At 37.6% G+C, this 70,985-nt stretch overlaps 1 protein-coding gene across 1 annotated transcript; it reads right to left on the bottom strand.

Annotated features, from left to right (window-relative positions):
* Nucleotides 1-28,247: 28,247 nt before the first annotated feature.
* On the bottom strand, nucleotides 28,248-57,809 carry TMEM47 (transmembrane protein 47). The gene is made up of 3 exons (XM_040266329.1): nucleotides 57,326-57,809; nucleotides 42,297-42,437; nucleotides 28,248-31,602 (listed from the first exon to the last, which is right to left on the bottom strand). Exons 1-3 carry the CDS (start codon nucleotides 57,549-57,551, stop codon nucleotides 31,424-31,426), a joined length of 546 nt encoding a protein of 181 aa, XP_040122263.1. The 5' UTR covers nucleotides 57,552-57,809; the 3' UTR covers nucleotides 28,248-31,423.
* Nucleotides 57,810-70,985: the final 13,176 nt, after the last annotated feature.

The following is a 70,985-nucleotide window of genomic DNA, read 5'->3' as shown; positions in this document are numbered from 1 at the left end:
CTTGAGAGTCCCTTGGACTGCAAGGAGATCTAATCAGTCCATTCTAAAGGAGATCAGCCCTGGGTGTTCTTTGGAAGGAATGATGTTGAAGCTGAAACTCCAGTACTTTGGCCACCTCATGTGGAGAGTTGACTCATTGGAAAAGACTCTGGTGCTGGGAGGGATTGGGGGGAGGAGGAAAAGGGGACGACAGAGGATGAGATGGCTAGATGGCATCACTGACTCGATGGACATGAGTTTGAGTGAACTTCGGGAGATGGTGATGGACAGGGAGGCCTGGTGTGCTGCGATTCATGGGGTTGCAAAGAGTCAGACACGACTGAGCAACTGAATTAACTAACTAACTAACTAGGTTGGTCATAACGTTCCTTCCAAGGAATAAGCGTCTTTTAATTTAATGGCTGCAATCACCATCTGCAGTGATTTTGGAGGCCACAAAAATAAAGTCTCACACTGTTTCCCCATCTATTTCCCATGAAGGGATGGGACCAGATGCCATGATCTAAGTTTTCAGAATGTTGAGCTTTAAGCTCACTTTTTCACTCTCCTCTTTCACTTTCATCAAGAGGCTTTTTAATTCCTCTTCACTTTCTGCCATAAGGGTGATGTCATCTGAATATCTGAGGTTATTGATATTTCTCCCGGCAATCTTGATTCCAGCTTGTGCTTCTTCCAGCCCAGCGTTTCTCATGATGTACTTTGCATAGAAGTTAAATAAGCACGGTGATAATATACAGCCTTTTCCTATTTGGAACCAGTCTGTTGTTCCATGTCCAGTTCTAACTGTTGCTTCCTGGCCTGCATTCAGATTTCTCAAGAGGCAGGTCAGGTGGTCTGGTATTCCCATCTCTTTCAGAATTTTCCACAGTTTATTGTGATCCACACAGTCAAAGGCTTTGGCATAGTCAATACAGCAGAAATAGATGTTAGTATGACTTTACCACCAAGACAGAGAACACGTTCCTATCTCCCCAGATCCCCAACCACCTTCCTCAATCACAGACACACACTTTCAGTTGTGCTGTAATTTAATTACACTCACATAATTTGCTAATGGGGGCTTCCCAGGTGGTGCTAGTGGTAAAGAATCCACCTGCCAATGAAGGAGATATAAGAGACGTGGGTTCAATCCCTTGGTCAGGAAGATCTTCTAGAGGAGGAAATGGCAACCCACTCTTGAATTCTTGACTGAAAAATTCCATGGACAGAGGAATCTGGCAGGCTATAGTCCATGGGGTTGCAAAAAGTCACACATGACTGAGAGTCTGAACAAAATTTGTTAATATGTCCTTCTCCCAGACTAAACTGTGAACTCCTCATAAATGAAAAATGAATCTTAACGCATGTTTGTGCCCTGCCCCCTTGGTCTAGCACATGACCTAGAATAAAATAGTTTTCTAATTACTCTCTATAAATGATTAAAGTCACATTTGCGTTAATTCTTTTGAAACTTTTGTCACCAAAGTCAAACAGGTGTTCAATAATTATTTCCAAGGTAAAAGAGTTTTTCAAAGAGTAAAGCAGGAGGAAGACAAATATCAGCAAATCCTGAAGTTCCTTTCAGCAGGACTTCAACCTAATAGCAAATAATCACATCCCTTCTGGTGATGTTTATGAACTAGAGAATGGTCCCAATTGGTCAGTTTCACGCAGGTCTGAATATACACATTTTGATTGAATTTGCTCTAAAGAAGATAGCTGTGCAGTCAATCATATTTATTAATTGATCTTAAGAATTCATGCATTTGATTGTTCTAGAATTAGAGATAAACCTTGGAATTGTGACTGTGAGAAATAGCTAAGAGTTTCATTGGGGATGACAGAAGGCAATGCTGAGCAAGAAGGAGGTTTGTAATTCTGCATTAATTCTGGAGTTCATCAACCCATGATTATGGAATTCTTGATATATTTGAATTGCAACAACAATTTATAAAAACTCTTAAATATTTTTTGTCCTTCTGTTTTCTCCTTCAATATAAGCCTACAAAATTATAAGGTACTTAAGGGTTGGGACCATGTCTCTGAATCTTTAATAACAAACACACTCTCATAGTAGGTGTCCAAAACTATATTATTGATTGTTTCATATGTGAGTTGGAGAAAGATGCATAAAAATGTTTAAGCATGCTAGATTCTATTTATTCATTTTTTGGCTGCACCACTCAGCTTCCAGGATCTTACATCCCTGACCAGGGGTTGAGCCCAGGCCTTTGCCAGTGAACGTGGTGAAAGCATAGTCCTTGGGCCACCAGGAGCTATCTAGAATTCTTCATATAGCCATGATGGAGTAAATGGTATTAGACTTACCCTCTTATTATGAAGTACTATGAGTGAGTGTGTCACTCAATCATGTCTTACTCTTTGTGACTCCGTGGACTGTAGCCCACAAGGCTCCTTTGTCCATAAAATTCTCCAGGCAAGAATACTGGAGTGGGTAGCTGTTCCCTTCTCCAGTGGATCTTCCCAACCCATGGATCAAACCCAGGTCTCCCACATTGCAGATGGATTCTTTACTGTCTGAGTCACCAGGAATGCCCAAGAATACTGGAGTGTGTAGCCTGTCCCTTCTCCAGGGGATCTTCCCAACCCAGGAATCAAACTGAGGTCTCCTGCATTGCAGGAAGATTCTTTACGGCTGAGCTACCAGGGAAGCCCTGCATTGCAGGAGGATTCTCTACCATCTGAACAACCAAGGAAGCCTTTTGAAATACTATAACATTTGGCAAATTATCTGTGGCATGTGTCCAAGCATTGAATAATAGATAGCTCAAAACTTTGATACTTAAGAGAAGGAAAACACTTGGGGTGAACCACTTTTCAATGTGACTTTCTATATGGGGGCACTTTTCAAGATGCTGAACAGGGAAGTGGGGCCCAAGTGAACTAACAAGGGAGAAACAGCACAAAGCAATTGATTGATCTCTTACCAGAAACAATGACTGCTATAACATTATAGAACATCTTTAAAATGCTGTAAGAAAAAGAGAAGGAAAAAAAATTTCAATTCAGAATTCTACATCCATTGAAAATATCCTTCAAAAAAGAGGGTGATAAAAGAAAACATAAGAAAAATATTTGTGACCATGGATTACACAAAGATTTCTCAGATACAACACCAAAAGCATGATATAAAAAAGAGATAACTGATAAATTGAACTTTATTAAAATTAAGAATGTTTGCTCTTTTAAAAAAAAACACACTGTTAAGAGAATAAAATAAGAAACCAAAGACTAGGAAAAATATATGCAAGTCACGTACCTGAGAAAAACTTATATCTAGAATGTATTAATCAAAATAAATAACATTTAAAAAAAAGCTTTGAACAAGCACTTCACCAAAGAAGATATACAGATGGCAAATTAGTAGACGAAATGATGCTTTATATCATTAATCATTAAGGACGAATCCAAATTAAAATCACAGTGAGATATCACTTCAGTTCAGTTCAGTTCAGTTCAGTTGCTCAGTCGTGTCCGACTCTTTGCGACCCCATGAATTGCAGCACACCAGGCCTCCCTGTCCATCACCATCTCCCGGAGGTCACTCAGACTCACGTCCATTGAGTCAGTGAAGCCATCCAGCCATCTCATCCTTGGTCGTCCCCTTCTCCTCCTGCCCCAATCCCTCCCAGCATCAGAGTCTTTTCCAATGAGTCAACTCTTCGCATGAGGTGGCCAAAGTACTGGAGTTTCAGCTTTAGCATCATTCCTTCCAAAGAAATCCCAGGGCTGATCTCCTTCAGAATGGACTGGTTGGATCTCCTTGCAGTCCAAGGGACTCTCAAGAGTCTTCTCCAACACCACAGTTCAAACACATCAATTCTTCGGCATTCTACTGACCTATTATCAATACAATGACAAAAATACTCTAAGTTCTAGCAATGATGTGAACCAACTGGAAATACATTGCTAGTATAAATGTTAAATGGTACAGCCATTTTGTAAAATAGTGTGATGGTTTCTTATAAAGTTAAATGTACAGATTTACACAAGTGAAATGAAAATGTATGTTCACACAAAAATCCGTTCATATTTATCTATAGTGGCTTTTATGCATGATCAACAAAATTTGAAACAAGACAAATGTTTCTCAAATGTGAAGTGGATAGACAAATTTTGGTGTATTCACAGCATTAATAAATACTATATAGCATAAAAAAGAATGAATTATTTTTTAATTTAATTCTTATTTTGTATTGGATTATAATTGATTTACAATTCTGTGATTTGCAATGCTGTGTTAGTTTCAGGTGTGCAGCATAGTGATTCAGTTATACATGTACATATATCTATTCTTTTTCAGATTCTTTTCTCATACAAGTTATTACAGAATATTGAGTAAAGTTCCCTGTGATATACAGTAGGTCTTTGTTGATTATCTATTTTATATATTCAATAGTTATAGTTGGTGATTTCCTTACCCATCTCTCAATAATTGATAAAGCAAGTAGACCAAAAAATTCATAAGACTGCAGAACATTTAATCAACATTAGCAACCAATTCAACTTTACTGATATTTCTACATCACCTCATAATCACTGAGCACACTATTCACAGGCACATGAAATTTCCATCTTAAAGGCCTTAGGTTTCCTAATTCCAAGGTTTTCTATGCTATAGCAATTGAAATATTATGATATTATAAATAGGCACATACCTCAAATGAACAGAATACATCATCCAGAAAAAGATTCACACATAAAATCAGTTGATTTTCAGGAAAGAATTCAATGCAGTTCAAAAGAGAAAGGAAAGTATCTTCAACAAAGTAGGCTTGATAAACTTAATAAACATGGAAAAAATTAACCTGACTTCTTGCTTAATGGTACACAAAAATTAATTGGAGATGGATTAAGGTCTAAATATAAAAATTGAAACTATAAAATTTTTTAAAAGAAAACATTGCAGAATCCTTGTAAATATGAAGTCAGCAAATATTTCTTAGCACATCAGAGAAAAAATATTGAACCTAAAGAAAAATGAGAAATTAGACTCTAAAATTTTTTTAATTCTGTTTTTTAATAATTGTCTTTATGAAAATAAAAATGAAGTTCACAAAGAAGTTGAAAATATTAACAACACACATTCTTGACAGAGGACCTATGTCCATAATATATAAAAATCTCTCAATAATGATACATATACTGCTATATTTAAAATAGAAAACCAACAAAGACCTATTCTAGAGCACAGGGGACTCTGTTCAGTATTCTGTAATGATCTAAATGAGAAAGGAATTTGAGAAAGAACAGGTGCATGTGAATCACTTTACTGTACACCTGAAACTAACACAACATTATTAAACAATGTTGTGGTATATTCATGTAATGGAATAATGTCTATGAGTAATGTTAAAACACACATCAACATATATGAATCTCATAGACATAATGTTGACCAAAAGATGACCAACACAAAACACTACCTATTATGATTCCATTCAGAGGAAGTTCTAGAATATACAAATTTAACCCATGGTGACAGAAGTCAGAACAGTGGCTGCTTATCTTGGGGTCAGATATGACTGGAATAAGGCAACAACAGCGTCTTTCAATTTCTTCCTGAGTGGCTATAGATTGCACTTGCTTATATGTATATGTGTGTATACAATCAGATATCATTGAATTGTACACTTAGAATAATGCTTATTTCACTGTATGCAAATTTAACTTCAGTAATTAAAAAAAGTTCCAAGTTAATTATTGGAGAAAAGATATATAAGTTGAATAATAGAAGGGGAAATTTTCCCAGCATGCAATATTGTTTTTCCTTTTCTGATCTAGTTTGTTTGACCTACAAATATTTTATGATATAGACTTGTGAAACCTCAGTGAAAACAAACTTCTGTTCTGTTACTTTATTGTTGAAAGTTATTCAAGTTCACTGAAGCACATCTTTTGATTCCACAGTCAATGTTAGTTTTTAAATAATTGTACATAAACCATATAACTACTATTATTCCTGCAAATTGAAGTTACTGCTTTTTGGGGGCAGGGGAAGATTTTTAAATTTATTTTAATCAGGGAGAATAAACCATTCAGGTTATTGAATAATGCTCCCTAAGATACCTTGTAATCTGCAGTGTTGAATAAAAATCAGAGAAAAATCCTTGAACTATGTTAGTGATTTGGGTAAAATGAATTCAAACTTTTAAGTTACTTGGAGAGGGAATTTTCTGGCGGTCCAGTGGTTAGGACTTGGTGCTTTCACTGCTATCACCTGGATTCAGTTTCTGGACAGAGAACTAAGATCTCACAAGCCACGTGGCACAGCCAAAATAATAATAATAATAATAATAATAATAATAAAACTACTTGTAGCATCAGCCCACACCTCTACATTTAACATCTCTTGAAGAAGATATGATCGTTTGCAAATGTGCTATTTCTGGAGGAAACACCAACTATTAACAACTATTTGCAGTACTTAGAGACAGCTGATCAGAGGATTCTGACACAAATTATATGACTAGGCATGACATCAGTAACTCAGCATGGCAAGTTGCTAAAAAAGTAAAGGAGATACTCTTTTTTTGTCCTGATTAGAATGCCATCATTTATCTGTTCTAGCTAATCTCAACAAGGAAAGGTACGGGGAAATTTAGATGTCTGCAGCTTTCAGAAATTGGTTCATCTGTTTCTAAGCTAAGTGAATTATTTATCAGTGACTCAGCACATCACTGGTGTTTGAAGGCATATTGTACAAATTTAAAAGTAGATTTTATTTATTTCTGCAGCCAGGAAACAAATCTAATTAAAATAAACAGTTTGGAAGGATTTTTATTTCTGAAAGTTAAAAATAATTTCTTCAGTATAAAAATTCAGTGTCTTCATTTTATGAACCACTTTGTACTTAGACTCCAATGCATTTTCAGTACTCATCTCTTCACGTGCTAAATGACATGAACTACTATTAAGTGCCCATGTGGTGTAGATAAAAATCTCCAAGATATTATTATTATTTTAAATTTTGGCTGCACCATGCAGCTTTCAGAATCTTGCTGACCAGGGATTGAACTTAGGCCATGGCAGAGAAAGTGCTGAGGCCTAACCACCTAACCACTCAGGACCACCAGGGAACTCCATTGAAAATAATAGAAAATAGAATGGAAAGCAGTTGAAGCCACACTTTCTCTTTGCTAACAGAACCTCAATTTTGTTTAGGCATCTACTCTATTTCTAGCTCCACAAGGAGTTCCTATTTGCCAATGGGATAAGAGCAAAGAATTTCTCTTGCTCCATATAGTGGCGCAATGGTAAAAAAATCCACCTGCCAATGCAGGAGACACAAGAGAGGCAGGTTCAAACCCTGGGTCAGGAAGATCCCCTGGAGAAGGAAATGGGAACCCATTCCAGTATTCTTGCCTGGAATATGCCATGGACAAAGGAATCTGGTGAGCTACAGTCCATGGAGTCGCAATGAGTCAGACATGACTGAGAGATTGAGTGCATACACATACATATATAGCCATGTGACCTAAGTTGGACTTATCAGATTAAATTTTATTCCATGTTTCATGGAAAAATTACTTTCTTTTATTTTAGAGAACAACAAAGTAATCACCTTTAGTTGTCATTGGCGTTCTCTTGAAAAGAGATTGTTGTTAAGGAGAGCAAACTAGTGAGAGAGATATTTTACTGAATCATTAAATCACTGATGTTTCAGTATTTGACTCTGTACTACCTCTATGCAAGGAAATGCATTTCCTTGTTGTTTAGGAAAGTTTAGTTTTTCTTACCACCCACCTGAAAAAAAATTTCTTCTAAGCAACTTGGAAGCATCTCATTATCTGTACTTAGGCCTTGACTCATGGTAAAATACTTAGTCATTCCACTGAGTTTCAGGCTAAAATAAGATATGCATAGTTCATGTTTCTTGTCTACATACAAGCAACAGAAAATAAATGAATATGTTTTGTTTTATATGCTGTAATCCAACTCTGAAATGGTTTATCAAACCATCTCCAAGAATATCAGAAAATAGCATTTTTGGTAGCTGAAAGACTCTAAAATCCTCTAAATTATGGAAAACTTCAGGACAATAAAAAGGCCTCAAATATTAAAATCTTTCACAAGATACACAGAAGCAAGCAACTATGGATTGAATCCAAGAGGATTGGACTGAAGGATAACAATTTTAGAATGTTGAGATTCAAGGGGGAGTATTATTATCTACCATGTGATTTTTGAATGGTCATAGAAAGCAATGGCTTTATTGAAGTTTTCTGTGCTGTTAGGAAATTGTGATTAAATTCCATTGTGGAGCATGAGATACTGATGAAAAACAGAATGGATATTATTTCTCTCAAATGTGACAAGTAGGAAAAATATGACCTGTGCTTAAAATATCATCAATACAGAGATAATTTTACAATGCAAACTTAACCCTCCAAGTTAGGAAGATGAAAATCAGTCATTGCTAAATTGAAAGGGATTTAGACTACTATAAGGTGAACAGAAGAAAAGAAAATGGGAAAGAAAATCCTGAAAAAAAAAGAATTTTTATGATCCATGTAGCAGAATATCAAGATTATTAAAGCCATTAAAAGGGTTCCAGTACAATATGGAGACATAGGAGTCTCCTGAACTCCCCTCCTCCCATGGACATCGGACATACTCATCTATAGCTACACACCAAGGAATTCTCTCTGCAAGAGATCTTGAAACTAGCTGAGCAATGCCTACACACTGGTAAATGATAAAATACCCATATCACCCACACTGAAATGTATAGGAAAGGCTGAGACACTCTTGCACAATAAACCCCACCCCCTAGCACAAAGCCACATAATCTGGAAGGAACTTTCACCTCCCAGCATCTCCCTGGGGAGTGAAGAGTGTGGTTCCCACATCTAGTGCCCCAACTTCTGAGACTCCCAACTGTGCAACAGGCCCCCGAAACATCTAACCCTGAACCTGTAGGGCTTGCATCCACAAGACCCAAGAGACTATAGCCAAAAAGAAACATTTCTTGACAGGCTTTTGTGAACTTGCCATTGCTTTTTCCCAGGGTTCAGCACAGAGGGAGCAGGCAATAAAAAAAAAAAATCCATTTCCCAATCTTTCCCTGAGAGAAACCTATTTGTATACTTTAATAACTACCCCCTGAGGATCAGGCTTATAATTTCACACACATCTAGAGGCTGACTACAGTCCTCCCTGTTGATCAGGAAGGCCAGAGACATCACCTTTGCCTTCTCACTTGAATTGATACCCCGCGGAAGGAGCTTGTATACAGATCTGGTGCACCAGCTTTTGTGGCTGCTACTGAAGACTCGGGCCCCTTGGTCACCTATCACTGATACCCATTAGGATTGCGTTCATGTCTCCCACAGAACTGTAGCAGACAAAAAATTAATGAGTGCAAGAGTATCCCCTCCCACAGCTATACACCTGGGCCTGGCACAGAAGGAATAGGCAAAAAAGGCTGTTTCCCAGTTTCTCCTTGGACTTTATGATAGAGAAATCTGACAAACACTAGTTCAGGCAGGTGTGCAAAATTAACCTCAACAGTGATAAGTCTTGTTAATAGTATGTACCCTAGAAATGAGGTGATGAAAGTTGGAACTTTATCTCTGTGGTCATCCTTTCAAAACTAAATAATCCTAGCCCTGTCATGAGAAAAACACAAGATAAACCCCAATTGAGAAAAATTCGATGAAATACCTGATTTCTCCTCATACTGTCAGGATCATTGAAAACTAGGAAAATATGAGAAATTCTAACAGACACAAGGAGCCTAAGGAGACATGATAACTAAATGTAACATGGTACCCTGAATGTGCTCCTGAAACAGAAAAAGGACGTTAACAAAAGTCTGAGGGAATCTGAATAAACTATGGACATTAGTTAATAATAATGTATCAATATTAGATCATTAATTATAATAAATGTTTATATTAATGTAAGATTTTAATAATAAGGGAAACTGTGGTATATGGAAGCTCTGCTATCTTTACAGATTTTTATAGACCTAAACCTATTCTAAAATAAGTTTATTCAAAAATCAGTGAGAGTAGTAGAAAAAAGAAAGAAGAAAATAAGACAGAAAGAAAATAGGACATGGGAGAAAGACTGTACTGACACCCCCACAAGAATGTCATTTAAGTACTACAAAAAGTGTCTTGTGCCCTTTTAAAAACATTTCAAACATTTGCATTTAAATAACTTTAGGTATCAAAAGCCAGGATACTTTTTTTTTTTTAGTTCAACCTTGAAATTGTGGGTTCATTCATTCATTAGCTATTTTCTTCACTTCTTTGGTCACATTTATGTCCCCCTTACACCCAAATTCTTAAAACCCTTAAAAGTCCTATTGAAGAATTCCTTTGCTTTCTTCTGCCTTCCAGTTCTTTTTTAAAACTCTTTGTAGCACAATGATCATTCTCCCATTTTTTTCTGCATTCTTTGCCTTCACCCATTATCTTCTCTTCAATCCATAAATAACCAACTACTTTCCTGCAGTCCAAGTCTGTCTTAAGACTTAGTTCTCATCGTGCTTCAAAATGAATTGAATATAATGCTACTAAGCAATTGCACTTGCGACCCCATGGACTAAACAATCCATGGAATTTTCCAGGCCAGAATACTGGAGAGGGTAGCCTTTCCCTTCCCCAGGGGATCTTCCTAACCCAGGAATCGAACCCAGGTCTCCTGATTTGCAGGTGGATTCTTTACCAGCTGAGCTACCAGGGAAGCCCAGGAATACTGGAGTGGGTAACCTATCCCTTCTCCAGCAGATCTTCAAATTGGGGTCTCCTGCATTGTAGGTGGATTCTTTACCAACTGAGCTTTTGTGGAAGCCCAAGACTTAGTCCTCATCGTGCTTCAAAAGGAACCGAATATAATACTACTAAGCAATTCAAAGTAGCAAACTAGTGACAAATGTAACAAAATGGATGAATCTCACCAACAGTATGTTGAGCAAAAAGAGCCAAATCCAAATTGGCTATGTCATTCCATTTATATTAAGTTCTTGAAAAGGCCAGTTTAAGTTATGGTGATTAGAATCAAAGCCGCTGTTCCCTCCAAGGGAGGAGAATTGACTGAAACTGCAAATAAGACAACTTTTTAGGGGGTAATGGAAACATTCTATAACTTGTTTGGGATAAAAGTTATATGAGCATATATACTTCTCAAAATTTATTAAGTTACATATTTTAAATATATATAATTTATGTAAATTTCATCTTAGAAATTTGAGGGAATGAGGACTCAAAAACTAACAAAATTATTATAAATTAATGGTTAAGTGATTTTTTTAAAAATAGCAGTCCACATTTTCAATTTAGAAATCTGTGATTCTGACTTTTTATTGAAAATGGGAAAACCTAGAAACATTGTACTCACCTTTACACATAAGCCTAGACTCAATGGCTCTGGTCTTAATCCCTTTCATTCATTTATGGCTTTTTTGTTGTTGTTAAGTCCTTTGGTCTAAATTCTAGTCCTTACTCCCAATGTGACTATTGTCCTTGTATTCAGACAAACTGACAGTATCCTAAGATTACACATACATACCAATAACATATTCACAGTCACATGGAAATGAGAGACCCCAAAGTTTACCTGACAAAATATGCCGTGGACCTAAGCAAAGTCACGTCCTTACCATTGACCCAGACACTGGAACTAGATGCCTTTTATGAAGGTACAAAGATGTAATAAAATAATAAAAAATACACATGGCCTGTGCATAATGAAAACACTACTTTATGAATGATTAACTTCTCCTGATCATTTCTGAGTTTAAATTTATAAGGATATCAAAACCTAAAGTCTATGTCATTAAGATCTGTTGAGTGTATCTCATTCCACAGTGACACTATTCTCCAAAGGGCTTGCAATTAAACACAGAGCATGTAAGTGATTTTATTAATGAGATTTTCTGCTAATTTTAAGTTATTCCATTTTTAAGGCTGCCTGAACTTTTATAGGTCACAAAATTTTTTTTTCAAAGATTCCTTAATGGAAAAATTACTAAAATAGGTTAAATCAAGATAAACTTCACCTTCCATCAGAGACTAGGCATGAAATATTTTCATTCCAAAGGAGTATTTGGGGGGGCATAGGTTGACCTGATGAATGAGATGTGAAAGGCAGATTTCTACCTTTGCGGGGAAATTTTATTTAAGAGGCCATATTCCTCTCATTTCTATTTAGTAGTATACCCAGTGAAAACAGAAACACTACAATTAAGTAATCATCAAGTTTCCCCATAAAACACACTGTGTTTCAGATAATATCAAGAGAACATGATAAACAATCCCTAGGACATAGTCCCCAGGACTACCAGCAGAATGTTTTGAAACCCACTGTCAACAATATTTACTAGGCATGACTTAAGAAGATGGAGGAGAAGAAAAGCAGTAATGACTAAAAAGGTCTTTAGGCAAATACCTGTAGATTGCAATTTGAAAAGGAATTTTCTTAGAATCAAAAAGAAATTTTAAGTAAGTATGTTATTTTCCTCCCTGTAAACATCTCTACTGATCTACTTCTCTGGGTTGCTAGCCAACAGGGTCCCAGTTGCATTGTGCTTTATAGCATCTACAGTGCAGAAGATAATAATTTGCATTGCTAAATTAAGAGAAAATACAAATTAAATTAAGCTAAATTTCTGCTTCTCACACTAGTAATAAACAGATGGAGGTATGGTTTGAAATATGAGTTTTGATTTTGGTCAAGTATCCTAAGCCCACAGGGAGGTAAAGGTCTAAGAATGATACAATTTTCTTAGACACACTTGGAAGGTTCAGATACATTTAAACTTTTATGCCTCTTAGGGAAATGAAGTGGGGTGAATAGGGAAAAAAGAGAATGAACAAAGTAACATTGCAATCAGTTGTGCACTGGTGTTTACAAATGTTGGCCTGGATTTTTAGAGCTTTCAGGAACAGAGTTAAATTATACTAGGCCAGGGCCCTGAAAGGTTTTGTGCAGTCAGGCACTTGTCAATTTCCAGAATGATGCTTCGAAAGCGTTCATGGCCTTTCTCACCAAACTAAATCAGTGGTGTTTGGACATTAAGTTTGTTTTTTCATAGATATTAAACATCCCGAAATAATCTTTTATTTCTCTCTACATGAAATAGTAAAGGGAGAAATAAATTTAAGAATCTGAATTGTCCAGATCATTATCTAACTTTTCCGAATTTGATATAATGCAGTCAAATATATTTTTCAAACTTTTATCTCTAATGCAATTAAAGATAGTGATTTGAAACCCCTAAATAATGAGCATATAGTGTACTTTGTGCTTTGTATTAATTATCTGATATAATCTTCACTATGTCTCTATGAAATAATGCTTATTTCTATTATAATTCCCATTTTACATATGAGGAAACTGGGATTTTAATTTGTTCACAGTCTCTATGCAAGTAAATGCATGATTTAGGGTTTAAATTTAGATCTGTTTTACTTCAAAGTATTTTAAAGCCTATGTTGTGACACATTGTTGCTGGGATACTGATTAAACTTTTTAAAAAGTAAAATAATTACAATAGAACAAAGCAGAGTAGAAAATACTAGATAGCAACAGAGGTAGCAATAGTTCATGAAACTTTTATTTCAGGTGTGTGTGTATGTGTGCAGCATGTGTATTAATATGAGCTAAAATTAAAATGAATTTACTTTATCACAGTAAAAATAGTCTGAAAAATAATGAAGTCTATAGTCTTGAGTCAAAATAATCTGTGGCAATTATAATATGCAAAAAAAGAAAAACCCTAAAATACAGTGCTATAATTGGAAGATGTGATTGGTAACTTTCTCAGCTTTAGAGGCTATGCGGGCTATTTTTCATTTTTTCCTTCACTAGATATACAAGCAGATATCTCTCAGATAGTTCTCTGGATTCTTAATGCAAATCAGAACTTGATCAACAACTGTGTGGCATTTCAGTGTACACACTATCTCATTTGATGACAAGTAATTGTGTGAGTTAAAGTTAGAGTGAAAGTACTCAGTTGTGTCTGACTTTGTGACCCCATGAACTGCAGCCTGCCAGGCTCCTCTGTCCATGGGACTCTCCAGGTAAGAATACTGGAGTGGGTTGCCCATGCCCTCTTCCAGGGGATCTTCCCATCCAAGGATCAAACCCAGGTCTCCCACACTGCAGGCAGATTCTTTACCATTTGAGCCACCAGGTCATAGGTTAACAGTGTCAGCTAGGGCTTATACAAATATTAGATACAAGGACCCTGAACTTTTTAATAGATACCTTTCCCAAAGTCATCCAACTAGTACATGACAGAAATAGGAATCAATTTTGGACTCTGTGGTGTCATGTCCCCTTTCCCTCACACTTCTCTTTAGATGGCATATGGAAGGTGTTAATTATAAACACAGCTTTCAGGTTCAGAGCAGAAACAGGATGCTTAAGAAGTGTGAGTCCTTAGGATGTCACTGGTATTGATAAGATGCTATGGCTTTTTATACTACTAATGAACATATGTCCTTCCTGATTTGACAGCACCAACAAAATGAATCAGTGCAATCATTTAATTTCAAAAGTATTAAGTAACAGAGTTCTGCAGTTTTAAAATTATCAGTTTTTTGGAGAGTGAAGAATCCTTTGGTACTCCTGACCTTAGTGTCAACAGGTAGGGAGGATGCAACTGGGTCTACTGTAACTAAGATACTAACAGATAAGGAAACAATTTAGCAGCAAGATATGATAATAAGCCATGTCAATAGCTTATTGCTCTTTATAAATATTCTTTCCTTCTGAGTTGTATGAAATATTATTTGTAATTGGAAGAATAATTTAATTTCGATGTTCATTTAATTGACTCATCTGAATTCATACATAGGGAAATCAATTGTATTGTAACTGTATGGCTACTTACTAATGTAGTTAATAGACTGAGTAGAGGCCATCCCAAAGATAATACATGGAACATCTCTGTAAACATTGTGATGCACAGTTTAGTGTTAAATATATAATAGTCATATGTGTAAGATTAATCCAAATGTATATTTACACATAATAGATCTGCTTAATTGGCTCAAATATAATGATATACGGGTATAAAATATATTTGGAAAAAACAATAATCACATCTGGTCTCCTGAGCAAGCAATAGGGAAATACAAGCAAGATGAGCATGAAATAATGTATTTTGCAATAACTCACAAATTTTCAAGTGCTTTTGAGATGGCTTTTCTGAGAGTACTGATATAGCATTTAGCTACTACCAGCTTCATTTCTATTTCTAGAAGCTAGTAACCAGGAGATGGAATGCTACGGGGGTTATTGTTGGCAGAAGACCAGGCTTTTCAGATATCAGTACTCATTGGCAGTGCATGAGTTTTATGAGGATAAAGAGTTGGGAAATTATGTCTCTGTATTATATATAAAGTTGTGTTATAGTTAGAATTATTTATCTATTACCAAGCATCTCAAATTGCAGCTATAATATAAAAGAAGACAACTGATTTTAGAGTCAGAAGACTACATTGAAATGAAAAGCTAAAATTTACTAGCTGATTAGCTTTGAAAATTAATTAGGCTTCAGTTTTTCCACTGAAAATTATAGATGATAATTCCCTTTTACAGGATGTTGTAATAGTAATTTGAGGTTGAATCATATAAAATTGCTGATATTTGATCATTTTTATCTACAAAAATGACAGTTGCATTTAGATAAGGATAATAGTAATAGCTTCACATTTATTGAGTCCTCTGTCTTATATGCACTTTGCTATGTTTTACATGTTATAGTAGATTATAATCATGGCTTCGATTTTTTTACCCATCCCTGTATTTATGTGCTTTGCAATATACATTTTTAGTGTCTTCTCATCAAGAGTGGGCTGACCTTGCCTATCTCTGGAGTCTGGACCCAATGAATTTACTTATTTTGTTGGTGGAGTATCAGCATGGGTAAGCAGACAAAAGATTGTGATTAACTTTAGCAACAGGGTCTCCTTCTTGTGCCGAGAGAACATGTCCAGGACAGACGGCTGGAGAATGAGACACATCTAGAACAGAGTCAAGGATACCCAGCCATTCCAGCCTAGACTATCCTAGGTTAACTGACACACAGCCAATTCCCAGACTTGCTCAGGAGACCAGATGTGATTAGTATAATCAAACTCTAGCCAAACTCCAGCTATCAACTTACACTTGCACACCACTAAGGATATGTATCAGTGCACATAACTAACAGATACAAAGGATGATCTCATCTCATTCACACAACAAATCCATAGGCACTACTATCATCTCACTGAACAAAAGAAGACACTGTAACCCAGAGAAGAGTCCAGCAAACTGTCCTGGGTCATATTAACAGATGTAAATGACAAAAAAAGGGTCTGAATTTAGGGAACCTCAGTCCAGAGACCATATTCTAACCAGTACACAGAATGGCTTTGTTCTTATAAAGATGAAATGAGATTATTTTTTGAAAGTGCTTTGTCAATGTTAAAGCACACCAAAAAATATGTCATTATTATGAAGCTTCAACTCCCTTTCAAAGATGCTGTAAAATTCCAGCTAAGTTTTCCTTCGACTCATTAAAAAAAAAAATTAAAACCCCAGGCAAGCACTAGATGATTTAAAAATGCACTGTTCTTTTATATGCCAGTTACACAGGGAAAACTGATAAATGGAGAAATTTAACATGCCACCTTCCTTCTGGATCAGTGATAGACCGCTGCTATTTGCTAGGCAACTACCAAATAAACAGAAAAAATAAAGCCATCGTTTTCTTGGCAAGTGTCATTAATAATAGATTAAGTTTACAGTAAATGTAATCTGTAGCATAGATCATACAGATGAAAAAACCTGATGGGGAAATGAAGGCATTAATAAGATAGTTCTTAATTTTATGAAGCGTTATACACATCAGACCACTGAACCAAAATAACCTAGGGAAATAGCAATGAAACAAGGCATTTATTCCTCAGCTTCGAGGAGGCATGCAAGTACAAATGATGCAAAACAAGAAGCTGATTATGCCTGGAAATTGGAATAAACATAAAAAAGAAAAGTCTGGTGATGCTAATAGGCATTAAGTTCATGAAGTGTGACTTTATTTACATGGACTATTTTCTACCGGCATGAATTTTTGAAATTCCATTGAATTTTTCATTTTTACATATACTGAACCTCCCAAATTATTATTTTCTTCAAAAATAAAATAGAACTAGAATGCTGCACTGGGTGGAATGAATAATGGGGAGAACTGAAGGCAAACAGGACTCTGCATGGAAGTGTGCACTGAAGTGGAGCCAGGCATAACCAGAAGAGGGAATTCTTGATTTGGAAGGTTTTTGTCTGTAGGAGTCCTCTTTTTATAAAACAGAGAGATGACTTTTAAATAAGTAGAAATTTTAAAAGTGAACTTAACAGGAGAAAAGAGAAGAAAAAAAGAAAACGAAGCTCCAAAGAAATGCATAAAACAGAATAGGAAAACAGTTCTGTTTTGGAAAGCATAACCAACATTTAAATGATTTATACAAAACCTGTTGTTTCATAAATATCTCCCCCAAATCCTAGGTTTGATTTAACTGGCTCTTATTTTAATCATTTGCTTCTCCTTTGATGATTGTCATCTAATTTTCTTGGTCTTTCTTTGAATAAAAAGAAAATTTAGAGGGAAAGAGAGAGAATACTCAGAAGAGTTTTATCCTTAACTATCACTTTCTCTAGTATTCCACTGTGAAAACAAACTATTCATTCATTCACTTATTCATTCACCAACAAACATCTAGGGAGAAAAATGATAACTCCTTGTTAGGGCAAACACAAATCCTGCTGAGAGAAAGCCGTTTGCACCACTTGATGTACATTTGGATAACACTTATTTTTTCCTGACAACTACACCTTCATATGGAGAAGGAAATGGCAACCCATTCCAGTATTCTTGCCTAGAGAATCCCATGGACAGAGGAGCCTGGTGGGCTGCAGTCCATAGAGTCACAAACAGTCGGACACGACTGAGCGACTAAACCACCAAACCACACCTTCATAAGATCCCACTGTCTTTTCCATGTGCAGTTCAGTGATACTTAGTCTTCTTATACTGTACTTGCTCAGAAGATGTAGTTTTGTATAGTTCCCTGCTGGATTTTACCTTATTGTCATTGCTTCATTGTCCTAGCCTGTCAATAGTTCTTAACCCTGACAGCATAATCCCATAATGCTATTTGCAAATTTTTATGTATTCTTAAAAATCATTGAAAAAGTTTTCTACAGGCCAGATGACTAAAAACAATCTGAAAAAAAAATTGGCATTGTATTTGTTACATGGCACCTGGGCATGCAAATTGATACCTCCTAAGGCGCTTCAGTCGTGTCCAACTCTGTGCGACCCCATGGACTGCAGCCTACCAGGCTCTTCCGTCCATGGGATTTTCCAGGCAAGAGTACTAGAGTGGGTTGCCATTGCCTTCTCCTAAATTGATACCACTGCTCTGGAAAACTGCTTGGAAACACTTATTATGTTGAACATGTAAATTCCCTACAATCCATCAATTATGTTCTAAGTTATAAGTATACAACAGAATTATGTGCAAAGTTTTATCAAGGGGCATATACAAGAATAATCATACTAAAATATTTGTAATAGTCCAAACTGAAAGCACAAATATTCCATGAGTTCACTTTCCTGAGTTCAAAAATCAGACTAAATGAAACTAATGGATAGCAATGAGTAGTTAGATGCTCAAGCTACTTTTAAAAAGGGCACAAGGAAATGATTATCTCTAGGGGGAGGAACTCAGAGAACAGTGATGAGTGGAGAGTGAAAGATCTCTGAAATGCTGGCAATTTCTGTTTTTTTTTTTATCTTGGCTATAATTATATGGTTGTTTGCTCCATGATAAATGACTGAGATCTATATATTTGTACATTTTTGTGTGCATTTTATTTCATAATAGAAAAAGATTAAACAAACAAGTAATTATAATTAGAATGTCATGTTTGGGAGCATCTCTATAAGATCATCTGGTTCATCTCCATTTCTTTAGCCTAAGTTTCCATTAAGCATCATACTTTTTTAATGAGTGCTTTTTTATGGAGCAAATCTTTCAAATAAATTACTTAAGGTCTTCTCTAATATTTGTCACCATTATTATTTTGTAAATAAATGATGTGTTAGCCTGGAGTTGCTAGGCTGGAAACATATTTCAGAATATATATAGATGAGTCTCTCCAAATTAAAGAAATGGGAAAATAATGACTGATATATGACAATTAAGTCTTCATAAAACTCAAATATTTAAATCATAACTAAGAGCTAATTCTGAAGTGAAAATCTTTTGGTGGTGGTGGTGGTTTAGTCGCTAAGTCTTGTCCAACTCTTGCAACCCCATGGACCCCAAGCCTGCCAAGCTTCTCTGTCCATAGGATTCTCCAGGCAAGAATACTGGAGTGGGTTGCCATTTCCTTCACTTACAAGTAAGTAATAACAATATTTCATTAATCCTAAAACTTATTTTCTCACATCTATGAAATCAGGATCCATCTTATAATCAACTGCATCCTCAATCTTTGTCAGCCTGAATCAAAGTTAAGGTCTTCCAGAGAGAATTTTCACTTACTTTTGCCAGCCAAATTCAGGCACTACCCATCTGAGACCAGTTTAAATTAAATTCTCTGCTTGAAGCTTTTTGGACCACATGGAATTGTGAATTCAGACCTCAAACTTGCATGAGTACCAACTAGTTGTTCAAATTCTCCACCCAATGCCAAGTTTGAGATATTAAGGTTCCCTTGCTGTTCTTTTCTCTGTGGCCACTCTATTGAGTTGCTTAGTTTTAAACCGAAACTAATACAGCTTTTGGTGACCCAGTTTCATTCAAAGAACTCCTGTTACACCATGTCTCCGCTCAATCTTAATGTGCTTTTTCCTTTCTTATTGGTACATGAATTCTTGCAATCCCTGGTATCTTAGATTATACAGGTAGAGATTTGCTTTTTTCGTTTTTCCAAAAGAAAATATTTAGCCTACGAGTGCACAGAAAAACCCAGACTGATTCTTCTGTGAAATCATTTTAATGTAACCATTAACAATGTAACAATTAATGTAACCATTAATTTTGGTCAAAATCTTGCTACATACTCTGTATTGTTAATAAAATATTAGGTTGCAATTAAAATTAGTGAACTTACTTTGAGAACTGTAAATCATATCACCATGTGAGGCAGAATTATTGTTTCTATGTGCACATTTTGTGTTTCCTACTTGAATTATAAGACCCAACCAAGGAAGTCTCAGATTATACCTTTATTAACGTCTCATTGCCTTGCATGTTATTGAGCGCATATTAAAGACAATAAAACTTAGTTTGGAGGGCTGAAAAACAACACAAGGTTTGCAAGAAACAAACACAACTTTCATAAATAGGCTGTTTGTCTGTGCATCCGTGCCCGTGTGTGTATGTGTCTCTGTGTGTGTCTGTGTGTGTCTGTGTACACCTGAATGCAAAGTAAAAGTTAACATCTGGGCACAGATTAAAAGAAAGCTTGCTTGTTGGTCTTCATTATGAAAATATTTTAACTTTGCCAAGATTAGATATTATGGAAGAGTGCTTTGGAGGGGATTGGGAATCCTATCTACAATACTTGCTCCAAAAGATTCAATTCACAGCCTTCGCAGGGAATAAAAGAAGCCTCTGGACCATGTAAGGGATTGCCCAGGCATAGCTAGGTGTATTGGTCACTTTATGTATTAATGCCAATCTCAAATAAATCACTTTTCTGGTCTGCTGTGGAAGGAAAGAGGATATTTCTGTCAGTAAGTGAATGGAGGATTACTGACTTGCTGACCTTTCCTGACTGTGATAAAAGATGACTTCGTTCCTTTTAGCGATACTTCAAAAGTGGAAATTGCTCTTTTAAGCGTACAATGTGAGAATGAAGTAGGGAGCCCGCTACTATTCCATAAATAGATCTTGGCAGAGGGCACCCCTTGAGAAAAGGAGAAATTCTCATTAGGGTTATTTTTCTAAGAGCTGTCAATATGCACGTGTTTGCATTTAAAGAATGGAGAAAGGAGGAAGCGAGTCCTGACCGGATGTATTTTTAAGACTCTATTCTTATTTCTGCAGCATTTAAATATAGTGTGTAAAATACAGCACTCCTTAAGGCCTCATGCTATGTTTGTTCTGAGGATTCTTATGTCATTTTCCTGATGAAGGAATCAGGAATGCAAAATTATTTTGCCTTGCATTGTTAAATCCAAATAAGAATAGAAAATAAGGCATGTGTTTTACCTTAACCCAGGATATGTGACAGTTGCCTGGTATTTCAAATACAAATGGCTTTTGTTGCTCAGGCCACAGGAAAAAAGAATGTGTTAAAGGATTGGACTTGGTGTTAAATATGTTTAAGGGTCTTTAAAGGCCTGAAAATTTTAACAAGTGAGAAAATGATGATGCAGAATATTTAGTGATATCAAATACTGAAACAACTCAAATGACCCAGAAATCACACCTTATCTCTGGAGTTCTACTCATTAAGTCTTAAGTGACATTTCTTTCAGTAGTGCCAGTTGTCAGAACTAGATTTTGTTTTCTGTTCTCTGTGCATGTGACTTCTTTGGACAATATGAAGGTATTGTTCACAAAGAGCGAGGATCCTGTGTTATACCAGTAGATGCTTCTGGTGATGAATCAATTTTTCTTAAGGGCTCGAAGCCATCTGCTGTCATACAGAATCACAGAAAAATGTGAAAGCTAAAATCCACATCTATCAATAAAACTTTGTTTTGAAATTAAAAAGGAAAAAAAACTTCTGAAAGTGAATGACTTAGATGACTTAGCCCCAAGATGAAAGCTGTGTAGATGACAGGTGATTTGACTGCCTTCAATACTTTGCTCTATGAACTAAAAAAAGAAATCATGCTAGCATATTATTTAAACACCTAAATATTTTTGGACTCATTGCAAGAAAGAATAACCCTCTTTTTGAAGGTATTTTTCTATGTCATAGTGCACCTGATATTGAAACACATAATATATCAGTGAATTTTCAAGAACAAGTAATGGTCTTTTCTTAAAACACACACACACATTTGCCTTTGGGAGGATACAATAGCAAGAAGCAGGAGGGAGGGTTACTTCCCATCTCATTTAACCCCAAGTTGAGTTGGGAACACAAATGTGGGGGAGATTAAGTCCTTGACCTTAGGCTCAGTTGTCTTTGTGTATAACTGCTTTTTTCATATGTAAAAAAGGATGATCCAAGAATAATTGAAACTGTTAGGTTAACTTAAGCAGCCATATAGATCAAGTCTCCAGAAGAGTTGGATGAGTAGACTCTTTTACCAAATACAATTAACAAGTTCACTCCAGCATGCTTGATCCTAAATGGTCTTGATTCACCTAAGCCAAAGTGGGAAGATCCCCTGAAGGAGGTCATAACAACCCACTCCAGTATTCTTGCCTGGAGAATCCCATGGACAGAGGAGCCTGGCGGGCTATAGTCCATGGGATCACAAAGAGTCAGACAAGACTGAAATGACTTAGCACGCACACACGCAAAGCAGAACCAGAGTGGAGGCAATTGAAACCTTGGTTGATAGTGTTGTGAGTGTGAGGTATTACTCTGAAATCCTCAAAGGAATCAATTAAGTGTAAAGAAACAGGCAAAGTCAGCAGGACTAGCATTTTTGGAAAATACATGTGAATGGTGTTCTGCAGAGTTGTGCAGCACGACAGTTCTTATGGACTAAGGTGGATTGCCACTGCATTTGAGATATAAGAGGGAGAAATTACCATGAGGGGCTCTAGAGATTCCAGGACAGTTTTCATGTCATCTAATAATTATTGATCTTTCCCCCTTAGCATAGACTTTGATCCTGGGGAAAATATACACACAGAAGGGAGTGTTTACACTAAAATATTTTCACTTCATTACATTTTACTGTGCCTAGACAACTGGGAGCAATTTCAGTGAGGAAGTTAGAGTGTTAAGGCACCCTGGGGTGGGATGGGAAGTGTGTCAAGAAATCTTCATGTACTTTCCAATTCTTTTTTTGAGATTTAGCACAACCTGAATGTTGAATCCTCTAACAAAGGGTGCTTTGTCTAACAAAAGGTTCTATTGGTCTAACTAAAACTAGTTTAATCAAAGCAGAAAATTATTGAAAGAACACGGGAGCATTTCATGGAACACAAGGCAGCTTGACCTTACGAAGAACTAGGGCCACTCACTCTTCTCTCTGCATCGTATAGGGTCCCTCTTGACTGCTTCTCTGCTCATATCTATTGCATTCCTTTATTCTCTGCAGTTTGTCTTTGCATCCCTGCACATACCCCTGAAATCCGTGGTTTATGCATTTTATTACTAGCTACATGCAGAGAACAATTCCAAATTAATGGGCAAGAGAAACAGAGGGGGCTAGCTTAAGGCAGGAACCATCTCTGATGTATGTAATCACCTCTGACCAGGGGTACAGGGTCATATGGTGCAAATATGGCTGCCTGCCAAGCCCTCTAATGTTCTCAGAAAAATCATCATGGGTGGAGCCTAGACTCCAAAGTTAATCAACTATATCAGCCTTTCAGATTTCTACCCTCATAAAACTGCAGTCTTACACCACACAGTTTTGACTAAATAGTAAAAAACAGAAGATCCAACTGTTAGATCTCCTATTCCTGAGTATATTTTTTTCCAATTCTTATGCTCTCTTTGTATATTTCCATAGATTGTAAATAATTCTAAGAATGCTGATTGCAAAATAAAAAATATATGTGCAAAACATTCTAAATATAAAAAAAGCACAAATATGTATTTATGCTCGTAAATTGAAATGAGCCTACCTTTAGGAAACCAGCATGTTGCATGTTTGCGTGTGTTTTCGCCATCCAAACAGCACAGTAGCCAAACAAGCCTAACTGAAATCAAATAGTGCTTTGGACTTGAATGGACAAAAGAAGTCTTAATTGTTGACTCAACTTTTAGAACATTTCTGGTTCAAAGATGTCATGCAATCAGAAGCAGCAGAAGGAGGTTGCCCTGTTTAGGATCATACTTGAACTTCCTAAAGCTTAAATACCTGCCCCAATACATACTAATATTTATTGACTTTCTGGTACAAATAGGGAAAAAATAATTATACCCATGCCTGAAAAAAATGTGGAAAAGAAACTCAGAATTTTCCGTGTCTTTCAAGTTGGCTAGAAAGATGTGCTAAATATTGAGGTTTGCAAAGAAATATTTTGAGAATGGATTTTCCAAAATTCTGCTTCATTAAGAAGCATTTAAAAATGTAACTGAAAATTTTATATGAAAAATATAACTGGAAATTTTATATGAAACATTATGCCTCTATGAGGATTTCTATATCTAATTTATGCAAATTTGTTCCCATAGTGAATAGCACCCATATCTTGGAGTTGAATGAGAAGCATACTTTTCATTCCTACTGTATAGCACACGGAACTATATTCAAAATCCTGTGATAAATAATAATGGAAAAGAATATGAATATATATATGTATATATATCTGAATCACTGTATCTGAATCACTGTACAGTAGAAATTAACACATTGCAAATCAACGACATAGGCTTCCCAGGTGGCGCAGTGGTAAAGAACCCATCTGTCAATGCAGGAGATGCAAGAGATGTGGGTTTGATCCCTGAGTGGGGAAGAGACACTGGAGTAAGAAATGACAACCCACTCCAGTATTCTTGCATGGAAAATTTCATGGGCAGAGGAGCTTGGTGGCCTAGTCCAACATAGGGTCACAACATCTTATTCTGCTTCTTTCACACACGCCATGACTCAAATAATTAACCTAGACATAATGACTGGATAATGTGTAAGAACAATCAACTTAAAGTTAAAAATTGGAAAACTTGATCTTGATGTCAAGAATTGCCATTATAACCAATGAGTAGTGACATGGCTACAAAGGAGAAGTTACTCTCCAAAAATGGTTTGATTCACAAGTTTTTCAGGGAGAGGGAGCATGGTAGCATTATTTCTATCTTCTGTTAAAACACATTATCAAAATTGACTAAAGTAGTATTTCTCCTCCATTTAACCCTTGATAATATAATCCAGAAAAACATCTATTTCTGCTTTATTGACTATGCCAAAGTCTTTGACTGTGTGGATCACAAAAAACTGTGGAAAATTCTTCAAGAGATGGGAATACCAGACCACCTGACCTGCCTCTTGAAAAACCTGTATGCAGGTCAGGAAGCAACAGTTAGAACTGGTCATGGAACAGACTGGTTGCAAATAGGAAAAGGAGTACATCAAGGCTGTATATTATCCACCCTGCTTGTTTAATTTATATGCAGAGTACATCATGAGAAATGCTGGGCTGGAAGAAGCACAAGCTGGAATCAAGATTGCTGGGAGAAATATCAATAACCTCAGATATGCAGATGACACAACCCTTATGGCAGAAAGTGAAGAGGAACTCAAAAGCCTCTTGATGAAAGAGGAGAGTGAAAAAGTGGGCTTAAAGCTCAACATTCAGAAAACGAAGATCATGGCATCTGGTCCCATCACTTCATGGGAAATAGATGGGGAAACAGTGGAAACAGTGGGTAACTTTATTTTTCTGGCCTCCAAAATCACTGTAGATGGTGATTGCAGCCGTGAAATTAAAAGATGCTTACTCCTTGGAAGGAAAGTTATGACCAACCTAGACAGCATATTCAAAAACGGAGACATTACTTTGCCAAAAAAGGTCCGTCTAGTCAAGGCTATGGTTTTTCCACTGGTCATGTATGGATTTGAGTTGGACTGTGAAAAAAGCTGAGCCAAACAATTGATGCTTTTGAACTGCGATGTTGGAAAAGACTCTTGAGTCCCTTGGACTGCAAGAAGATCCAACTAATCCATCTCAGATCAGTCCTGAGTGTTCATTGGAAGGACTGATGCTGAAGCTGAAACTCCAATACTTTGGCCACCTGATGCAAACAGCTGACTCATTTGAAAAGACCCTGATGCTGGGAAAGATTGAGGGCAGGAGGAGAAGGGGACGACAGAGGATGAGATGGTTGGATGGTATCACCGACTCAATGGACATGAGTTTGGGTAAACTCCGGGAGTTGGTGATGGACAGGGATGCCTGGCATGCTGCAATTCATGGGGTCGCATAGAGTCAGACATGACTGAGTGACTGAACTGAACTGATACTATATATATAGTATATATATACTATATAGTGTAGATACTATTTTCTTCATTGATTCATGTCACATGCAGAAACTGAACTGTTCAAGGTTTTTGCTGGTTTGATGACATTTTCCAGTACTTGTTCCAAGCTTCTTTTATAATCACTATTTCTATGAAGTCATTCAACTTGAAAATAATTGCTTGCCAAAACTGAGTTTCTCTGGTGAACCACTCAACAGTTTTAGTTTTACAAAGAACACCATTCTTTGTGTGCTGTTAATCTTGGCTTTGAAACACCACATATTATCCTTCCCACTTGAACAGTTCAGCTCCTGTTCTCTTGGTTACACTTTGGAACCATTAGACTTACGGCTGGAATATCAATGTGAGTCACCTAGCTGGTGACTCTTTGAAAACAGATTTTCCAAGTATGGATGTATGGATCCTCTGCTCATAGCAACATCTAGTAGTTGTTAAAAATGTGAGGACTTCCTGAACAGTCTGCAAACCTGCATTTAATCAGAAAAATTGCTGGCATTTATTACATGGAGTTTTGTTACTTTTTTAACTTTGACATTAAGTATCTATGACATTGTGTCCCCAATACTTGACACAGAAGTCATTCAAGTTAAATTATTCAAATAAATTAGTGCTTCCTGTGAAAATACTATGAGCTTAATTTTCATTTTTATTTGCTCCTTTAATCTTATCTCATTTAAGACTGCACTTCTAAAAAGCTATTAACAGAAGGTCATAACATGAAAATTTGATCAATAAATTAAAAATCCAGGTATTCAGTGGATTATTCTACAGAATACAAAATAATTTCACAATCAGTTCATTTTCTAACCAAAATGACTTAAAAAGCTAACAAAATGGAATATTTTGTTGACAAAGCATGGGCCTGACAATAAAACAAACCACAAATTGACTATATGGCCATTATGGCAAAGCAAATTAAAACTGTTTTCCTATTTCATGTTCACAATGACATCTCTGAAGGCAGTGAATTTTCCCTTGTCAAATCCTAGTGAAGTTATGTCTCCATGCCTTCCAAAATCATAGAAACTGGGTCATGGCTAATTACCAGACTAGACATGTTTGTAAAGGTGTTTTGTACATGAGAATTCTGTATGAAAATGAAAGTACTTTATACTGAAAATATAATACATCAAATGAATGATGTTACTCCATCAAAGTAGAATAAGGTCATTGAAAAGGAAAATTTCTACAATGGTAGAAAATTTGTGAAAGTGTTAGAATTTATTTGGATTGGCCAAATAGTTCGTTCAGGTTTTTTATAACATCTTACAGAAAAACTTGAACAAACTTTTTGGCCAACCCAATATAACTTAAACATGCATACTTTTGTACATCTGATATTAAATCTCATAGATCTACTAATGATTTATAATTTTTCAGCAGAAAAATATACTGTGAACCTGTCAAGATTTGAGAGTTCATATGAGACATAAAAGGATATATATCTTCAAGACAGAAATATGTATTTTTATTTAAACTGATTTTATCAACACAGAAAGTTTGCTCAATTATATATGGTTCTATTTCTATCTTCCAGAACATTTTCTGACAATCATACAAGTAAATTTTTTGCTCTCATATAAATTCCAAGTATACTCAATTTATTTAGCACAAAGGGTGATAGGAAATTTGGACTTACAATTTCTTCACATACATACACTGAAAATTTTAAGTGTCTATTTAAAAAACAGAAATAATGCAGGGAAGTCTTCTTTAATGTACACTGCAACTATTGAAAACTGAACAAAAAACAAAATAGAGGATCAAATCCTTCACTACTCCTCTAATTGTGCAATAAGAGTAGGAAAAAGGATAACCTATACTCTATCTCTTCTCTGTGCCTTTTAAAATGAAAGTTTTAAAAAAGACATTTAATATCCTTTATTTTATTGCTCACATAACTCAGATGCAGAGGACAGAAAGGATTTGGGGAGATAATTTGAAGCAAAAAAAGTTTTTAAAAATTTTTACACAAAATGAATATGTCATATCAAGCTATGTTTTCTAAATAACATATATTTTACAAAAGAGAAAATGAAGTGAAGACATATAATTTAGAAACCTGTGAAAGAGAGTCCACACAGTAGAAAAGACACAAACTCAAACCACATCAGGGAAGCCACTTTTATTTTGATTTTTTCCACATAGATAATTTCATGTCAGCTACAAAATTCATGAAATGAAGAACTGATCGTGAAACTGCAAACTCAAAAACCACTGGATTGATAAACAGGATCTCCCCAAAGGACTGTTAAAAAAATAACCAGAATACCATGAATTCATATTTAAGTAGTAAACATGTCATATATTTTAAAATAATAAATATAGAACAGCAGTAGAGAAACTAATAGCATAAACAGCATGGAGTATATTTTATTTTTAAGACAGATGAAATTTCTAGGCACAGTTTTAGGCATTAAAGAGGACACAGAGGCATAGGTTAGTGTGTGCTGCTCTGTACAAAAATACAGTCTGAATAAATTACATTGCTAGCCATACAATTAGACGTCACTTACCAGTCAGCTCATTGCATGTTTAATAATATACAGTTACATGCTAATCCATATATATCATTTATATTTCAAACACATAGGTCTCTCTATATTTATGTCTTTAAAATTTACATGTTAAACTTACAAAAAGCTAAATTGCTGTGCAAGAAATCCAAATAACTAGCCCTGCTGAGTACTTTATGCTATATGCAGGTGTGTGTGTCTCTCTCTCCCCCTGACAGACAATGGGATTAGTTAATAGTTTGGCTAGTAAGAAAACAATAAACAAACCTAAAGCTGCAAAGACATAATATTATTGTGGGTGAAAAATTCACTTGTGTTTATTCTGATAGACAAAACAGTATTTCAAATGAGCCATGATAACTTTCATGTTGTACTGAACTTGTTAGTAATGAAACACTTTCAACTATTAGTAATGGTAGAAATATAGCAAAGGGCTCTTCACTGGAAAGGGGAAAAAAGTAATATAAGAAATCTACTTTTCATTAAACTGCAAATATGTGTGCCTTAGCTATACCATATTCTGTCACTTCCAGCTTTTTCAAATGGACAGAGAATGAAAACTTGATCAAGACTCGAGAGGTGATACTGGTCTAACAGCACACTGCATCCTCTACTAGGACTAAGAAAAGTGCCTCATTGATGTCAGCACCAAAGTACTGTTCTTCCATTATTCAGGAATAAAAAGATTCTCTCACAACAGAGAGTATTTAGTAGCCGAAATCCCTATCCAATAAATACCGTATTTCCCATGCTGCTCTGATAATATGCAATTAACTACAAGACAGTCTGGCCCAGATTTTACTATTTCTCAAGAAAATTGCTTCAAAAGATTCTATAATAGTAATATCTTTCTGGAAAATGTCCACTCATAGTTTCTTACAATTCTATACAGGATTATATACTTTTATAAAGGTTTCTCTCTAGAATGCATTTAATTAGTTTTGCCTGTCATTGCTAAAATAAGAATACAGCCGGTTCTTCAAATTTACTTCATGATTCCATAGAAAAGTCACAAGATAAGAGGTTTTATTTTAAGCATTTGAATAATAAAATAGTGGATTTTTTCCTGTTGTTTTTGGCAACAGTTCTTAAGACAAGCTGAAAGCAGAACTCTGCTTTGGGAGGTAAAGCAAATTATTAAACACTATTGATGTAGTCCTGTTCTTAATGGATTTTGCAATACAACAGAACATAGGTATTTTTTAAATGATTTATCCAATGCTTCTTTCTGCAAGAGGGCCAAATAGTGTCCTTGTTAACAAAAATAATTATTTATAACTTTTATATTAGAACTGTATATTTGCTATAAAAATATGTTTATAATTAAACTATCCAAATTTGTATATTAAACAGGATTAACACAAGTTTGCAGTGTAAGATTCGCTGCAAACTTATTCCCTATTATTATTTCCTTCCATTTGAACAATCAATAAATGATTCCCTTACCATAAATCCATCTTAATTGTGTGCACAAATCAGTTAGCCCATTAGTTAACTTCAGAGGACCAGGTGATAACCAGATGAAAACCAGATGAATTCTACTCCTCTACTGACAATTATATAAATCTATCACTATTCCTTTTTTAATGAAGACATTTAAAATACTTGGAAAAAAAGAAGCCTTCTATTTTAATGACTTTTAAACAAAATGATCATCCTAATTGCTACACTCTTTTGAACTACAGTGCTTACAAAAGAATCATTAATTTTCAGATTAACACCATTTCAATTTTTCTTCTTATACAAGTCTATTTAACACTTTCCAATGAGAACATAGAGCAAAAGCTTTCATATGCACTTTTGTACAGTAAATAAGTGTGAATACCGATCTAAGCCTCTTAACAACGTGTACAAGGTTAGTGTTCAAGTCACTTCACTAGAGCAAATATTAATTTTATGTGCAATAGGCAAATGCAGGTGTAGGGTTAGGGAACAACGTATTACCATTTATACTAATGGCTCACCTTCTATAAAAATACTTAAGCTTGTTACATATGCACAATTGTTTGCTGTAATGTTTGGTAAGTGATTTAAAGGGTACTTAGGACAAAAGCAATCATGCATATTTCTTTCTAGTTGCCCCAGGGAAAATAGAGATTCTCAATTTTTCCTCATTCTAGATATGGTTGAGGCACAATTTCTAACCACATAATGAAATGCACATGTCTCCAAATCTTGACTCCCTTCCCAGCGAGATGCTTATTGCCAAAGCATAACCTCCCATTAAAACATAGGTGGAATATGTATTATTAACCCAGTTACACTCAGAACCCCCATTAGATGCTGAAGGGAAGTTTACTTTTCAAGAGTTCATTCAAGCAAATAACCAGTGTAGTCATTGGATGGGATAAGCAGGCGATAAGGACTCTAACAGTGGAATCCTTGTCAGCGCAAAGGAACTTCTAAATGTTGCTTATGCCAGCTGTTCCCCTGCAGGCAATAGGAGATTCAGGCATTTCTCATTCCAACTAGTTTCTCACAATGGTTGCTGTCATATAGACCCTTCACTTGTCAAGAAAAGTGACATGAATATATTGGAAGTTTGCAGCATTTGCCTATGTCTAATCAGCTCTCTTAATTTGTGCAGGTCCCTAAAATGGATGTAAAAGCTGGTTATGATGTTGACAGCCAAAAGGCAAAAGATATTAAATCAACTGAGCAAACTGTTTGATGCTCCGCAAGTGTTTTAGAAAATGATGAATTAGAAAAAATGCAGACGTAATCCTTTTGTTGGATGGTGACTTTTTTTTTAAATTTGAGACTATTGGTTCTAGTAATAGTCTTCGTAGTTCTTAGGGTTCAGGCAATAAAGGATGGCACCCCCAAATGAAAATATAGTTGCACCCCAGGCCAGGCCATAACCCCAGTTGAACTCATGGTAAATTTTCAAGCTCACAGTTTCAATGAACTTGATTGGGTAAAGAACCAGGCTGCAAACCTGTAAAACAACTGAAAGAAGAAAAAGAAATAAAAATTAGGAAAATGTTATTTACAGGAAATAAAATGATATACAAATATACATATATATGAGAATTACACTTTAATCAAATAAAAAAGTCAAAAAATTTGAAGTATTGCTTATTCTAGATGGTATACTTTAAAATACTGACAACTTTTTCTGTTTAACACTACTTCACAGTACAGTAAGGATTACTCTATTAATAATTAGCAAATTACTATGATAGTATTTGATGAAATAGTGTAATATACTAATTTATATGAACATACAAAGTAGTGATTCTCAGTTTACAAACACATATAATTATCACTATTATGGCAAGTAGTACTAGTTTAGGTAAACTGTTTTACAATGTAAAACTTGTAAATAGCTTCCCAAGAATAGTGACCCCAAATACCAGCTAAAAACCTTTGTTATTTATTTATACTCTTGAGAAATTGGGGAATCTGAATTCATTTGTACTGATTAAACCAGTATACTTGTGATTCAAGATGTACTTTTGCTGTTGTCACTTCTCAGTATCATCTAACTCAGCCCAACACTCAAGAAAATCCTACCTTGATGTCCTTACCTATATTACTATTTTTATTCTTTTCTTCTCATCTAGTTTATACCTCTCATCTCTTAAAATGGGTTCAAAAGTCATCTTTGTCAAGAAGCCACTCCGACTCATAACATACCCTATTAGATATAACAGATGACATTTATATATTTATACCTCACTTATTTTCAGAAAAGAATAAAGTCTCTGAAGGCACGGAACATAATCAGACTAGAAAACCTAAGCTAATGATGTCTATCACAATAGGACACAAAACTTAGCTCTTACTTCTTAGTTAAATCTTAGTTCTGAGTCAGGGCTAACAGGGAAATGTGATGAGTCATACTTAGTAAAATATTTATATGAGAGACGCTGGATTACACAAGAGATGATATCCTCCATTCAAAATCATAACCTTCTATTATATGTAACATTACAACTGCTACATAATTTCTCTTTTATTTCAATCAATTTAACAAGAATTTACAGGATGCATCTGCCTTATAGATGCATCTCTACTATATGATGGCTCCCACTCTCAAGAAAGAGACAACCTTCTCCCTGAAAACTCTGAGATACAGTAGTATGTGACATGGGTTGGCAAAATACCAAATCTGGTCTGCTATTTATTTTTGAAAAAAGTTGTACTGGAACACAGGCTCATTCATTTATGTACTGTCCATACTACCATGGCAGAGTTGAATGGATGCAACAGAAATCATGTGGCCCACAAAGCCAGAAGTATTTACTATCTGCCCCTTTATAAAAAAAAGTTTGCCCATCCCTAATATATCACATAAATTCTGGGTTAAAATGATTCTTATTTAACTCATCTTAAAAATACCATAAATTCCAAAATGCAACGACAAAAATGTGAATAATGTGTACAAGGCAAGAATAAACTTTGAAAAAGTAAAAAATGAATCAGTTTCTTACATTTTTTTTAAAAAGAGCAGCAGGATGGATAGCATGTCTAATTAAACTGGAATTTTGTGCTTTAAAATCTACTCTCATCTATTCTCAGTACCTGTAAAATATCATTATTACCAATGTGATTAATGTTCCTAGAAAGTCTACATAACAGTCATCTGTCTCTGGCATAAAACTGATGAAATACAGAAGACTCATGAGGGCATGATTTCTCAAAATCATTACTTTCGATAAGGCTCAGACTTGGAGTGACAAGACCTTTCTGAAACCAGATACAAGAATTCCAAACATTTTTGCTATGTAGCTCAACACTCCTGTGGGCCGGCACTGGCCTACCATATTTCCACATTACTACTGAGCTGTTTGCCATTTAGTCAGTAAGTTATGTTCAACTCTTTTGCAACCACATGGACTGGAGCCCATCCGGCTCTTCTGTCCATAGGATTTCCCAGGCAAGAATAGTGGAGCAGGTTGCCATTTCCTTCCTTCTTGTGTTCTTGCTTTCTCGTATTATCACATCTCTTAGCAACACCTGCCATTTTTTTTACTTCTTTACTAATAATGGACTGTCTAACCATGAGGGTAGCAACTTGTGTTACCAATGTCTTAAACTGCATCACTTTAGAAACATTTGTTGAATGAATAAATGAATTTTACTCATTTACTAAATGAGTAAATATACTAAATTTACTACATATTTGTAAATTTGTTGAATTTGAGTAAATGAATTTTACTCATTTGTTGAATGAGTAAATGAATGTTACTCATTTACTAAATGAGTAAATATACTAAATTTACTACATATTTAATATTTAATTTGATCCTGACCCAGGGATTGAACCTGTGTCTCCTGCTTGGCAGGCAGATTCTTTACCACTGAGCCACCTGGGAAGTCCTTACTACTGCAGGTGGATAGATAAATAGGTCCATATAAAAGGAGAATCTTTCAACATTCAAAATAGAAATCACACTTTGTTTATAGTTTAAAAATCTCAGAAAAAGTTTTAAGTCATTGTTAGAACAACTAACAGCATATTATATAATCTACACTTCTATTTCCAGCCAGTAAGTGCTAAATGTGTATTAATTTAAAAACATTCAGCTAGGTCTCTGCCTTTGTGAGGGAAAGGGTGCTTGCATGTTTTAAATGTCTTAAAATTAACAAGAAGTCAATTAGTATCAACTGTGAAACACAGGAAAAATATTTCAAAATTACTAAGTTAAAAAGAAAAAAAAACATTTTTCTCCTTTGGTTTCTATACTCTGGTCACTAATCAGATCATGACTGATCCTGCCAGGATATGACTGAAATATGAACGTCAACCAGTCCATTCTGAAGGAGATCAGCCCTGGGATTTCTTTGGAAGGAATGATGCTAAAGCTGAAACTCCAGTACTTTGGCCACCTCATGCAAAGAGTTGACTCATTGGAAAAGACTCTGATGCTGGGAGGGATTGGGGGCAGGAGGAGAAGGGGATGACAGAGGATGAGACGGCTAGATGGCATCACCGACTCGATGGACGTGAGTCTGAGTGAACTCCGGGAGTTGGTGATGGACAGGGAGGCCTGGCGTGCTGCGATTCATGGGGTCGCAAAGAGTCGGACACGACTGAGCGACTGAACTGAACTGAAATTCATTTATTCATTCAACAAACACTTGAATGTTTCTAAAGTGATGCAGTTTAAGGCACTGGTAACACAAGTTGCTACCCTCATGGTTAGGCAGTCCATTATTAGTAAAGAAATACAAAATATGGCATGTATTGCTAAGAGACGTGATGATACAAGAAAGTAAGAACACAGCACAGTGAGCTGCAGGCTGCTCCTTTGATGTAGACCTGAAGAAGGCCTCTCTGGGGAGGAAACATTAGAATACAGACCTGAATGAAGTGAGGGGTGCAGGTCAATACAGTAGGAGGTGAGTGATTCTGGGTAGAGGGCACAGGCAGTTAACAAGTGAAGGAGCACATTATGTATAGTGGAATATTAGTAAGGATGCTGCAGATATAGTGCAGCAGTACAGAGGGCAAGGAAGGGAACAGCATGAGATGAGACGGAAAAGACAGCCAGGAGGCCATTCAGGAGTGGTCTTGTGAACCTTGGTCAGGGGTCTGGATTTTGTTCTAAATGTGATGAGCAGCTCCAAGAGGAGTGTGAGCAGAGAAGTAATAACTGATCTGAATTATATTTTAAAACAATTATACTGCTTCTTTGTCAATCAGTCAGTCCGTGGAGTGAGATGTTTACCTAGCCTGCTTTTAATATTCATTTCAATGTGTTTTATTTAGCAAATATTTGGCCTCCATGGTATAATACAAAGATATAGTTTCCCTCTAGTGGGAAAAATAAAAACACAACTCCATTATGCTTCACTGGCCTCCTCCACTCTTCTGAGCAGCTTTCTTAGAGACAGAATTTATTGTGTTGTTTGCCAGATGAAAATGACCCTAAAATGCTTTATGCTTCTTAATCATTTTTACTCTCTTTGGAATCACTGAGAAAAATGTGTGTAATGCAAAATTGAGAAAAAAATATAAGCCTGCATTTGTAAATGATTTTCTTCATTTAATACAATATACAGATGCAGGTTAAAATGTCTCCTTGACTTTTGGTGAGCTGCAAAGGAAAAAACAAACAAATCTAGAGTCCAGAACTCAAGAAAATGCCACCATACTCTAGTGCCAATCAATGAAACATAACAGATGCTGCTCGTGGTATTTTCTATGCTCTATCTCAGAGGCATAAAGTAAAGTTGTGTAGCATTTTAGAATTTGAAGGGAATTTGAGGTTCATTTTATCCCCTCACCCTACTTTTTGGAAAAGCAACAAAACTACCAGCCATGAAATTGTGCAGACAGAAACAAGACAAGAACTCAGAGGTTCTTATGTTATTTCTAATTTTCTTTAAGGGGATATTTTTCAATGTTTTCTATACTGCAATATTCAAAACACTCAATATTGAAACAGTCAATGTTCTCTAACATGGGGATATTTCAATATTTCAACAAATATTTATTGGACGCCCACTGTATTCTAGGTGAAAGGGATAAGACAGATAAGACATGGCCCATGTCCTTTGATATTTCATACCCTATCGTGGATACAGACACACAGATACAAACAAATGCGTTCAACAGTAGTAGTAGAGGCATGTTCACTTATAATCCATTCATCACGTTTATTGAGCTCTAATGATACTCCAAGTACCACTTCTGCCTGGAGAAAGAAGGGAGGACTTCAGAGACAAAGCACTATTTGAACTTGTTCTTGAAGAGAAAGATGGAAAGACCTCTAGGAAGAAAAGACAGCTTGCCATAAAGCTTAGATATAAGAGGGTGTGCCTATAGAAAATTCACATGGATAGAATGAAGGGTACAGTCACATGGAGGTGTTTGGTTTAGACTATAAAAGGCTTAGTGTGTCATAAAAAATAATAAGACTGGTTTCTATAGGGAGACATCTCAGAGGTTATTTGAACTATAGATGCTGTTGGTACCCTATCCATATCCTCTCATTCTCATCATTCTGCTACATGTCAGCCTGACTTCCAATTGTCAGCACCTACACTTCTTTGCCCAACTTTTCCTCTGGCCACTAAACCTACTTTGTCTGACTGTGGGGCAGACACAGTGTTCTGGGAAATTAACACTACTGTTGCCCCATCATCATCATCATCAACACCCCTTACCAATGACTATCAAAATTTGGTTTATAAATATTCCAATTCCCTAGTCCTTCCAGTGAGGTAACTCTGAAGGGCATGTTCTGCACTGGTTTCCAGAATTTTTCCAGGAAGATGAAGCTCCATGTGCTTACAGTGACAACTGGTTTGATAATGTACTGTTTATTGGCTGCCTTCTCTTCCCTATCTCATTTTTCATACCTGCTCTTTTACCTCCCAGATTAAGTACTTGCACTTGACTCATGTTAAGTGCAAAAGAGCAAATGATAAGACCAGATTTGTATTTCAGAATTATACCTCATGTGTTTGTGTGCAAGACAGACTAAATGGGGAGGAAACTGGAGAAGAACAGGCCCCTAGGAGGTGAGTCTGGGCATGGATACCTGTGCAAAGTGATGATTAGGTAATGTCAGTGGAAAAGGTCAGGGAAAGAAAGACTATAAAAGAAAAACTGAGCAACTGGATTCTAGGAAAAGGAAAGGAAGGACTCACATAAACAGTTTTAAGTAAACAGAAAAATAAAACAAATTAGAGGGAGATTCAAATTTGGGAACTGAGATGTTCCACTTGAGGAAGAGATATTCTCTCAACTAAGGCAGTAATGGTGGTGTATTAAAAAAAAAAAAAAGCTACAGATTTAGAACATAATTTAAATGCAGAATTGATTGGACTATCCAGCCAAGTCTTCTATCAAATTTGCATAAGGGAAACAATCATTTGAAAAATAAAAAGCATTTACACAGGAAAGGTTAACAAGAAGCTATCAGTTTCCTTCCCTTTTAATTTACTCTGCTACTACTTCAAGGTAAGCAGTACATATAAAATGAATTATTGGTGGTGATACTGTAAATTGTTCTAACAAAAGGGTAGTTTGATGTGGATAAAGATCTGTGAATGGAAGAACTCCTTTTTAGTTTGAAATATAAGCTGGACACTGATCTGTCTGTCAAAATCTAGACTTAAGATACCTCCAGCCATCTCACTGCTCCTGATAGGATAGCATGAAAGGCTGCAAAACACAAGCCTTTAGTCAGAGATGGAAAGCAGGTGCAGGATCCCCCTCCCCCCCAAAATATCCCCATCCTGCATAAACAATCATCTACAGGAGGCTTTCTGCATCAAAAAAAGAAAGGAAACATCCTTAACAATACAGTTAGTGGGGATTCTGTTATTTAAAATCTGGATTATGAACGACTCCCAATTTTCTGCAACTTGTCTTAAAGGCCATGGCGGTGGGGGGGGGGGCGGCGGGAGGTACGGGGAAGGAAACACATTCTAACTCCCAGTGGGGCAGGGCCTAAGAAGATTCACAAAACCAGACAATAAAAAGGGGGCCAGAAAAAGGCAACCCTTCTAATTTCACTAAGTTTTTAGTGAGAACTAGACGTCAGGTATCAGAATCTCATTATGCATTATCTGTCACTGTCAATTACACAAAAAATAAACATGCTATAAGTCAACTGTACTGGACATGTGCAGTTTTCATGATGTACCAGGGTTCAGTCATGCTGTACTGATTAGTCTGTGATCTTTAGAACACTTTATGACAGTTGCTGCTGTCCTTCAGATATTACTCCCAAGAAGATGAAATAACTTGAGTTATAAGATGGACTCTAACCACAGTACACAGTTGACAGCTGAATTGAAAAATTCAAGGCTGATTCAGCTCTTGTTTTTCTACGTGTTACACATACCCCAAAACAGATGACTTGTGAAACTTCACTTGGGCTCTCAAATCAGAGTGATACCCTGAATTGAAACCCTGGCTCTGTGACTTACTAGTTGGACAACTCCAGAGAATTACTTAACCCTTTTGATCCTGCTTTTCCACTGATAATATGGAGAAAATAAATACCTAATCTTAAGACTGTTATGGGAGAAGACACCCCACTCCAGTACTCTTGCCTGGAAAATCCCATGGGCAGAGGAGCCTGGTAGGCTGCAGTCCATGGGGTCGCTAAGAGTCAGACACGACTGAGCGACTTCACTTTCACTTTTCACTTTTATGCATTGGAGAAGGAAATGACAACCCACTCCAGTGTTCTTGCCTGGAGAATCCCAGGGACGGGGGAGCCTGGTGGGCTGCCGTCTCTGGGGTCGCACAGAGTCAGACACGACTGAAGCGACTTAGCAGCAGCAGCAGCAGTAAGACTGTTATAGCAGAGACAGGAATGTGCCATGGGTCTAGCAGGTAGGTGCCCAGTTAATTATTACCATTATCAACATTATTATTATAAATAAGATATTATTCTGAACTCTAAATTTGTAGGACCAAAAAGTGGAAGAGTTGTAGAACACAGATGATTTAGATGGGCTGCAGCAATGACTAGCTCTTAGCTCTTCTAGCCATTATTCAAGCAGGTACAAGCCCACCCTAAACCAAGGACCTCAGAGAAAAAGAGAAGATCAAAAACCTTTACAATTTGTTTCCCTGTGTTTATAAGACTTAATCACCAGCTTTAGTAAAAACCTTTAAGAGTATATTATCTAAGGCCAGGATAGTGTAGTTGCATACGATAGGCACCCATCATATATTTGTTAAATGAATGAAAAATGAATATATGAAAAATAATTTCCAAACTATTACTTTTCTGAGCTGTCTTGGTCTTAAATCTGTGGTCACAAGAATCTTGCTGCTTCATAAATTCCCAAGAGAGCAATGGATTAAGAAAAACTGATTTACAGTTAGCTAGTTGTTTTCATGCCTGTCTTTTCCTATCAGATTATAAGCCACACACCTCAATGATTTTTTCCATCATTCATTCAACTATTTACTGAGTGCCCCAGAGTACCAGGCACTGCATGGTACTGAATTCATGATACAGCTCTGTGTAGAGAGGTTTCCAAGTGGTAGTGCTATGTCTGTTTTGACTTTATGTACTGCATGTCTTAGCAGAAGCAAAAAAAAAAAAAAAAGAATTCCTTCTTTGTTGAGGTAAATATCATTCCCTATGTGTGTGAATACCAAGATAAGGCTTAATATTATTTGCAGAAGAAAACGTTGTAAGAAAAGCAGAGAAACACAAACCATTTTCAAGTAGACCACAATGAGTAAAAAGGGAAAATAGCCCCAAATACACGTTTACAAAGAATCACTAAACTGGTGAGACAAGCCAACCACTAGAGTTAAGTATGCTTCATAAGAAGCAAGCAAGATAAACAACTGTGATTTTAGCTAGCATTGTTTCAAATAGGCAGATTTTCCAACTTTGTTAATCTTAACACCCAAATCATAAATGCATTATTATGTGTAATAAATATCTTTTCCAGAAATCAGCTATTAGGCAACTCTCATAGCTTTTGCAGATGGGAAAGAGAAACCTTTCCATTACATGTTTCAAATAAACAGTAAGTTTTACCTTGCTTATATGCAAAGCGAACACTAAACTAATGGGTATTTCAAAGAAAGCTTCTATAAGCACAGTCTCAAAAGAGAATGAGTAAAATTAAATTTCAGCACATGTACATTTTCAAAATGTAGCAGTATAATGATCATTTTAGGTCTCAGCAGGTAGAATAACATATGAATACTGCTGTAGGACTTTGTCTTACTATTTTATAATTTACTAATATTTGTGGCAGCGAGAGCTAAAGCAAAAACTTTTTGACCAAATCCATTACCTTTACCTTATATTCATTTACAATGTTTTCTGCTACAACCAGTACTTAACTTTCACATTTTCATAAATTTTGCTATAAGTGGAAAAAAAAAATATAGAACTTCTGAGGAAAAAATTGGAACTTCTAGTTATTTCTGTAAGAATGTTTATAATAGGCACATTAAACAACAGACTTCTTTATAGTTTCTGCATATGCCATTATGGGGTAAGTTAAAGGCTAAATGGGATGATAACTAAGTAACACAATAATACTGGATATTTACAAGAGAATGCCTACCATGCCTCTAAAATCTTCATAAATCAGAAACATATGAGTATTCTAAAAATTGTTCAAACATAATTCATTTTAAAGAATCATATTTCAGAACAATTTATCAAATAATTCTATTATGATCGACTCTCTAATCACTATGTTAATAAATCCTAGCTGCAAAGATAAACCTATACTACAATTAAAATATCTACTTTATTTCATTCTAATAATAGGAAAAGAGTCTTGGTAAATCCATGAACTGAGAAATAAAGTGGAGAAGAGAGGTAGAATCTTTAGGAGAATCTTCATGGTGTCCACAATAGAGAACTTTATTACACATGAGATCAACAAAATAATGATATCGTGGTATCTGCCTAAGAATTCAAAATATTTTTTGTAATAGTGTTTTCTACTCTATTAGACAGTATCTGCCATGCTATTTAGCCAGTTTTATAGGTGTCACAATACAATGAACAGTCCATAACAGGCACCAAATAAACAGTGAATGAATGAATGAGGGCTTCAGTAGTGAATGAACCACCAGTTTAAGATTCAGTAACCTCCTAGCCCCAGGTCCACCAATAACTACTATGTGATTTTGAGCAAGTCACTTAAGAGATTTTAACTAGATCTTTTTTTACATTCTTTCAGTCCTGTGGAGGTTTGTTTTTTATGCCCTTTGCATTTTGACAAGTCCTCATGGGTATAAGAAGATGAACACAAACAGCAGGGGGCAGCAGAACACTTCTGATTTTATACTTTTAGATCCAATGACCCTTCAAATCCTGAGAAATTTCAGCTATCTCATCTTTAAACAGCTTTAAAAAATCCATCTAACAGGCTAGATGGTTCTGTCAGTGTCTTCATTATTGAGAGTCACAGAGGCTTATTTTGCAGTCTTCAAATAAGCTATGACTGATAGGGTAAATTGAAGGTACCACAAGAATATTTCAGCTGGAGTCATTTTTAAGAATATTTAAGGAGATTCTTATAAATGAAAATTGAACCCATATCAAATAATGTGCTGCGCTTTTAGCCTTATAAGCCCCTTTTCTAAACAGCCCCCTGACTTTTAGTAAAACTTTCATTTTACCTCGGTTGATCCAAGCTGTGCTTCATAGAAAGATGGTTGCTAAATGAATATGCCATTGACCTCACACAACTCAATTGCCTGATGGTTCATGTTATACATCATAATTTTTCAGTATAACTGTGTTTATTTCAGAACAGATGTGTACCTTTAAGGGGACACATATTGGATTTCTCTTTTGCAGCTTTATGTCAGGAAAAAAAAAGATAACACTGCCTTAAGATCATCAATGGGGGTAGTAAAAGGAAGCATAAAATGTTAGATGTGAAGAAAGACTATTGGTAAATACACCTGCTGCAATTCCTAAAGCAAGAGCCCTAGCAAGAGACACTATTTATTCACGTTTTAGTTAGAATTTTAGAAATTGCCACTGTGTTATGTGAAATGCTTTAATACACTGAAAACTGACACTATGATAAGCTTTAGCCAATTTACCGTAAAATATAACAAATGCCTCTCAACCTGTAGGTAAATATAGCAACCACATATTGCTTCTTCATGAGAGAGGAAGATGGTAGAAAGGTTCATGAAACTTTAATACTGGTTTGAAAGTAATGAATATATTTACCTGCTGCAAAAAGCATGACAGCAACAGGTCTATAGAAGCGCCTTCGAGATCCCACGCAGATGGAAATCAAACCCACCAGGAATGCAATGAGAATGATGGCAGCACCACCCAAGAGTAAAGCCAGAGTAGCAATCTGCCAGTCTGCAAAGAAAAAAAGAAAAGCATTGCTTTTTTAAAGGAGTAAACTATGCTCAGCAGCAGTCACCTTGCTACAGCTAAATAGATGCAATTTTACTGCATACCAAACATCCTTTGGGATTTGAAATGTTTTGCAACAAAAATTACTATAAATGTCCTTATTCAGAAGTCTCCTATGTTAAGCTAAGCAGTTTTTAGACCATGGGTTTGCCATGCTTTTCTTCCAAGGATTCTACTAAGTATTCAAATTAAATTTGATACCCCTTCTACAACCTATTTTCATTATTATTAAATTTCCTATTGAGCTATAGCATGCACAAATCACTAAGTAGGGAACTTGATGAATTTTATGTATACACTCATGTAAACACCATCCAGATTAAGACATAAAACATTTTTACCACCCAGAAGGTTCTTTTGTGTTCCTCCACAGTCAATAATCACCCTCCCACCTGGGCGACAAACCAACATTATTTGTGTATTCAATTTGATTGTTCTTAAACTTTATGTAAATGCTATCAACTCTTTTATGTCTGGCTTTTAACTCCATGATATTTATTTTGTGTCTGCCTTTTATGTCTCTGATTCTCATCCATGTTGTTGCAGTGGTTGTAGTACTTTTTTTTTTTTTTTTTGCTGTTCTTTTAGAAATCCTTCCTTTGCACTAAACCCCCACCTCCCAACTTTTTATTTGCCTTTCCTCCCTCATGAAAACAACTCCCCCAGCAAATTAGCATCAGGAAGATGTGTTGTTTGTTTTTTCCTCCTCTATTTCCTTTCATTCTAATCTTACTGTTATATTTACCACCATAGGGATGGTTTCTGAAAATAAGTATTCCCAAGGTGCCAGAATGGACTCTAAACGGCTCCCTGGTTCCTCTCTTCATTCACACATATTAACAGTAAGCATGTACTGACCACTTACTACATGCAGGCCTCTGTACACAGATACTTAAGAGTCTACCATGCCCTGAATGAAACATAAACCTCGCTGAAATGTATTTGTCACTTCTTATAAAATAGAGATTTAGAATGAGTATGACAGAAAACTGGCCCATTTTCCATTTTACAAGGGTAGAATGTTCTCTAAGAAGTAGAGTGAATATATAAAAGCACCACTCAGCTTAGGAAGCATCATAGAAAATGATACGGTGAACATTCTTCCGTGGGATTTGTTTGGAAGTTCCTCTTCTGACCCTCACCTTAATGTATGTGCAAAAAAGAAAAATAGACTTTAATCCATGGTTAAATTGCAATACAGTCTATCTAAAGTCAAGAACTCATGATATTTTGATGCTGCACTTTGAAATTATCCCTCCAGAAAGCTTACAAAGTGCACCCTTTGCCACTGCAGGATAAGGGGTAAGTAGAGAAACCTACAATGCCCTAAGATTTACTTATTTTATTTACACTTACATAACCCTGCCTCAAGCATCCTCTTCATATCCTCTCCTCCTAATAAATTCTGGATATATAGCTGGCAGTGAACTAGAATTTGCAGTGTTCAAGAAACAAACAAACAAGGGGAAAATAGAACAAATCCACACTCCTTAAAATATAAAGATGAATCACCAGAAAGTGCAGAGCATTTTTTATGCCATCTATTTGTAACAAAGCAATATAACTTCAAACAAAAGCATTTCAATTAAAGTTTAAAAGGATAGCCATACTATGGGGGTTTTTTGTTGTTGTTGCTATTGTTCCATAAAAGCATCATGTAGCTTTGAATTAAAAAAAACCAATAATAATAGTTCTTACATTTGGAAGTCTCTAAATTTCTTTGAAAAAGTTTATTCATAGCATTATTTTATTGTAATTTAACATAAGAGAATTCCTTCTGAAAAGTTGAAAGTTGAAATTTCCGAATAATAAATCAAATTTTCACGATTATCCAAGAGTTTGAGGTACAAAGAAAATAATAACATCAATCTACCCAGACATCAATCAAATCCCTGGAGACTTTAAGAGCCAATTTTCTTGCTGGAATATTATTTTCATAAAATGATTATTGCTTTTAGTAACTTTCTCCAATTTATTTTAAATAAATAAGAATTTTGAAAGTATCTATTTTGTTTAAATCAAGATACAACTAAATATTCATTCACTTTAAAAATATCTTAAAAATATAAGCACAACAGATTGCCTTTTTCTGATAAGCTCTTTCAAATAGCCCCAAAGGCATAAATTGCCATACATTTGACTATTTCTAATTTTCAATCCAAAATAAAAACAGGAATTTTGATCACTTTTCTCTACTTTAAATATCCTCAAATAGTTAAAATGTTATTTATTTGCATTTTGTAAAAAACAAGACTAAGGAAAAAAACTGGCCAACTTTCCCCTATAAAGGACCAGATATTAAATATTTTCGGCTTTGCAGGTCATGGCCTCTGTTATAACTACTCAACTCTACCACACTGTGTGAAAGCAGCCCAAGACAGTATGTAAATAAATGAGCATGGTTGTGCCAAGAAAACTGTATCTACAAAAACAAGTGGGAGGCTGGTTCTGACCCTCAGACTATAGTTTACTGACCTCTTGTCTATGCCTGTGTATCATTTTAAAATGCTAAACTTTCTTCTAGGCCTCTCAGACATAATAATTTCAAAATGAAGTCAATCTGATAAACGGACTAGTACAGGAGTACAAAGTGGTGCTTATCCTGCATAGCAACAGATAACTGCAAAATAATCCTAATCTCACATAATGTTCAATTTCCTTAACACAGTAATACTTTATTTCATATGGAAAGCCAATAAAGTGCAAGAGAAGCTACGAGGAGAATAAGAAGTATTAAAAGGGACTAGAACCTAATTAGGAAGAGAACCTCTTACAGCACAGGAAACAGTTTTAAAAAGCAGATGAATACAACCAGTTCTGATTTTTTTCTATATGTCCTCTATTTACTTCGAGTATTGAGGCTGTAGCTAATGAGAAAGTCACTTCAGTCAGACATAGTGAAAAAAGAGCACCAATCACCAGCATCTCCACTCTTGTGATATTGCTACCCTTCCCTTTGGGCCACAATCATAGTTATACTGGCTCAGGCAGAAAAGTCATTTTTATTTTCCGAGAGAGACTAGACTAGAATTGGGCCACATATGTCTGCCACTGTCCTGGCCAGAAGCTGAGGCTGAGACTGCAGTATTGAGGTTGTATCCCTGGTGGACAGTGCCAAGTTTGGGGATTGTTGTCACTATAACCATTCGGAATGAATCACTCAGGCAGGTTGCCCAGGACCAAAGCTTTAACTCACTGACCAGCTGAGTATCAATCAATAGGTTGAAAAAGTGGTTTGATATGGCTACCATAGTTAAGCAGGCTCAGGGCAGTTTTCAAGGTTTAGCACTAGTGTCGCTTTCAGCAAATAGCAACAGAATCCATTGTCCAAATATTAGGACCTGCCTCATAGATAAAGTCAGGACTATGTAAATTGGTCTGATACCACTTTCCTCTTTCTTACTGAACAAACTAGGAAATGGGGACTAAAACAAGTCAAAATACTTTTACAGATAACTACTAATGGCCATTAATTAATAGGCTGGGATTCCTGTTTACAAAGATATATACTTACTTACCTAGCAAATGTAGATTTAATAAGGATATATACATATAAAATGTTTTGTTATATACTATAGGACTGGGCAATTTTACATTAATAGCATAATAAATGACCAAAAATCTCTATGCGAATTGCTTTTTCCATGAGAAGGTTTGTGTGCCACAAATACTTGCTATCCCACATTCAGTATCTACAAATCAAAATATCATAAAATTCTCAATTTTTAGCTCCATTTCTTCAAAAAAATCATCTATTTTAAGTTCTCGTAATTGGTTGATTTCTGTATCAATCTTAGTTCCCCAATTTTATAGCCCCCACAGTATTTAATCAGATGAAGTGTTAAGAGTCCTTAGAGATTTATTACTCTGCATTAGTTTTATACATTTCTATAAATGATAAACTGATACTGTAGTGGAGCAGTGAACATAAACCAGCTCTGCAGAACATCAGTGGCCATAATGCTGTTTCACAAACTGCAGTGCTCTGTTCAATTAAAATTGGTCATTGTTCAATGTCAGGCCAGCTGATTTGAAATCTGAGTCTGGTTTCTAAGACCTGAGAGAATAAGTGATAATCGGTTTTGAGGAAATAATGTACAGCCTTGGTCCATAAACTGGTAGGTCTCAAACAGGCTGGAAGGGATGTTTTGGAAATGGAAATACAACCTGAAATGAGGCTGCCATTTCAGGTTGTCCTTCCACCTAAGAGTATTTTGGCAAAACTGACACAGTGACACACTGGAGGCACTGGCACTGCACCTACAAAAGCCAAGGCTTAAGGTAAGTATGCACTTCCCTATGAGAGCTTTCTCTAACAGAAAAAAAATAAAAAAAGGAAAAGGAAAAAATAATAAATAAATAAATATATATATATAATACACATACAATGTTATAATTTCCCTTGTAGTAAGAGAATAAAAATTGGGCACTTATATCATAACATCAAGTCCAACATTAATATGCAACTCAGGAATCAACTCCTCTTTCAAGGTATTTTTATTAGCTGGTGCCAGAGCCTCCAATGTCTATAAATGCTTTAGTATTCTGCAGAATTGTGCTGACTTACTTAACAGTCTAATACATGAGACTGGCCTGAAATTGCTACTGCATTATGAAAATTCTATGGGCCACATTACAGCTGCCAAATTGGAGACTTCACATTCCCTTGGGGAATTCATGGTCAAAATTTACTTCCGATTTTCGGGAAAGGCAAAATCTAAATGATGATACATTTTCCACACTCTTTGAGCCAAGGTCAGTGTACCACACCAGTGCCTAAAGCTTTCCTCCACCTGTCTCATTTCAAAATCTTTACCTCATCAAACACTGGCTAATTTATTTAATTCTGTAGGTATTGTTTATATGCTAAGATGAGTTCTACATATGTAAATCCCTGAGCACACAACTGTCACTTCTTTAGCAAATTAGATATAATTAAAAAGTAATGAAGAAACAGATTTTTACCCTTCTAAATTCAGCTCCCACAGCTGGACTGGGTAGTACTTCCCCAAGTGTATTCTAATGTTTTAATGCACGATTCTCACTATTCCTATAATTCTCATCACAAAGTAAAATATTGATTTTAATAACTTTTATAATTACATTCAAATTTGCCAGACAGGCACTTATATATTTACCTTTGAATTCTGCAGAAGAATATTAACCAAAATGGTATCTATAAGTGCAATAAAAATCATTCAGTCTTCAACCTAGAAGAGTATTCTCTCCTATGATCTTGACACTGCCTCACAAGTTATCCAGAAGTTCTCCCTAAAGTTTAGTCTGCATTTGGCCGATGAAATGGAAAATCAGAACCATTACTGAGGGACTTTAAACTTTGTTTTCTTGGCTAAGTTGCATTCTGACCTAAATCCATCAGCATTGCATTAATTTTCCACTGTTCCATGAGATACAAAGGCAGCCAAAAGAAGAGTCTGGATTCTAACTTCAAAAATTAAAAGGACCATCTCTTTTCTCAAACAGCTAACATCAAAACATTCTTCATGTGCAAACAAATATTTATGGCCAATAACTCTGTGTCTTTCATAAAATGACAGAGTTTAGACACTGTGCAGCGGGCTGCAGAAAGTTAAGTGAAATGCCAGAAAGAAGCACCTACTTTAAAACTCCTGTTAATCAAGTTGGCAACAATACGATTTAAGTCTTACTCTTTAGGCCCATCTTTGGACTAAAAAAACGGGTCAAAAGTACAGTACCAACCTGATTTTAAACACATAAATGACCCCAAGTAACCACCAAAATATATAATACAACAATTCTAATGACCAGAGTACAGGTCAATTTTACTAACATTTTGGTGGTAATTCTGGTGGTCTAAGAGTGCCAAACAGGCTATCAATTTTCAATATGTGACAGTTACATTCAAGACGTTTGAGTTGTTTTGTGTTGATGCTTGAACACACATTCTTCTTTCTTTATAAAGGGGCACTTCAGCTGCTTCACAGAATTTGGCGGAAATATGATTTATCATCTAAACACCATAGGTGTTTTCCCCCAAATAAAACCATTGTATACAGTGCTTAGCAAAAACCCTACTATTAGAGTATGTTTCAGTATTTAGACAAAAAAGAAAGACACTGTTACTGCTAATGACTGTTGTTTCTTACCAAGTATTATATCAGAAAGCTTACATCTGCATTTGATGGTAACTAATATTAACTAATGGGTACTGGCATTTCTCAACAGTAATTACTAATCATAGTACATAAACTTGTGATGTGTTTGTTACATCAAAGGTTGTTCCTTCTCCATTCTTTGGGAAAAAAAAAAAAAACTAAGAAAGTTACAATTTGAATAACTTCGTTATTTGGACAAACGAGAAGAAAATCCACACCAAGACTAAGAGTGGATGACCTGCCTCTAAGCAACTAAAAAGCTTTTGTGATGGGTTTAGTGTAGCTAATAATAATCAAAGAGCAGATGGAAGACAGCCAGCCAGTCACCCATGATCAGTATTAAGATGCCCCTAGTAAATATGGAGGAACAAGTTTGGCAAGCTAGTGCTCCCACCAGTTCCCTATCAACAAGCTTCTTTAGATGAGGGCCATTCTTTGTCCCCCTGCAAAAGGTGAATTTATATTTATTTTGTCCTTCATACTACTTCTTCCATTTATATTATTTCATCAACTTGTTTAAAAGAAGCCGTTTGTTGCATTAATCACCTTGCTCTCACCACCAGAAAGACTGGTTGACTTTGTACCAGGACAAAGCCCACTCCCTGCTAGGAAATCAATGAATATGTTTCAACGAAGTTAACTCCTTGGATACATAAGAGGACATAGGAAAGACCCTCCCTGGACATTTCTCTCTTTAAGTCACCTCTTAGTGCTAGGAATAGACTACAGGTTACATTCACAAAGTGCTATGCATGAGAATGAACATTTGGTTCAAAGACCTTAAAACATGACAGAAAAATCCTTTGATGGAAATTTGAGTTCTTTTGTGGGTTTGCTTTTTCATGCACAGAGACTATGTGACTTGGGGGGGGTCCTAATTTCTATTTTGTATCATCGTTTTGCCTAACACATATATTTTATAAAGATAGAATCAAGATATGTGACATTATCTTGAAAAAATGGCTCATTAAACTATCATTTAAAATCTCACAACAGTTAATAAGCTGTTAGAGACAAAATAATGTAGATATATTTTTTCCTGGTTTTCTGGGAACCATAGATGCTTCATTTTTGTTGGGGTTATTGTTTTATTAATGAGAGTCTTTGGTGCCAAAAGCAACACTACAATAGAACAGAAAATTGATGGTCTACTAATGTCTCAAACATCCCAAACAAATATAGCAGCAGCAAAAAAGGGTAAAGAAGGTGTCCTTGTCTAATTTTCAAGGCAGATGATCCAATACTTTGAAAAGACTGGTAAGATTTAACTGTCCATGACCTTTGACATGTGAGGATGAAATTCTGCTTAAGGAAAAATCTGTCACTTGATAAATAAGTGTATCTTTAAAAAAAAATAAAACCAGAATGCAGTAATAAGTTGATCTAGTAAAATTTATTTGCATATATATAGTCAATTTAAGAAACTTTCATGGCTGGCTTCCAAAGGCTTTTTTGGAAGTTGTTTTCAACTTAAAATTAAGCAGTTGTTTTAAAGTAGATGATCGTGGAGAAATTTAAAGAAAAATAATTTTTTGTTGATTTTTAAGGACTAGCCACAGCAACTGTAAAATCTGATAATAAACAAATAAACATGATGATAATAAACATGTATGAGTCTACTTGAAAACTCTTTAAATTCCACAGGAAAATGAAATCTTGGATGATAAATAATCTTGTAAAAAGTAGATACCTATTTCACAGTAATCCTTAACTTCATCCAAAGCTCCATACATGATGTGCTGTGTGTGCTAAGTCGCTTCAGTTGTGTTCAACCCTTTGCGACCCCATGGTCTGTAGCCCCCCAGGTTCTTCTGTCCATGGGATTCTCCAGGCAACAATACTGGAATGGGTTGTCATTTCCACCTCCAGCGGATCTTCCTGACCCAGGGATCAAACCCGCATCTCTTATGTATCCTATGTAGGCAGGAGGGTTCTTCATCCCTGGTGCCACCTGGGAAGCCCTTCCATACACGATGGTAGTCAACAATCCTTCACACACCTAGAGATAGCTATCCGCAATATCACTGGAAATTTTGAAAAGCCATCCTGCAAAAATACTATGGCTAAGTACAATCTCTTTATTGAGTCTTTAATATTTTGTCTCACCTCATTTTTTTAATCTATGCAATAAATTCAATTGGGCAAGATTATTTTAAAAAATCTTTTCTAGCCCAAATGTGGTATGATTCTGTGATTCGACATATGGGCAATTATCAAAAGAATCATGTTATTAAAATAATAAAAAAAACAAGCAAACAAAAAACCTCTGCAAGTCTCATAACTTCTAGCACTATAAAATTTAACTGCTGTCTGGAATTTTTAACTTTTTAACATTGCAGTGCTCATGTACAAACCATTTCATCAGACTCATACAAAACTTTCTAAAATGGCAAAAATTTTATCATGCAACATAAAGTATCAAATTAGGAAGCCAGATGGGGGCTTCACAGGTAGCTCAGTGGTAAAGAATCAACCTGCCAATGCAGGAGACACGAGTTTGATCCCTGGGTGGGGGCAATCCACTGGAGAAGGGAATGGCAACCCACTCCAGTTTTCTTGCCTGTAGAATTCAGTAGACAGAGGAGCCTGGTGGGCTACAGTCCATGGGGTCGCAAAGAGTCGGACATGACTGAGCATGCACACATGCATTCTCAATCAGTTTGATCCTTTTGAGACTATAAACCAAAAATGACTTAAGGTGTTTATATATAGACAGAGAAAAGCATTGTCTGTTTGTAGGCAGGTTAGGTTCTTGAGTTCATTTCCATCCAAATCCAGAGTAATCCCATACAGGTGACTAATCATTAAAGCCATGTGTTGGTTGAGGGCAGCTTTCACCCCAGCCCAACATTATTTATATAGTTGATTCAAATTTCTCAAAGAAAGGAGCTATGTAGTTGTCTTTGTTCTTCAGAGGCAATAAAGAAGGCAGATTTGTAGTTAGACTCTAGTGTCAGACCAGCAAATGTGGCCCGACAATATTTCCTATCCTACATGCTTTTCTACACTGTGACCTTGCCACTGCTCCATCAAGAAATAGAACCCAGTTCTCTTCGCCTGGAATCTGGGCTGTACATATGGCTCCTCTAATTTCCCAGGCTGGTTCTGACAGGAGACTGGTTCTTTTCCAACCCTTGCTCTCAGGAAAACTGCTCATCCTGTAAGAAGTCAACTATCCCGAGACCATGCTAGACAGGTCAGTCCCAGCTGAGTCCAGCCTCCCAGCCATTCCCACCAATGTGTCAAACCTTGTGAAATTATTTGGAAGAGGATCCTGCAGTTCTGCATGTTCTAGTTTCCAGCCATTCAAATCACCCTGGGCCCCAGCTCCAGACATCCAAGAGCAGCGACAAGGCATCCTCATCACACCCTATCTTAATTCCTGACCCACCAAAGTCATGGACATTATTAAATAAATGTTATTTGACACCACTAACTTTGGAGGTGGTTTGTTTTCCAGCTGTAATAACTGGAACACTCTTGGAAAAAACCTGTTTCTACCACTGATTGAGAACTTGGTAAATGTATAAAAATGCCTAGCCTTCTTGCCTGGAAAATTCAATGGACGGAGGAGCCTGATAGGCCACAGTCCATGGGGTCACAAAGAGTTGGACACGACTGAACCACTTCACTTTCACTTTCTCAATAATATAGGGGGTAGCATTACTTACATTTCAAATTTATTCAATACTGGGAATAAGGGAGATGTCTGGCCTGGAATAGTACTGAATAAAAGGTCGATAGTAGGTAATAATTTTGTGATTAGGATCAACCAAGAGCACTGTTAAATGCTGGGTAGTACCTTTCAAAATTTAAATTTCAGATGAACAACATACTTAATCATTCAGTGCGAGGAAAAAAAAAAAGTTTACCACTTAAGGAAGAAAAAGTCCTCAATTAATGAAAAAGAATATATCATTTTGGGTTTGCTTCTCTGAATATACAATAAGGAAGAAATGCAACCCTAATGAGCAGGTATGTATGTATGTTTAATCTTCATGGCAAACCATGTGAAGATGTTAAGTAAGTTTTATGAGGTCATATGATTGGGAAGTGGCCAAGTTCAGGGCAGTTTGAATCCAAAGCCTCCCTCGTGTATTCTTCACAACACTTCTCTGCCCTCTTACAGGATTATGCTATAATATAGGATAGTTCATACAAACATTGCTGTGATATTCAGGTTATGTAATTCAGGGACTTATTTGGGAACAGTAGTCCATAGGGTCTCAAAGAGTTGGACATGACCTAGCAACTGAACACCACCACCACCAAGCCCACTTAGGGAAATGGTGGAGTACTAGATATATCAGTGAAAAGGATTGTTGCTGTGGCTGCTGTTTAGTCACTAAGTTGTATCCGACTCTTTGTGACCCCATGGACTACAGTATGCCAGGGTTCCCTGGCTTACTATTAAACTTGAAAGTGATTCTTCAAATTTATTCCTGACAGCAGGCAAAATCTATTGCTTGAAATATGCTTTTGTTTGTTTTGGTTTGGTTTTGAACTGTTTTATGAAAGGCCAGGCTTCTCACATATTCATCAAATCCCTTAGCTGACAAAGATTGATCTAAATGGCCCCCTGGAGATTACAATCATTCTATGATTGTGAGCAAAAGAGGAATTATATCTGCCCACAAATTAAAATGTCCTTTGTAAAAGTCAATCTGGGAAACTTCAGAATCTTAGGAGACCTTAAAAGAAAATCACCATGAGGATCTTGAAATGTTATACTTCGTTTTCTCTGGATTATTAGACAAGAAAGTTTCAATGCTAAGTGCTTCTTTGAATAATTTCCCATCAGTCTACGCTTTCGTTCTAGTTCCGTTCTCTATTAGGAAGCCAGAATAGAGTACAACTGTCATGACCTCCCCAGCTTGCCAAGCTATTTGTAAACATACATCAGTATCAACTCATTTCAAGCAACAAGCTGAACCTTCCCTGGAGTAAATCATATTGTGAACTTTTCCAAGGAAACTCAGTTTCCCAATTAAAGTATGGATTCAAAATATGCATACATGATACACATCTGAACTCAGAACCACTGTACCTCAAGTTTTCTAAGATTTGCAGGTGTTTAGACAGGTTTTCTTATAATGCCTTTTAAAGTGGATTTTTATATCAGTTTTTAAAAAATGAGCTACATACAAAGCACTCTTAAAAGAACCCCTGTCAACTGAAAATAATAATATTCACCTGTTATTAGCATACAGTGCACTGCCATTTCAAAACTGCCAGTGACTCATGTTACAAATATAGCTATTTTTAGGACAGTACATGGATGATGTTAACAATATTGTATGAAAAAGGCACTAACTATCTGATCAAGTATTTTGTGGATAGAAAGATAGATAATTGCCACTTGTTATATTCCAAAATTACTCTCAGTAAATTGTGTTCATTTGGCCATCTGCATATACTTGCATTTTGCTTAGTCAATAAGTAACACAGACATCAAAAAAGCAATCTGATTTATATGAATAGCTATGTATTTCTAAATTTTATAGAAGAAACATAAAATCACCCAAAGAGGTTATACAGTATTTTTGAAGTTAAGTTTAGGGTATCAGCATTCTGTATACACTGAGTAATCCTATTTGTACTAAGGATTTCTCTTGTAATTGCTATGGCTGTGTAACTCTATAAAAATTATATTCTAGAAAAAAGTTATCTAAATTAAATGTGACTCAGCAAATGTCTAAAACATTACTATCATTTAAAAGAAATATTTAAGATGTATTAAAAGACCGCCAAAATCAGAAGTGGGGAAAACCATCCTTAGAAATTCTGTGACCGACAGCCATATGAGGACTACCTATTCTAAACTTCCTCACAAACATACTTTTTCTTTTTTCTTTTCGTGTTTTCACTGTGAATGCCAGTCTATTAGCCATTTTCTCATTGGTCTTTTTGGGAAATTTATAGCTTAAAGATGAATGCCTGGGCAGTCCCCCATAAACAGAATTGGGACACCAGAGAAAAGCATTACGGTTGACCGACACCAACTGGTTCATACTAGAAGTGCTGACGCAACCTTCAATACACCAGGACAAAAAAGGCACGGTTCTGCTTTTGCTTAAAACCATAAAACAGGTTATAAGCAGTAAACGACGCATATTTGGTACCAAAATTAAAAACGCACCTGTAAAAATAATGGCTGAGAGGAAAGTTTCTGTAAAAACTGGGCCTAAGTAGGACATACTGTCATCAGTAGAAACATTCCTGAAATTTCCCTTCTGTATTTACAAGCTTGCCTCTTCACGGCAGTTTTAATTCTAATTAAGACAAAGGGTTTTAATTAAGCCCTGAAGATGCTGGTAAAGGGCCTTCAGTAAAACTGTCCTTGGTGGTTCCTCCTGAGGCAATTCATTTCGAGAGACAATGAAGTGGATCTCTTAAAATCTTCAGAGAAGACATTGCCCTCCCTGCTTTCTGCTATTCAACACAGCAAACAGACTGAGAAAAGCTGCCTGCCCTTTGGAACGGGCAAGGAAAGAACTGCTCGTTTCACTTCAAGCTTCCCCCCTTGTTTCAGAATACTGGTGAACAGAAGCTTCAAGTCCACCAAACACTGTAAGAAAACAGACTTTGTAAAGTGGCGAGATGGAGCAATTTTCCATATTGTGTTTCCTTTCCTCCTGCACCCTCCCCACCCACCACGATGGGGAGGAAAAACGAACTGCTACTACATAAAGCAAGTCAAGAACTTGTTTCAGATAGCCTCCAACCAAACCATCTTCACCAGCCGGGCTCGCTTCTGAGGTATACTTTTTTCCTAGGATGAAAACTATTTTCAGGAACGAAAAAAGAAATAAATGCTGGAGTATGAGTTTCTGCAAGAGGATAGAATAACGGGCTCAGAGGGGGGGAAAATCAGAAACTGTACCAGTCTCTGATTTTTACCTTGCAGAGTCCTATCATCACTATATTTCCATTAAGCTTGTGTCTCCCTTTTTCCTTGTTTAGAGGAAAAAAACAGAGATAAATGGGTATGGAGGCAATTAAGGAAATTAGCAAACACTGCAGACGCTCAACAAACTCAAGCTGTCTTCTCCCCATTCCCCACATTCCTGGTCGAGAGAAAAGGATATGGGCCTGAAAAGAAAATGAGAGTTGAAGCTCGTTTCTCTAACCTATCTGAAAAGTCTTTATGCAATAAGGGGGCTATTATTTCAGGAGACAGTGAGAAAGGGGCAAAAGATTCGCGTTGCTAAGGAGACGTGCTGAAGCTGGCATTCCTACATAAATTTCCATTTCTACTGGAGTAGAGAAAGAAAAGATATTCTCTCCAAAGTTTATTTGGATCCCCTGGTTACTGAAGAAAGGCATTTTACCGATTTATTTTATCTTTCGTTGTAAACAACCAAGCCTGAAAGAATTAAAAGACCTAAATGTTGACCTCCCGCTGCCAACCAGTCCCCTCCACAGTGAATTAAGCAACAAAGACAAAATCCTTCAATGGAAATTTTGAGGTAATATCAAAGAAAAAAGCCTTTTGTAAACACAATCAAATTTATGGAAGAAACTAAAGCAAGTGAACTAATTTCCCTTATAACAAGAAAAGAAAGACAAAAGTAAATCTGATTTTTGTGGCTTTTTTTCCCATTTTAACTTGCCTAGAACTTGACACGTTTTCAGTAAAGCCTTAGAAACAGTCCCAGAGAAGACATGAAACTGTCACGAAGGAATTTAATGAGTTTCTCAGGGGTGCACGTGTAGGTGTGCAAAATCACAGCCAGGTCCTCTTTTATTCCCCTTTCTCTGCACTGACACCAGCAGCTGAAGAATCAAGATTAGCAAGGAATAGCGGTTTACAGGAAAAATCCGAATTTTGGCATATTTCTGCTAAGGGCGTAACTGGAGTGCAGGGGAAGGCAACCGGGGCTCAAGGAGAGAGTAAAGCAGAAAAGCTGCCCCCCTCCCCCGGGGACTACCTTCTCCATCCTCCACCCCATCCCTTTGCAGCTTCCAGTGCTGCCTGAGTAAGCCACAACTTTCCAGGCATCTTGTGAGTACCTCATGCAGAAGAGAAAGATCTGGAGGACAGAGAAGGCATTTGGAGTGGAAAAGAAGGAAGAGCAACTCTTAACCAAGGACTGTGTCACCAAAAAAGGAAAGGAAATTAAAGCCTGTCCCTCTCCCAACTTTCCACATCCCTCAAAAATTTAAGGAACTAAAATCCAAACCGAAACTCATCGGGGACAAGCCAGATAAAGAGGAGGACAACAGACAGAAACGCGGACACCAAGAGGTAAACTCAGGCAAATTTCTCCTAGAGAGAAGAAAGTGGGGAAGGCAGAGAGCCCACAGTATCCCGGTGGAGTTGGGGCGCTTTTACTTTTTTTTTTTTTAACGGGGGTGTGGAAGGCGTTGCATTTTCAACACAACCACACGGTTCTCGCCTTAAATGATAACAATATAGCATACGTGTTACTCCAGAGCCGGAGGAATGGCCACGGAGGAGAGGGCTTGGGGCATCGCACTAGGTTCGGCGACCCGGACTGGCGAGAGGGGAGGGGTGGGGATCGGGGAGGTGGCTGGAGCCCGAGAATCCGCGAAGGGCCAGCATGAAGGGGAGGGACTAAGGTCGGGGGACACAGAGTGGGGGCTGGGAGGTAGAGAAGGTAGCAGTCCAGGCAGCAGGGCGCGGGGCGGTCCGGGGCGGGAGACAGGGGTCGCGGCGCGCCGGGCCCTCACCGCTGCTGAGCGTGGACTCGCAGTGCCAGATGTCCAAGCTGGCGGGTTTCCGGCAGGACTCCCACAGAGACAGGTAGTACTGGTGGTCGGCCGTGACCCAGGCCGGGCTCAGCACGGCCCCCAGATCCAGACACAGCGCCAGGAAGATGCACACCAGCCCGACCAGCTTCAGCGGGGTCAACACCGACACGCGCACCTCCTCCATGCCGCTGCCCGCCGAAGCCATGCCCCGGGCGCCGCAGCCTGCCCGCCCCGCGGGAGACGAGGACGCCAGGCGGGTCCGGAGAGCCGGGAGCCTGACCTCCCACGGAGGGAAGCAGCCGAGCCGCCGCGCGCGCGGGGACTCGCTCCCTCGGAGCTCCGCGCGCTTCTCGCCGCGCCGCGAAGGTGGGTCTGTGGGGCGGGCGGCCGGGGACCGGGTCGTAGGCAGCCGCAGCGATGCCGATCCCGCCGCGGACCCTCGCAGCCGGCCCCGCGCCGCGTTCTGCCCGCTCCCGCTCCGCCCCGGCGCTGCCCGGCTCGCTCGCTCCGCCCCGGCCCCTCCCCGGCTGCGGGAGGCGGCGCCGAGCGAGGAGGGGCAGCGGTCAGCACCCAGGCGGCGTCAGGCTCCGGCTCCGGCTCCGGCTCCGGCTCCCGGCTCCCCGCGCGAGAGGCTCGCGTCCGCCCCGCCCGTGCCCGGTGCGCGCAGAGCGGATCCCCTGTTTCTCGGCCCCGCGTGCCTGGTGCGCGCTCAGCGAGTCCTCTATCCTTCCAGAGCCCAGTGCGATCCCTCCGCCCCCGAACCGCTGCGCCAGGCGATTCCTCGAAGCCGTGGGGCCCCCGGCCCCGCCCCTGGCCGCGCTGGCTCCGGGGTCGCCTGGTTTCCCGCCCCCGCCCCCTCCCGTCACGTGGGTTTCCTTTTCTTAGGGAGCTGGGGTGGGTCCTTTTCTAGAAGGCGTCAGCTGTAGATTCCTAGGTTTCCTGGGATGTGGCCACTGGAGCCAAGGGAGGGTCTCTCAGTGATGTAACACGCCCCCTCCCGCCCTGCCAATTTCTCATCCCGGGCATTTGGAACATGGAGAAAAGTGACGAAAGTACTCTCTTTTCAAACTCAGGATGGACCTAGTCTTGGAGCAAGTCATCTCCCCTCCACCCCCCAGTTTTCCCTATTTCCTAACTTTCCCCGCCAGCTTACCGGCGCTTCTATTCTCTAAGCTCGCCTATTTTCGCGCCCCCTAGGAAGGGCTTGCTCAGGGAACGAACGCAGGCGCTAAAATGGGAAGGAGAGCTTCCACAAAATGTGATGTAAACCTTACTTGCTTACCGGCTGCTGTGTTCTTCGCGCGTTGTCTAAAACCTTTATTCATTGGCCTTTACATTATGCCAAGTTGGATCTGAGTCTGTAAATGGCATTAACCTTTTCCTGTGCCTGGAAGACCTGGCCCAGGGCCTGGGATAGGAAAAGTGGGATATCTTTAAGTAATCAACCTATCCGTGTTTACTGTGTGCTTGGGGCTAAGGATTCAATCCGGTTTGACTGGATTTTTAAGGAGACGCTTTCTGTTTTTAAGGAGACGCCGCCCCCACTCCCCGCTCCGCACATGAGGAATAGACTCACCTTGAAATTGAATTTGCAATTCTGTAATTGATTGGTTCAGCTTGTAGGTTATCTGTCTCTTGTATCTCTTTAACTACTTTCCCCTTTTTCCTATAAAATAAACAATTTATTGAACAGTTCGTTGGGGGTGGGGATGGTCCCAGATCTTTAGCTATCTGGGAAAGTTGGGGAGAAACCAAAAAATACTGGTTAAGAAAGGAAGACTGGATATACAGAGAGGTAAGTCAGAGAAACACCAATACAGTATATATATTAACGCATGTATATGGAATTTAGAAAGACGAAGACAGCAAAAGAGACACAGATATAAAGAACAGACTTTTAATCCATGTGAGAGAAAGCAAGGGTGGGATAATTTGAGAGAATGGCATTGAAACATGTATATTACCATATGTAAAATAAATGACCAGTGCAAGTTCCATGCTTCAAGCAAGGCACTTAAAGCCAGTGCTCTGGGACAACCCAGAGGGATGGGGTGGGGAGGGAGGTGAGGGGGAGTTCAGGATGGAAGGACACATGTGCACCCGTGGCTGATTCATGTCCATGTATGGCAAAAACAACCACAATACTGTAATTAGCCTGCAATTAAAATCAATAACTTTTTAAAAAATAGGAAGAATGGAAAAAATGCTTGCTCTTTTAATGAAACATCACCCTTTCCCACTGCAGGAGTTACTTTTTTATGGGTAACTTGGTTTTTGTTGTTTGCTGTTTTTATTTTATTTATTTATTTATTGGCCTCACTGGGAGGCATATGGTATCTTAGTTCCCTGACCAGGAGCTGAACCCATGTACCCTGTATTGGAAACTCGGGAGTCTTAACCGCTGGATCACCAGGGAAACCAGGGAAGCCCTGACAGTTTCTTTTCTTCTAATCACATTTTTCCATAGAGCTGACTACATTTTGACTGAAGCAACAATTCGAATGTAAGAAACAGTTGAATTAGTATCAAATGGCTTGAGAATAAGAACCAATCCAATGTGAAATAAAAACCCATGGTTTCCTTACATTTGGAAATTAGAGAACTGGCAACTTCCCCCTACCTCTCTGTCATGATATTTACTGCCACCTCTCTGTCCTGATATTTACTGCCCTTAACGAAGAATTGGAGAAGGAAATGGCAGCCCACTCCAGTGTTCTTGCCTGGAGAATCCCAGGGACGGGGGAGCCTGGTGGGCTGCCGTCTATGGGGTCGCACAGAGTCGGACACGACTGAAGTGACTTAGCAGTAACCAAGAATGCTAGAGCACTCTGAGCCCCTTAACTTCTAACTTCCAACAGGCTTTTGGGGCTCCTATCATTCCAAGGAAAAATAATCTTACATGCTTATCCTTGAAAATAGTTCCTAATGGAACACTGAAAAAAAAATGACGATTAATAGGGATGACCAGACCTGGGATATTTTTCTATTCAGTTCAGTTCAGTCGCTCAGTTGTGTCTGACTCTTTGCAACCTCATGTACCTCAGTACACCAGGCCTCCCTGTCCATCACCAACTGCAGGAGTCCACCCAAACCCATGTCCATTGTGTCAGTGATGCCATCCAACCATCTCATCCTCTGTTATCCCCTTCTCTTCCTGCCCCCAATCCCTCCCAGCATCAAGATCTTTTCAAATGAGTCAGCTCTTCACATCAGGTGGCCAAAGTATTGGAGTTTCAGCTTCAACATCAGTCCTTCCAATGAACACCCAGGACTGATTTCCTTTAGGATGGACTGGTTGGATCCCCTTGCAATCCAAGAGACTCTCAAGAGACTTCTCCAACACCACAGTTCAAAAGCATCAATTCTTCAGTGCTCAGCTTTCTTTATAGTCCAACTCTCACATCCATACATGACTACTGGAAAAACTATAGCCTTAATTAGACGGAACTTTGTTGGCAAAGTAATGTCTCTGCTTTTTAATATGCTGTCTAGGTTGGTCATAACTTTCCTTCCAAGGAGTAAGCGTCTTTTAATTTCATGGCTACAACCACCATCTGCAGTGATTTTGGAGCCCAGGAAAATAAAGTCAGCCACTGTTTCCACTGTTTCCCCATCTATCTGCCATGAAGTGATGGGACCAGATGCCATGATCTTAGTTTTCTGAATGTTGAGCTCTAAGCCAACTTTTTCACTCTCCTCTTTCACTTTCATCAAGAGGATCTTTAGTTCTTCTTCACTTTCTGCCATGAGGGTGGTGTCATCTGCATATCTGAGGTTATTGATATTTCTCCCAGCAATCTTGATTCCAGCTTGTGCTTCCTTCAGCCCAGCATTTCTCATGATGTACTCTGTATAGAAGTTAAATAAGCAGGGTGACAATATACAGCCTTGATGTACTCCTTTTCCTATTTGGAACCAGTCTGTTGTTTGTTCACAGGTTTAAAGTGTATATTTGAAAATAATATTTTTTAAAAGAAAATAATATTTAAGAATATTTCTTGACTATGCTGTCAAAGTTACCTTTTTTCCTCCAAGTTCTATCACTTTCCCTTTATAGATTCCATTCCTAGTCAGCCAATATTTTTCTTTATCTTTGTTCCATCTAATTTGGGCTTTCTTCTTTCTCTACCCCGCTCAGCCCCCTAAACCCCATGCTCCTTTTGCTTCATTTTTCTTTCTGGCTTGGTCTCAACTGCTTACTTGAGTGACTCCATCCTTCATTATACCAGCTATGAAATTGTCTTTGTACTCTCTCAAAAGTTAAAAAAAGAAGGCATTTTAAACAACAAATAACCAAATTCTCCTAGAATACCCCATTCCTCTTTTAATTTTGTTGAATTTACAGAGTATAATACAGCCTAATAATCCTAAATCTTCATTTTCATAATACAAAAAGCTCTCAAGACAGAAGGTTGGTTTTTTTTTTCTTTTCATAAGTTTGTAGCAAATTCATTTGGTTAAAAAAAAATACAAACTGATGTGAGGCTGTTTATGGTTTTGGTTTATTCCACTTAGTGTGAATAAATATGGAGCCGCAAACCCTGCTGGGTATTGTCTAATTTACAGCATATGAGCCACAGTATCATTCAATGATATGAAAAAGGCTGAGTTCCTCAACACAGCTGGCCCCAAAGGTTTTATAGTATTTGGGATGGTGGACCTGCATTTACTCTAAAAATGGAAATAGTGAAGCAGGGATTGTATCAGTAAACACCGAATAAAAACCTACCAAAAAAAGATATCTGGCTGGAAGTGAGATGGAAGATGACAACCAAAGACTCGTGTGTGTGTGTGTGTGTGTGTGTGTGTGTGTGTGTGTGTGTGTGTGAGGGGAGCAGAAACAAAAATTGAAAAAGACCCATACTGAGAAATGAAAGGGGACTACATTGAACTGTGAAGAAAGAGTCCCTTGCTTAGGCAAATTTTCAAGAGAACTATTAGAAGTGATAACTTTGTTGGCCCTTCATTATGATGCTACACAGACGCCAAAGACCCCCTCTGTCACCTGAATCTAGCTTGGGCATCATGTCACCATGGTCACCCCTATTCCTGGACCTTAGCGGGGCAAAAGCTAAGGGCCCAAATTCTATTCCACAGTCTAGGAGTTCCATGAAAATTGGAGCCAGAACTCTGACACGTAACTTTGCCTGAGTTATGTAGCCACAGAAAGGCAGGAGGGAGTCATTCCCAGACTCTGAAGTAAAGGAAGAGATCAGACTCAGATTTGAAACAGTCAAGTCAGAAAAATAGGCAGCAATGTGTGAATGTTTTAACTTCAAGCTACTTCTTATTTCATAATAGTACCTATGACCATAATAATTTACTTGCCCACAAAGAAAGGAAATAAATCATGAAAAGGAAAACACAAAAAGCCCCTGGAAATGAAGGATGATTACTTTTAAAGCAAATATTGATATGTTTATTGTAATGAAGGAAGTGTGTCAGATGCCCAGAAAGTAAGAATACAGGGAAAATTAGAATATTCCCAGTGGGATTAATGTTAAATGTCTCTTCCATCTTTTTCAAACTTCTGTTTTCTTAAAATCACTTATGGTACAAATCCTACTGCATATTTATATTTTAGTTTTATTCACTCACAGCTTTGTGGAGAAATGACCAAGTATAAGCTCTTCGAGTACTTCATGCATACTGTGCAAAGTTGCTTCAGTTGTGTCTGACTCTGTGATCCTGTGGACTGTAGCCCACCAGACTCCTTTGTCCATGAGGATTTCCCAGGTGAGAATAATGGAGTCGGTTGCCATTTCCTACTCCAGGGGATCTTCCTGACCCAGAGATCGAACCTGCATCTCTTACATCTCCTGCACTGGCACACAGGTTCTTTACCACTAGCACCACTTGGGGACTGCATTAAAAAAATGTTTTCATTGGTGTATATCTTACTGCATTTTTAAACTTCTGGTTTCTTTTTTTCTACAACTATAAATGGAACCTTTTGGTTACCTGAAGCAAATGGATGCCTACCCACATATTCTCATCCTGGTGGCATTTCAGTTACCCTTGGCCATCATCATCAGGATACATCATTTCTACATCTCTCCTGGTGTGCCCCACACTTGAGGACTAAATTAAAATTGGAACCGTGGAAGCCTCAGAAATATTGGGGTCGAATGAGCAGGTTGAGATTATGCTTCGTGAAGGTTGAAGGGGATTAGTGCTGAATCATGACTTGGGTGTTGGCTTAAACACAAATCAAGGAAATTAGAGTAGAGATGGAATCATCATCATTAGAAATCACCCTGGGAAATTGTTCACATTTTCCATTGCTCTCTTTGGAGTTCATAAGCTAAGCATTCTCTGTGACTTAAGATTTTAGTCTAAAGCCATCTTTGTGCAGGTCTTTCCTGGTGGTCCAGTGGGTTTGATCCCTGGTCAGGGAACTAAGATCCCACATGCTACAAGGTGTGGCCAAAAGATTAAGAAAATAAAAAGTCATTTTTGTGCACTTCTTGCTGAGTTTTCATAAAGATCTTTTACTCTTGGACATTTAAATGAAGATACCCATGACTTGATGAAAAAATTTTAAGAAGTGCCTGCTTAGAACCTCCCCTCCCAAATTAGACTGCAACAGTGTCAGTTTCTCATCTCAAAAATAGTTTCATAATACACGATGATTAGCACTGTTGTATCCTCTCCCGTGTGTTTATTTTGTGTAACATAGATGGTCTCAAAAGTGTAACTGGAAGTGCTTCCAAATGCTCTCCTGATAGGTACTATATAAGAAAGTTCTCTTTCATTAGAAAGTGTTGATCCCTTCTCTTTTTTGTGGCCTGAAGCACTCACACTCACAATGGAAAAAGATGAACCCCAATTCATACATCTTAAGTATAGTGATGGCTTAAAGTTAATTGAAGGAAAGGCTGAAATTAAAGAAGGATTAAGTAGAAAGAGTACCTGGAGCAATTTATATTCACACTTCCAAGCAGAAGAATGCAGCTAAGCTATTTCTCTCTGGAATTTCCAAAAGATGGTCTTAAATGTCAGCAATGCTAAAGGATTGAGGCTAGTGGGAAAAAAAAAGATCCTCTTAGGAATTGTATTTCAGTGTAACTCTCACCTCTAGATTTCACCTTTTAAATTTTGCCTGTAAACTTAGTGAGTGGTACTGCATGCATGACTCATCAGTAGTCTGTCAAAATTCAAAATGTCAGTTCATTCAGGGCCAAACAGATATTGGTAGAAATATCAGAACAATATGAAGATCAGAGCTTTTTGTCATTCCCTGAATCATTTTTTTAAACTTTTCCTTAACCTGTCTGTTTCACATTTTCCTGTCTTTCCTTTCAAGCTTTCTGGTATTCAGTAAACAAGAATAGGTGTTGGTTTGATTCAGCCAAACCAACGTTAAGATAATCACTCTGGAACCTACTGAGTATATGGATTTGGGCATGCCATTAACCTCAGATCCTTCCTTTATAAAATATGGTTATACCTACATCATTGAGTTGTTGTGAGGATTAATGAGGAAATTTATATTATGTGTAATGTCTAGCATACAGTAAGCACTAATCATAATTATTATATTAGCATAATCCAGATGTCAGCTTAAAGCCTTCTGATCCCTAAGAGATTTAGGTAAACTTTGTTTGCCTCTATAATTTCATGATCCTTCAAAATCCAAAATCCTTTTCTAAATCCTTACTGCTTCTGTTCTTCTCTGTATCTGGTTCTGCATCCAGTCAAATGCTCAGTTCTACCCCTAACCAATCTAGATGGAAATATCAGCCCTCACCAAATTTCCAGGAAAAACATATCCAATAGCACTGTATAGTTTTGAATTTATGAAAGTTTTCTGAGACATCATGAGGAAAGGGTGCTACACTGTAAAAAGAAAAGCCTCCACGCCTTGCTTACCTCATCAGAACCTGCATCTATCCTCTCTTCTCTGTCCCATCCCTTTCTCCTCTCTCCATCTGCTCATTCAGTGGGCTCCATCCCTACAGCCCTAAATCCTTACTCTTCAAAGTGTGGTCCATGGGCACCAGCAGTATTGGAGTCACCTGAGAGTGCCGGAAATGCATGTCCTGACCTCACCCCCACCCCCCACCCCCACCCCCACAAAGCAACTGAGTCAGAATTTGTAGTTTAGTAAAATCCATAGTGATTAGTGCACAAATTAAAGTTTGGGAAGCAGCTGGTCTACATCTACTCAGGTCTCTCAGGGCTCAACCTCTACTGCAAGTAGCTGTGTAAAAGCAGCTACTAACAATTATTTTTAAAAGCACCTTTTCTTCCTTACTCTTCAGTGCATTATGTGGTGACCAGGAGAATGGAGTTTCATTCATGTGCACTTCACGGCAGGCTCTAATTGTCACTGATTTTGCATCCCATTGGCAATGATTAGTCAGTGTTGTGTACCTTAAGGGTCATCAGTGAATTTCTGATTCAGTAGTTGTTTGTCACCTTTTTGGTTGTTGTTTTTCACCCTCCTCTGAGAGCGGTCATTCTCAGTGCGATTCCAGGAGTTGGACATGTTAATTAACTGATGAATACAAATGATGATGCTTCTTCAATTGCACATTTAAAACCAACTTTTAAGACTGAAGTACACTAAGAATGACCCCTGGCTTCTTTTGAATTCACTCTGAGATATTTATTGCAACTTGACATTACATAAATAAGCTGCTGCTGCTAAGTCGCTTCAGTCGTGTCCGACTCTGTGCAACCCCATAAACGACAGCCCACAGGCTCCTCCGTCCCTGGGATTCTCCAGGCAAGAATACTGGAGTGGGTTGCCATTTCCTTCTCCACATAAATAAGCTACTAGGGATCAAGAAGTAAAAGGCAAAAGTTCAATTAGTCAAGTCATCTGAAAGAGCTTCATGGAACAAAGTAGAAAAGAGTAGCTAATCCCCACTGATAAAGACCATCAAATACAGAGAGTCATAGACCTGGAAATGATATCTGTAGGTAAAGGAAGAGGATGAAGCTGCATTGATGCAGTTTCAAACTCAGGCCACTTTGACATTTGCTCTCCAAACTCTTTTTAAATTCCTTCTTTAGCCAACCCAGTTATTAGATCTGGGAAACTCACATATACTGCTCTTAATTGAAGAAATGACAAACAAAAAGTGGTGCACCAGTTAACAGTGTTGAGAACATAAAGTGGCTGTGGAGTCGAAAGTAAGCTAAAGATAGCATTTGAGAAAGTTTATCCAGGGGACATGTAGAGATGTATAGAGTAAATGGACACAGGATTTTTCAGTATGATGAAGAGAAAACGAAAGTGAAAGACAAAATTTCCTTTAAAAATTATATAAAGCTCAATTATATATGAATAGTTATCAGATCAGGAGAAAAAATAGAAGATAAATAAAAATTATTGATTATTAAAGTTGACAAAACTAAAGGTCAGGCTAGTAATGCTTGTAGGAACCAATTTTGGCGTAAAATTAATGTGATTGATGCCACCATTCTATGTTTTGACATCATCACCCTACTGTGAACTAAGCTGTGATTTCTGATAACCCTTCACTATTTCTTGACAAGATATCACCAATTTTGATAAAACAAGACAGATAAAGCAGATTCCTAAACACATTCAGAGAAGTACATTTTTTATAACATATTCTAGTCAATATCTTTTGCAATTTTTCTCAACATGTTTTGAGTCATTTTACCAATTCACTGTCACTTTCACTTCAATCTCTGGATACTTCTTTGTGTCCATACATTTTAATACTTTGTGTGTGTCCAGGAGGGAGAGCATATATTTTGTGTGTGTTGTGTGTTCTTTGGGTCTTTTAGTCTTTTAAAATGTATTTTTCCATTGACTAAATTAGAGTGTGCTGCTGTTTCTCAGCCTTTCCTGGAGTCCACTTCTTTCTTAGAAACAAGTTTTCTTTTAGGAGAAAACCCAGATCTACTTTTCATTCCTTGCTCAAGTTTCTGAATGTAGGGTCAAATAATATAAGAAAAAATAAATACATTAAAGTTGTTCTTTGGAGTTGGCAAGACTAAAATAGAAATTATTTTAAAGGGTGTGTTTTAATTTTTGATAGACTTGAGCAAAATCCCTTCTGTTACTCCATGCATTTTAATTCCACTCTCATTTAATTCTACTCTCATATTTTTTAAAATTCATGGTGTTTTCCCAATAGTTTTTTTTTGTGTGTGTGTGTTTACTCCCTTTCCCTAAATCCAGTGAGAAAAACAGACCCAGAAAGAGAGAGGTTAAAGCAATCAAAAGGCATTTCTTAAGCATGTATACAAGAGTTACCTTTTCCCATTTAAAAAATCTTTCCCTCTTTTTATTTTTCTGCTGTTGTCATAGTCTCTCACATTCTGCTTTTTTAAAAAAAATAAGCAAGCAGTCAATCAAACTGGCTTCCCAGGTGGCTCTAGTGGTAAAGAACTCACCTGCCAATGCAGGAGACATAAGAGATACAAGTTTGATCCCTGGGCCGGGAAGATCCCCTGGAAGAGTGCACAGCAACTCACTCCAGTATTTTTGCCTGGATCTAGGTACATGACCACACCCTCATGGTTATCTGGGTCATTGAGACCTTTTTTGTACAGTTCTTCTGTGTAGTCTTGCAACCTATTCTTAATCTCTTCTGCTTCTGTTAGGTCCTTACCGTTTCTGACCTTTATTGTGCCCTTCCTTGCACGAAATGGTCCGTTGGTATCTCCAATTTTCTTGAAGAGATCTCTAATCTTTCTCATCCTATTGTTTTCCTCTATTTCTTTGCATTTTTCACTTAAGAAGGCTTTCTTATCTCTCCTTGCTATTCTCTGGAATTTTGCATTCAGTTGGGTTTATCTTTCCCTTTCTCCCTTGCCTTTCACATCTCTTCTTTTCTCAGCTATTTGTAAGGCCTCCTCAGACAACCATTTTGCCTTCTTGCATTTCTTTTTCTTTGAGATGGTTTTGGTCACCACCTGTTGTACAGTGTTATGAACCTCTGTCCATAGTTCTTCAGACACTCTGTCTTACAGACATAATGCCTTGTATTTATTCATCATCTCCACAATATAATCATAAGGGATTTTATTTAGGTCATACCTGAGTGGCCTAGTGGTTTTCCCTACTTTCCTCAATTTAAGTCTGAATTTTGCAATATGGAGCTCATGATCTGAACCACAGCTCCAGGTCTTGTTTTTCCTGACTGTTTAGAGCTTCTCCATCTTCAAAGAATGTAATCAGTCTGATTTTGGCATTGACCATCTGGTGATGTCCATGTGTAGAGTTGTCTCTTGGGTTATTGGAAGAGGGTATTTGCTATGACCAGTGCGTTCTCTTGGCAAAACTCTGTTAGCATTTGCCCTACTTCATTTTGTACTCCAAGACCAAATTTGCCCGTTACTCCAGGTATCTCTTGATTTCTTACTTTTGTACTCCAATCCCCTATGATGAAAAGGACATCTTTTTTTGGTGTTAGTTCTAGACGATCTTGCACATCTTCATAGAACCGTTTGACTTCAGCTTCTTCGGTATTAGTGGTTGAAGCATAGACTTGGATTACTGTGATGTTGATGTTGTTGGAAACAAACCGAGATCATTCTGTCGTTTCTGAAGTTGCACCCAAGTGCTGCATTTTGGACCCTTTTGTTGACTCTGAGGGCTACTCCATTTCTTTTAAGGGATTCTTGCCCACAGTAGTAGATATAATGGTCATCTGAATTAAATGCACCCATTCTTGTCCATTTTAGTTCACTGATTCCTAAGATGTCAGCATTCACTCTTGCCACATCCTGCTTGACCACATCTAATTTACCTTGATTCATGGACCTAATATTCCAGGTTCCTATGCAATATTGTTCTTTAGAGCATCAGACTTTACTTTCACCACCAAACACATCCACAACTGAGTGTCATTTCTGCTTTGGCCCGGCTGCTTCATTCTTTCTGGAGCTATTAGTAATTACTCTCTACTCTACCCCAGTAGCATATTGGGCACCTGGCGGGGTTGGGGGGGGGAGGGCTCACCTTCTGGTGTCATACCTTTTCATACTGTCTATGAGGTTCTTGCAGCAAGAATACTGGAATGTTTTGCCATTCCCTCCTCCAGTGGACCATGTTTCGTCAGAACTCTTCACTAAGACCCGTCCATCTTGCGTGGTCTTGCATGGCATGGTTCATAGCTTCATTGAGTTACACAAGCCGCTTCACCACAAAAAAGCTTTGATTCATGAAGGGGGTGGTAATCATTAATGGTACTTTAAATGGAAAAAGATCAGAAATAGAGACATTTGTCTAGATTAAGTTAGAGATGACTATGCGTGTGTGCATGTGTGTTAAGTCGCTTCAGTGTGTCTGACTCTTTGCGACCCCATGGAATATAGCCTGCCTGGCTCCGCTGTCCATGGGATTCTCCAGGCAAGAATACTGGAATGGGTTGCCATGCCCTCCTCCAGGGGATCTTCCTGACCCAGGGGTCGAACCTGTGTCTCTTATCTCTCCTACCTTGGTAAGTGGGTTCTTTACCACTAGCACCACCTGGGAAGTCCAGAGTTGACTATAGTTTGAATAATTTGACAACAATTCCATAAGAAAAAAGAAGTCTGGAAAAGCATTACATAGAAAGAAAAATGCAAAGCTTGTTTGGAAACAACCTAGATATGTGATATTAAAGAGCGAACATTTCAAAGATTCTACCATTCAAGTCTGTTTGGAAAAAGAATATTCAAAAGACAACTAACAAAAGTAGGATAGTGGTTGGCAGGGGCTGGGAGGAAGGGACGAACGGGGAGTTACTGTTTACTGGGTTTAGAGTGTCAGTTTTACAAGAGTTCTGGAGATTGATAGTGTTGATGGTAGCACATGATTATGAATGAATTTAATTCCACTGAACCACATACTTATAAATGGTTAAAATGGTAAACTTTATGTTATGTGTATTTTACCACTATGAAAAATTGAAAGAAACAAAAGACAACTTCTTTTCTTTTCTTCAAATGTCTCTTTAAACATTTTTTGTGTGGGGTAAAGAGTTGACTCATTGGAAAAGACCCTGATGCTGGGAGGGATTGGGGGCAGGAGGAGAAGGGGACAACAGAAGATGAGATGGCTGGATGGCATCACCGACTCAATGCACATGAGTTTGAGTGAACTCCGGGAGTTGGTGATGGACAGGGAGGCCTGGCGTGCTGCAATTCATGGGGTCGCAAAGAGTCAGACATGACTGAGTGACTGAACGGAACTGAACTGAACTGAATCTTCCTCCACTCTTCATTGAAAACTCTTGCAGAGTTCATGGATGTCTGTTCACTTTCTTTTTTTTTTTCTTTATTTATTTTTAATTTTTACTTTACAATTCTGTATTGGTTTTGGCATAGATTGACATGAATCCACCAAAGGTGTACATGCCTTCCCAAACATGAGCCCCCCTCCCACCCCCCTCCCCACAACATCTCTCTGGGTCATCCCCGCGCATCAGCCCCAAGCGTGTCATATCCTGCATCAGACATAGACTGGCATTTCGATTCTTACATGATATTATACATGTTTCAATGCCATTCTCCCAAATCATCACACCCTCTCCCTCTCCCTCTGAGTCCAAAAGTCCGCTATACACATCTGTGTCTTTTTTGCTGTCCTGCATACAGGGTCATCATTGCCATCTTCCTAAATTCCATATATATGTGTTAGTATACTGTATTGGTGTTTTTCTTTCTGGCT

This window comes from Oryx dammah, unplaced genomic scaffold (genome assembly GCF_014754425.2).
Source record: "Oryx dammah isolate SB20612 unplaced genomic scaffold, SCBI_Odam_1.1 HiC_scaffold_23, whole genome shotgun sequence".
Taxonomy (NCBI): Eukaryota; Metazoa; Chordata; class Mammalia; order Artiodactyla; family Bovidae; genus Oryx; species Oryx dammah.
The sequence above is the reverse complement of the archived record's forward strand: the minus strand, read 5'-3'. Positions and strand labels throughout refer to the sequence as shown.

Excerpts from the sequence above, each read along its gene's own strand:
- TMEM47 (XM_040266329.1), bottom strand. The coding sequence starts at position 57,551 with ATGGCTTCGGCGGGCAGCGGCATGGAGGAGGTGCGCGTGTCGGTGTTG. Across the intron at positions 42,438-57,325 it reads CGAGTCCACGCTCAGCAGCG|ACTGGCAGATTGCTACTCTG; the intron begins GTGAGGGCCCGG and ends TTTTCTTTGCAG. Across the intron at positions 31,603-42,296 it reads TGTCATGCTTTTTGCAGCAG|TTGTTTTACAGGTTTGCAGC; the intron begins GTAAATATATTC and ends TTCTTCTTTCAG.